The following is a 72,089-nucleotide window of genomic DNA, read 5'->3' as shown; positions in this document are numbered from 1 at the left end:
TAGAAATGCCCTGAAAGAAGAACAATTTTGCAATTGTGGCCTCAGAGAGGTAGACTCTCTTCCACACATTGTTCTGCATTGTGCTTTTAATCAGGTGCTCAGAGACCAGTATCTCCCCTCATTATCTGGAAACAAAAAAGGTCTCTCTGAGATCACCTCTTTACAACTTTTGCTGGCAGGTGAATTTGAATCTGTGACACTTCCAGTTGCTAAATTTCTACATGTGAGCAACTTGAAGCGGGCTACGTTGCTGGCTCTAAGCAACTTGGAGTAACTGTGTAAGCAAACTGGTGTGTTTTAACTCTTATTTCCTATCTCTCTTTTAATATATACCTTCATACATGACTGTTTGGAGATATTAGTTGTAAAACTATATGCCTAATAAAGGTTTGTTGAAAGTTGAAATTGCAATGTCAATACAATTGAACTTTTTGAAGTAATTCAGGCTGCAATCCTAACCACACTTTCCTGAGAGTAAGCCCCATTGAACAAAATAGTACTTACTTCTGAGCAGACCTAGTTAGGCTTGTGCCCTCAATAATTGGAAGCAGCATGGGCTTCTTTTTGCTCCTACCATAGGAGGATCCTGCTCACCAGACACAGCTGGGGTAAAATCCAGCATTTGTCAGCTGTGTTTCCTCTCATTTCTTTACCCCAAACCAAACAAAACCATCACTTCACTTCAAGAGCAGGAACTGCTCTCTATTTGCATCTGTGTTTGGGAAATGATTGGAAGCTTTCAGATAATCTGGGGAGTGTTCTTGAGATGAGTTGATGATATGATCTGTACCAACCTGCATTTTCCTTGTCAGCTATCAGTTTGTCAGTTTCAGTATCAGGATCCACCAACAGTCAGATCTGTTTAATACTTTAATACTTTAATAACAGGACTTTCAGTAAGATGCTGCAGATATTCAACTCTAATCCCTAGCCAAGATCTTACTTCCTCCATTCAATCCTGGATCTCTGACATTTCTCCTTGATTGCATCATCATTGCATCAAGTGCAATATGTTCAAGACTGAACAGCTCATCTCTCCACTCAAACCCTCCTTTCTTTGTACTCTTCTGGTTTTTTTATTTTCCAAAAACAAACATAAACACACACAACACAAAAAACATAACACCGCTACACACAAAAAAAGGGATGCAGGAAATCATATATCATTATCATATATCACTACAACTAATAAATCATTACGTATCTTAAACAATTTCCTCTTCTAAATTTACCTCTTAATATCATTTTTCATTTATCCTTCATCTATTATATCATATCAAATATAATATATTGGTTGGTTGGCAACCTTCAGTCTCGAAAGACTATGGTATAAGCCTACAGCACCCAGTATTCCCAGGCAGTCTCCCATCCAAGTACTAACCAGGCCTAACCCTGCTTAGCTTCCAAGATCAGATGAGATTGGGCATGTGCAGGGTAACAGTTTATGCAATACAATTATCTAAATGCCCTATCATATATTTCTAAAACTTCATTTTCAACCAAGCATAAAAAGATTTCCATTGCTCAATTTGTGTCAGTTTTTGTTGTTAATCCAAAATTTCTGAATGCCTGTCCATTGCCTCATTATTTCCTCTATTAATTCATCTTTCATTAATATTTTAAAATCCTTCCAATATCTAACATATACATTCTTCACTACAATTAAAATCATAATAAATAAATACACATCATTTTCTTTATTTATAACATCTAAAATAATAAGCAAAAATAATTCAGGTTTCAGCGATATCATAAATTCAACACTCTTGTATTACATTTCTTACCATTCTCCAATAGATTTGCATTTTTTTACATATCCACCACATGTTCCTTCCACACATTTACATTTCCAACAACTACTTGATATATTCTGTTTCATTTTTACCAGTTTTTTGGTGTCATGTACCATCTATAAAACATTTTATGTATCTTTTCTTTATAATTTGTTGCTCTAATAAGTTTTATATCATGCTTCTAGATCTGTTCCCATTGATCTATTGTGATATTATGATCTATATTTTATGCCCATTTTATCATACATTATTTTTCCTTATGTTTCAAAATCCAATAAAAACATACTTTTTAAAATATTTTTTTCTTTTGTTTACAGCAATAGTCTATCAAATGGCATCTATTCTATATAGAAATCTTCTTATTTGTCTCTCCCAAATCTTGCATCTAATTATAGGTGCGTCCAACCAGCCAGTCTCCACACCTCGCCTTGACAATTCTTCTTTTTTCTCTTCTTCCTCACTCTCCATGGAACATGTCTCAGAATTTGAGCTTTATTATCATCCACTGTCCATTTCTTTTCCTTTGAAACCTTCAGTAATTTATCTCTGTAAAAGGTTCTGATGAATTTCACATGAATTTCTCTTGGTAATTTGTGTTTTCTCAAATCAAAAGAGCTCACTCTTCTCACTGAATCCAGTTCTTGAGGTATCTCCTTCTTTGGTGTATCAATCCATTCTGATATTAATCTAACAGTCTGTCGTAATGTATCTTCTTTCTCTTCTGGTATATTTTGTATCCTCACCACTCAAGCTGCACTATCCATCTGAATCTCCATTAACATTGTCTCTGCGTCATGCTGATTTTCTTCTATCTTCGATATTTTAGCTTGGTCTTTTCTTATCTTTTGTCCTGATATCTCAATCTCTTGTTTATCTTCTTCTGGTGAAATTTTCACATCCATTAGGTGTCCACTAAGTTCATCTAATCGTTCAGTTAAAACATCCACACTGGCTTGAATCTGTGCAGATTTATTTATTTATTGCTGTACCATTGCCAACAGTATTTCCATGTTGTCTTGCATAGTCTGTTTCCAGTCTTTCCTTTCGCTTCCTCTTGTACTAGTTTTCCAAATTCCATCTCCAATGCTGGCAAACTTCGAAGTTTCTTACCCGCCATCTTCATTCTTCCTTCCTGTGGAACTCAAATATCTTTTGCTCGCAGTGCTCCTTAAGACCACTAGATGTCCTCAGCGTATTATCTTCCTTGCTCCACTTATAAACACAAATCCTATTCTTGCAATGTCTTTTTAAATCCACTAGACGTCACTGGTGCACTGTTCTTGTTTTGTTTCTGTTCTCTTATCTCTTATTTATACATGTAGCCTTGGCAACTGACATTCCTCAGTCTGCAAGAATGTCAAAACATCCAGCCGTTTTCAGGCAATCCTGAAAGAAAATATCAAATCAAAGCAATAAACGCTCCAATACACAATCTTTATCCAAGGACAATTAATTTGGAGTCCACTGAAATTCAAAGTTATAAAGTTGTAATTATATTTTCAGATAACCCTAACAAGCTTGGTAAATCTCTTCTACAATTTCTCCTCACACTGATAAACAGCAGAGGGGGGAACCTCCCCCCTCTTCTTCTCAAGGCAAAAAAAAAACCAAATCAGGCAGTCAATTACTCAATCCACGCCAGGCATACAAAAATGGAATAACACTTACTTAATTCTTTCAAAGTCTTTCCCTGCTGGGGCCTTCAGCTTGGTTCAACATGAATTCTTCACCATTACTGCCAAGATGGCGGAATCTCCTGGGAAAGCCCCCTGGCCGGGCTTTATCTCCTCAGGAATCGTGCCATCACATGGAGGAGTTTGTCTCTCCTGACAAACAATCCCCAGTTCTCCTCAGATCCACAGTTTCTGGGAAAAAACAGAGTGCCCTTCAACAGCTCAAGAAAGGCACGTCTGCTCACTGCTGGCTGGCACCGCCCCCTTTCTTTGTACTCCTCTATTAGTCACTGACAACATCACCCTCACCCACATCATTACCACCCTTGGCTTTAGAACTGATTCCCCTGTCTCTCTCTCTCTCTCTCTCTCTCTCTCTCTCTCTCTCTCTCTCTCTCTCTCTCTCTCTCTCTCTCTCCTTAATTTCCATATTCAGTCTACTACAATATCAGAAGACTATCCCCCCCTTTGTCCTTGACAAAAACTAGGTTTTACTTGGTCAACTCACCTTGAAGGGGAGCCTCCACAGGAGAAGGAATGGGTGGCATGAAGCAATGTAGCTGCAAAAGGAAAGTGGAGAGGATGCCTCTGCTTTCCTTTTGCAGCTGCAACAGGCTCTGGAGGCAGGGGGGAGGTTGCGTTACACTGGCATTCAGGTGTCTGAAAAATTTGGCATTTTGCTCCCCCTCCAGGAATCTTTCAAGGAGGGAGTAGCTCCTTATCTGTTTGTCCTTCAGAATGCAGCTTGAAGCCCACACCGTAGAGAGTACACAGACACGAGGAAATCCATCATCACTTCCGTCTGTATTTACAAGTTTACAATAACAGCAGCAGCATAGCAAAACAAAGCAGAGACAGCAAAACATACAACACGCATGACCACCAATGACCCACACGTGAGCGCTCTCACAGTCTCTTATATAGCTCTGTGCACAAATCAGGATGGGTGGTGTCTCCTCCTCCTGCCACACCCTGTCTCATGATGCCTGCCTCATCAGCTGGCCCATTCTACACCTGAGTCCTGGTGACTCAGCACTTCACAAACATTAGGCCCTATCCTATTCAGGCCTGCAAATTTAACCTGGGTTGTGTTCTAACCCTGACAGAATCCCAGTAGTGTGAAGCCACCAGTGCATATCTAGGAAGGAACCTGATATATGTATATGTAGGTATGTATGTACATACATACAGACAGACAGACAGACACACACACACAAGAGAGGACCCCATATCTATAGATCCCATATCCACAGGTCAGTGGCATAGTTAGTGAGGGGTGGAGAGATGGTCCGCTGTAGTTAACAGCCTAGGGGGGTAACGCCACAAAGTAACCAAAATCACTAAAATCGCGGTGGTTAGTAATAATGTCATCATGCCGTTGTCTGCATACCATTGCATGCAGAATTTACAGCAGAATGTAATGAAGAAAACCAGAATGAAATATCTCCTTTCTAACAAAAGTTATGGCCGAAAAGCCAGAAAACAAAAAAAAAAGCATGGAGTTCTATGGAAAGTGAAACTAAGCCACATCACGCATTTACTCACGAGTAGGCAATCTTACCATAGTCACCACAACTGAGGAGAAATGGAGGCAGAGATTGCATTGGTTGCTTGAAAAGATCCCATAACTATAGGGATAACTATCCCACAACTATAGCCCAGAATTGTTTGGTTCTATTGAGGCTGGAGGCCCATATTAGTTTATTCCATTGGTGATGAGCATAGTTTTGCCTCTTGGTTTTCACACATGTCTGTAACTGTTTTTTAGTGTAAAATACAGGTCTGGGATCCGCTGTCCCCCTAGTTTCCTATATTGCGAATAAACCCACCGAATCTGGCTTTTCAGCTCCAAACATTTTTTGTCAAACCAGGGAGTTTCCCCAATATTCCCTCCCAATCTCTTGCCTTTAGAATTTTTTCTGAATACAGATGACACATGTGCGGTGAGGGCCTCAAAAGTATTAAGATACTCCTGAGTATCCCCTTCTTGTAGCAGAGCTGTTTTTAGTTTCAAACTTAGAGACAAACTCCAGAGTTTCCTTCAGCCTCCGGTTTAAATCCGGGGACCAGGAGACTTTCACCCACGATTCAAGGTTGTCAGCCCCACCACTCAGAGTCCTCAGGTTTCCTTGATTTGAGTTGAGCGTTAAAATAAGAGGGAAATGATAGCTTAGAGTACAGTTACCAACCTCAAAATCCAAAATAAAGGACAGGAGGTGAATTCTCCAGATTTCAGATTTTCCAAATGGCCATTAAGCCAAAACCTGTTTGTATGGGCACAGAACTTAGCCAGTTGGATACCTGCTGTATTATACAGAGTGTCCTTAGACTGCCTTTCCAAAGCAAGAAAGGGGGGTAAGGTAGGCTCAGAGTCAATCCCTAAGGCTTCATAGAAAAGGGGGGCCAGATCCAACCCTCCAGTTGAAATCTCCAGCAAGGAGCAGATGAGATGAGGGAAATTTTCCCTCTAAATCTGTTGTAATTGAAAATATGGCATCCCAATAATGAGGTAAATTCAGCTTCTTTAGACCTGGAGGGACATAAAGGTTAACCACAACCAATATCTTGTTACCTAGATTTATTTTGACTGCCTGAAAATTAGGGGTTGCGATCTTCAAAGTTACTGATTCAGCAGAGAGAAAGTTCTAACAAAAATTGCCAAACTAATTAGCAGGCGACCCCTGGTCTTATATTTTGGGGCAGGGAGGGAAAAAGAGTTGAAGCCATCCAGGAAAAGAGGGGTTTGCGACCAAGTCTCCTGGAGGAGAATGATATCAAATAGTTTCAAGTAGTTCAAAAAGTCCTTATCCTTGGCTTTACGCCACCATCCAGCTATAGTCCATGATATAAGTTTAAGGGTGGGCACAGGTTGTGGGGTAGAAGGGGTGGATAAAAGTCATTCCTGAAAGCCTTGTTGTGCATTGTCCATCTCAGTCTAGAATCAGGAGCGTTGGGAGAATCCGGCATGCCACAACTAGTCTCAGCTCCTGGGACAGACAAGGGGATTGGTTGCTCACAAAAGTTTTCATGCAGCGCAGATAGAGAATCGTGATGCTGGGGAATTGGTATGTCTCCACAGAGGGGATCACCTTTAAGTCGGAAGCCCCCAGATCAGTTTCGCTTGGCTGAGCTAGTGTGCCAGTCTCACTATTGTCATCAGACTGTTGATGTATGAGTTCTTGAGTGGTAAACAGCCTAGGAACAGCAATTGGGGGGGGGGGGGAGGGAGAGTCAGCTGAAGAGAGACTTCTGATGCCATAACAGTGGAGATCCCTTAAGTATCATCTGATGTTAATTCATCCTCTTGAGGGGTTTGAGCTTCCATATTCTTTATCAATACAGACCTGACTTTGTCCAGGCTGGAAATAATCCTAATGCATTCATTCCTAGGAAGTTCTTGGAAGGCTGAGATTGCCTCCTCCACTATTTCATTGTCCCCAATCGCCATGTGTAACAAGAGGTCCTTTGCTGACAGATCCATCTCATTTGTCTTGCAAACCCGGAGCGCCTGCTGACTAACCATCTCCTGGTCTGCCACTTGGGCAGTCATAGGTAGTGGAGGATACTCCAGCTCATTTTCTTGAGCACCTGCTTCTCAAGTGAATTTCTTGTAGAATTCTCAAGTGATTATATTTGGGTATTCCCTTCTGGAATGTTCCCTTCTAGAGTCTCCTTCTGAGCTGCTATATCCATAGCTGTAAAGGAGCCCATGCACTGAGCAAGAGAATTTTCGAAGGACCTTGTTATTCTCACCAGATCAATCATCATTACAAGCAGGAGCTTCCTGAGGCCTATGCAGCTGCAAAACTTGGGTCTCATTAAAGTCGTGTTTGCTGCTGAACTTATCAGCCACAGGAGGTGCTGGCTGGCTGCCAGCAGCAGTTGGCCTTGAGGCTGTGCATTCTCCTTTAACTGGCAATAGGGATTTTGGTTCCATATTAGTCAGTACTCTCTTGACTATAATTTCAAAAGAGCTCAAGAAACTTCTCTTTTTCAGGAGCATTAAGAGGATAATTGAGGAAGCAAACTTTAAAAGCAGCCTAGTCTTATTCCAAGGGGCTGGTAAGAATTCAAACTCTTGTAAATCCAATTGTCTCTCATCAATCCAAAGCAAACTACATAAAGATCTTGTCACCCTATATTTATCTGTCCATTTCCTTTGTTTATAAAATTATGAGCAGTCTCCAGAGATGTTTGCTCTTTTTGAAGGCGTCGGGAGGTTGTTGCCCGCACATTCTCCTTCCACAGATTATTCCTGTCCTTGGGACCTCCCTTCTCCCTTGCAGATTCCTCAAGAGTGTGGGTTGGAGAATTATGACCACAGTGAAATTTGCTGGTTTTTCCCCTGTTTTTATTTAACATCATCTGTAGCATATCTAATTGAGAGGCCATATCATAAAGGTTGTGAAATATAGCCATCACAGATCTTCCAGTGATAAGGCAGTGATAAGGCAACAAGACTGAGCAACTGATTGCTGGAATATCCCAGGGCCAAAGTGGTCTGCTTATTCTGATCAACATTACATAAATCTTCTGTTAATGAGAAACTTTGACCAACTGTGGCATCGTCACATTGGGACATCTGTGTTACTTCAAAATAAGGGGGGCAGAGGCCATCTTTAAGTCACTGTCTACCAAGCTGGGAGCTGTATCTGTATCTGATTCTAATGCTGAATATTTGTTTCAAGAGGTAAATTTAATTAAATGTTTTACGATCTCCCCTTCAGACTCAGTCCAAGCCTTTAATTCATCCAACCGCAGTTGCTTTGCGACCTTGATCGGAGACATGCACCCTGAGGGAGTTCTCAGCTGCTTCTTTCTCTTCCCCATATTCGTTTGTTGATAGCAGGCTGGATAATCCAAAGCAATCCAAAACAATCCACGGATTTGAGTAGGGTGAGAGAAAAATCAGCAGGTCCTCTGCTATCGGCCAAAGTTCCTTGTCAGACTGATCAAAAAATTTGTGCAGAATAGAAGGAATTAAGGTAGAAAAAACTACAAAAGGGAAGGGGCAAACTAAGAGCACTTTAACCTGCAAGCTACCATCTGAAATAGAAGAACTTTAAGCTGGGCACTGGGGAGGGCTGGAAATCTCACTGATTCATTTTGGGGGGTAGTTATTGCAGGTAGACTACAAAGTAAGCTCCATTGTCCACTATGGGACTTACTTCTGAGTAGACATGCATAGGATTGGGCTCATAGGCTGCAATCCTATCCACACTTTCCTGAGAGTAAGCCCCATTGACCACAATAGGACTTACTTCAGAGTAGATTCACTTGGTGGAACAGGACTGGCTCCCCCTTATTTAATTATTTCATTTTAATTTCACTATTTCTAATTATTTATTTTAATTTGCTTGATGATGTCACTTCTGGCCATGACATCACTTCCAGTGCATCCTGGACAGATTGTCATTCTAAAAAGTGGGTCCCAGTGCTAAAAGTTTGAGAACTGCTGCAATAAGGTGTTAGCAAGTTGACATGGGGTGTGTGTGTGAGACTCTACAAGTTTTCAAAATCACTAAAATCAGAGTTTGGAGGAATAAGACCATCATGTTATATATCAATCAATGCGTAATTTCATGCAGAATGCAATGAAACAAACCACATTGAAATATCTGTGTTCTATCAAAAGGTACAGCAAAAAAACCCGGTGGGGATGGGGCAATGGTACATCACCAAGCCCACCTGGGGTGTTGTGCCGCCCTCTACATGGGGTGACGCGCAGGCCTCCTGCACCGGGTGACTCAAATCCTAGTGACGCCACTGGTTCCAGAGCATTGCCATTGCGCATCCACTCCGGAAACAATTGTTTTATATCAATTGTTTTATATTTTTATATTTTATAACAATTGTTTTACACATTTTATATATTTGTTCATGCTCTCCCAAGATGCTGGTTAACACACACACACACACACACACACACACACACACAGACCATTAATGTGGTATGTTTTTATTTACAGATACATATATTAGCCTTCATTCCTCTGCAGCCTCCTGCCTTTTATGAGAATTGGTTTGCTCTAATGGCTCCCCAATAGTCAGGATCTCAAATCCTCTGAGAAGCTCCTCATAGCCCTACATAAAATAAAAACTGATGTTGTTTGACGTATTAATCAGTACTGTCTGTTTCATCAGCAAATTTCCATTGTGTCGGCCAATCCACTTAGCTCCACCATCTAGTCATTAAAAATTAGATATCATATCCACTTCCCTTCCAAACAATATCACATGCAATGTAATCCTTTGCAATCATATTTACCAATACACAGGGGCACCACGGTACTGTTTCCTTTTCCATCATCATTCCATCATCCCCTTTCCCTCCACACCGTTTGTCCCACCACCATGAAGCCCTTTCCTATTAGTCAGGCATGACAGGGGGACAATTGTTTGAGGGGTCACATGAACCCCTTTTCCACCATACCCCTACTTTCCCTAGGGGAGGGATTTCCAGCAGGGGGGACAGACAGGGGGCAGGATATCCACCCAGGGATTGAAAGGGCCAGGGTTTACACATGTCAAACTTAGTCTGATAAGAAGTATATACTAATTACTACTGCTGTGCAAAAACCTGAATACTTCGCTCATGTCCTAGGATAAGAACATAAGAACAGCCCCACAGGATCAGGCCATAGGCCCATCTAGTCCAGCTTCCTGTATCTCACAGTGGCCTACCAAATGCCCCAAGGAGCACACCAGATAACAAGAGACCTGCATCCTGGTGCCCTCCCTTGCATCTGGCATTCTGACAAAACCCATTTCTAAAATCAGGAGGTTGCGTATACACATCATGGCTTGTACCCCGTACTGGATTTTTCCTCCAGAAACTTGTCCAATCCCCTTTTAAAGGCGTCCAGGCCAGGCGCCATCACCACATCCTGTGCCAAACTGTTTTCAAATGTTATTGTTCTTCAAAAGGCACAAGGGCTGTGAGTCTGAAAAAGTTTTTGATTCTTCTTTGCCATCATGATAAACAATTGTCTCTAGGCTTTTGATGTCAATGTTTAAAGATCTTCCCATGGAGTTAAAAGTGGGATGGGCCTTTGCCTGGATTTTTTTTTTTTTTTTTTTGCTGGCTGTTTGCTCTGGGGTGTTTTCTGGCATCTGAGTTTGGAAATCAGAAATTGGATTCTTTTAGGCCTTGGTTTTCTGGCTGATTTTACACACCGTGCTGGCACCAAACGTTTCTGTGGGAATAAGCACAACAGCATAGCCTGCTCCTAAATTATTAATGGGGTACTAATAACTTTTTTATTCTGGGTTTAACAATGATCAATAATAAACTATGGGTTAATTGAAAACTTTAACCCTATAATTACTTAAAAAACTAACTTAATTTAAGCTAGAAGGCAATGGTTTTATTGTGGCTTTTATAAGGTGTGCTTTTCATGGGGGGGTAAATCCTTTCTACATCTAATATTTCACTTAATGAGACAGGGAGGCTCCTAAGTCTAATAAATTGTCTCTTAAATATATATTAATCTAAACAAACAAACAAATATATCATCAAATATATCATATCCCTCGTTTTTAATTATTTAAATAAAAAATTGTAAGATGCACTTTGTATAGAAACAAAAAGGAAATTAAAAAACAACGAAAACAAACATATAGATATGAATATGGCTTAAACTTAAAAAGATGAATGACATTTATTTACTACAATTGGTTTGCTTGAGTTCTATAAGGGTCCACTCCACGTAGAAAACAAAGAGGGAGCTCCAGAGCAATGAGGACAAGCATGGACAAGTGTTTGTGCTTGTGAAAAAGAGACGGAAAATTATTTACAGACTGATAAAAGAAAGCATGATAGCTATGGGATCAGAGAATATAATGAATTCACTGATGAAAGAAGGGAGGCTTTTTTAAAGAGCCTGATTCAGCTTTTAAAGACACCCTTAAGGGCCTTTCAAGCTATGGGATCAGAAAAGTTTCCTGACGAAACAAAATAGAATAAAAAAAACTTTTTGATAAAACAGAAGGCTATGGGATCAGGAAAAGTTTCCTAATGAAACAAAATGAAATAAGAAAAACTTCCTGATGAAACAAAAAGCTATGGGATCAGGAAAAGTTTCCTGATGAAACAGAATTTCTGAAAAGGGGGGGGTATGAATAACTATGGACAACAAAATAAGGTTTGGTGAGACTTTAAAACACACTTTACAAAATAAAAGGAAACCTAATAAAACATATTAAATATCTATTATTAAATTAAAAAAACTTAATCACTTATGACTTTAAATGCTATAATGACTGCTGCCAATGGGTAAAATGGCTGGTGGCTGCAGTCTTGAAGGGTATGGAATGAGAGGCACTACAAAGTTTAAAAACTATTACAGTAGCTTCAACTTGTAGAAAAAAGGGGTTTGGAATTTTTTATGGAAGCTTTTACTTGTAAACTAAACTGAAAGGAAGAGGTGAGTTTAGCTTAAAGTGAATCTTTGGGGTCATAAATAAAAAATTGATGGAAAAATATAAGGACAGCTTTTAATAAAAGGTTTTAAATAAAAATAACTTACATGGGTGTTGGTAACAATTTAAGGATTAAAACTGGAACAGGGGCAAAATCTTAAAGGTCTATTATACAATATAAAGTATGGTTTGATTGTTTAAAAAAGCAAAGGTTATTGTAAAGCATAGAAGCTTTAACTTTTGACTTTTAAAACTTAGTGGTGGGATGAACACAGTTTGTTTTATTTACTTTGTTAATCTCTTTTTTTATGAAGGCACTTTCTAAGTGCTTGGGAGAGGGGACTTACTGGGCCATACTGCATTCTGTGCAAGGGTTCTTAGGGCTTCCATCTATAGGGACCTAGATGATATGTATTTATTATATCTTCCTGTAATTCTTTAGCATCTGTACTAGTGATGCTAAAGTCTTTAAGTGTAATTTGTATTTCCTTTGGCACAGAATGGGGGAGTTTGTTGTTTTTTGAGGGCTTGCCTGTGTGCATTGTGGCATTGTACCACAGAGAAGGGTATGGATAACTTAAATTCATCTGCTGTTAAGTCTTTTATTGTTTTTTGAGCCATTGTTTCCATAAGGGATGGCTGTTTGTCAGTGTCTGATTGTTCTTTTTGTTTTAGCTGGGTTGATGCAGAGGAGGGAAAAAGAGAAGAAATACAAGCTGACAGAGGAGGGCTTTTAGGAGTACCTGGAGGAGCACAGTTTCTGATAGGGGGACAGATATAGCAGAATCAAAAGTCAGAGAAGCAACTGTAAATCATAGCCGAAAGGCTTGTACCCATGCTGATACTTACCTAACGATACTATACTTACCGATGCTATGCTTACCAAGATCCTGAAGGATGAAATGAGCTCTGTAGCCCTTGCCAGGCGTGGTAAGCTAGCTGTTTTCGTGTGGCCCCACGTCTGGGTGCCAGATGTAGCACTGCAATGCTGCTTTGGGAAGCACCCAAGGCTTAGGCCTTGTTGCTTGAGGGAGTGCAGAAAGCAGAAGCACTGAAGGGACCTTGGGAGAAGAAACTGAAATAGCAGGGAGTCAGAGCAATGATGAGACGGCAGACAAGGATTCAAATGGTAGAAACAGGAGGAAGGCTGGAGATGAAGATTTTCGCCCAGCCTCCAACAAGCCTTTTTATTAAGTCTCCAAGAAGCACAGAACAAGCTGGGTACTTTAGGTTAAAGATAAGCGCTAGCTAGCTCTAGCCTGACTACAGCACATTCCTTGATAAGAAGTACGTCTCCAAGGTACTGTCTCCCATCCTGTTTACGTAGGTACTAGGCAGTGAATCAAGGCTGTCTCAGAATGTGTCCTGAAAGCAAAACGCAGGTTTGCCTGTGGAGTGGCCAAGGTTCACTAAGCCTTTATGTTACTATGCATTTTCCCCACAGTGCAGGAACTCACAACTTGTTAACTTTTATTTATTTATTTATTTATTTATTTATTTATTTATTTATTTTTAAACCATTTTTTATAGGAGAAATAAAATATTTTTATGTGCTTCCCCCCTAAAGATGAACTTACTTCTGAGTAGACATGCATAGGATTGGGCTGTCAATCTCCACATCCCCTTCCCCCTACCTACTTTTTCTACATGTGGGGAAAAATACTGTACAGGTGCACTTGTAGCTTGTAGTATGTAGTGTGGCACTACTTCGAGGAGAGGAAGCAGTGAATCGATTCCAAAAAATGGCTTACATGAGTTCCATGTAGTAAAATTACTCTAAGCAACTGTGGGAGTAAGAACAAAAAAGGAATTCTTACACAAGAGGGGTCCTTAGGTGCACATAGAAACAGCTACATTTGCAAACAAGCAATTAAATATGGTTTAATTCAGGTATCAGAATACTCTGTGTCTTTGGGAAGGTGCTTGGCATGCAATTGTATGTTCTCTGCTGCCCTGAGCAGCTGCTGTGCATTGCTGGAGACGAGCTGCAAACGCTGGCTGGTGGAGGGCATGCTTGTGGGGGAAGGATGAGGAGGATCTCTGGCAAGGCTGGACAGCACGTTGTACACACGTAGAATCCCTTTTCACCTGCGCTTAGCATGTGAAAACGGGTGCAGATATATATCTCTGCCAGGATTAAGAGCCCAATCCTAGGTATGTCTACTCAGAAGTAAGACTCATTCTAGTCAATGGAGCTCCCAGGGAAGTGCCTAGGATTGCAGCCTAAGAGCCCAATCCTATGCATCTCTACTCAGAAGTCCACTTTAGTGAATGGGGCTTACTGTGGATAGGATGGCAGCCCCAGGGCCCAATCCTGTGCCTGTCTACTCAGAAGTCAGTCCCATTAGAGTCAATGGGGTTTCCACCCATGAAAGTGTGGAGAGGACTGCAGCCTCCAAACCAAAGCCTATGGCTGTCTCCTCAGAAGTCAGTCCCAGTAGAGGCAGTGGGGCTTCCTCCCAGGAAGGTGTGGAGAGGACTGCAGCCTCAGAGCCAAAGCCTATGGCTGTCTCCTCAGAAGTCAGTCGCAGTAGAGGCAGTGGGGCTTCCTCCCAGGAAAGTGTGGAGAAGACTGTAGCCTCAGAGCCCTTCCTTTGCCTGTCTACTCAGGCTGCAAGGCTATGACACTTTCCCGGGAGTAAGCCCCATTGAACACAATGGAACTTACTTCTGAGTAGACATGCATAGGCTTGGGCTCTCAGGCTGCAAGGCTATGCACCATTTCCCAGGAGCAAGCCCCATTGAGCACAATGAGACTTACTTCTGAGTAGACATGCCTAGGCTCGTGCTGCAGATTGACATGGGGGTTGCACCAACCAGCTTCCTTCCCCTTTGCCTCCACCAAGCCAGTACCTGGGCGTACCATGGGTGCTGCAGCCCGGCTGGCTGGCTGGCTGTCCTCCTCCTCGGCATCGGCTCGTGTCCCCCGCGCCCTCCACAGGCTTGGAAGCTGCACGGGGAAGCAGAGCGCGGGAGGAGGGCAGGCTGGCTGGGCTCAGGTGAGAGCTTGGGAATGGGGGCAGGAGGGGGTTGTTGGGCGGTCAGGCAGGGGCCAGGCGCCCACCCACCCTGCACCCCCTAGCACCCACCCAGTGAATGCCTCTGTTTTGCTCCCCCCCCCGAATGCCTCCAAAGGGGAGGGGCCCCTGCAAAAAGGTGCCGGAACTCCATGCCCCCATGTTCCATTAGAAAAAAAGCCCTGGCTATGCCAGTGCTGAAAGGTTGGTTAGAATTGTACCCCAGTAAATAGGTTTTTTATGCAAACACCCAACGTCACTGAACCAAAATGGGGGAACTACAATGTTTGGTGGCTTGGGAAATCATTGCAATATTGGGCATGATGGCAATCTGGTGAAATTTGGAGAACCAGTGTGATACCACAATCCCAGAGTACAGACTTTATAGGAGGGACATAGAGGGGTATGCTGAAAGAGGGTGGCGAGCTATGTCAAAGCAGGGGTAGAATCTAGCAGAAGAAATTGAAGGGGGATGTCCAATTCTGTCCATAGAACCACTGTTGGGCACAAGAAGCAATCTAATTGTGGAGATATGCTATCATCTTCCTAATCAAAACCTGAAGGGGATCTAGAGATGAGGAACAACCAGGGAGGCCTCCAGATACAATGTTGTGATGACAGAGAACTGCAATTATCCTTGTGATAACTGGGTCAGTTTATGCCATGGTCATGAGACTGGATTTCTTGAAAGGCTAAATTGTGCCTTTGCAGCTACTCATGAAACAGCTACCAGAGGTCAGCTGATTCTGAATTGTATGGTAACCAGGGCCTGGTGAGGGATGCCTTAGGATTCTTCTTTCAGTGCCTAACCACAAGGCCCACCAAAGCACTGTCTTCCACCAAAGCAGTGGATTGTGGGAGGCTTAAAACTGGTAGGCCATGGGACATCTTCAAACCTGGTTTCTGCCACATACTCCTTTCTCTCACTGTCCTTGGAAAGTGATCAAGAAGGGCACAGTCTCTTTATCTCTTCTCCCACAGTTGCTTCATCAAAAGTAGACTGAAGCAGGTAGAATCTTTTCCACAATACACCTCATTGTTCTGGTTTCAAAAGAAGACTATCAGGAAGGACACACATACACACAGAGAGAGGGAAAGTGAGAGCAGAGCAGTGCAGTGCAATTAGACGGCTATTGAGCTTCAGCTGGGCCTGCCTCCACTTGCTTCTCCAGTTCCAGTCTAGAGTAACATGCAATTTAAGCCAAGTTTTCAGTCAGACAAGGAGAAGGAGGAGGGCTCTCTGCAGCTGCTCAAGCCTATGACAAATGCAGGCAAGTAGTCAGGCCAATCTTCCCTTCTCAGTGATATACACCGAAGGAGCAATTCCATTTTTAACCTTCAGTAACCATGACATTTGGATAGTAGTTCCAGGGCTGCTGCTTTATAGTCATGTTCTTTATTAACCCCTGCATATCAAGTGTGTGCAGCCTCTCTTGTTTTATTCCTGTCATTATGGGCCCTGTCATTAGGATAACTTTAACTGCTGCAAGGATTCCTTATAAGTGTTGAATATCCTAGATCAGTGGTTCTCACAACTTTTAGACCAGGACCCACTTTGCAGAATGACAATCTGTTCGGAACCCACCGGCAGTGATGCCATCAACCTGGAAGTGATGTCATGGCCGGAAGTGACATCACTGATCTCACTTAGTAGTTCATAAACTGCAAATAATAAGAGAAAATAGTCCAGCTCAGAAGCTTGTTTCAGTTCTCACTGCACACACCCCCACCCATGGCTACCAAGCATCCCACCTGTTCACTGTATTAAAGGGAGAGTTTAATTAGCTTTAATTGGGTTATTTCTCAGCCATTTTCCAATAGCAAAGTATAAGGAGAAAAAACCTATTTAAACCTTCACACATATTTAAACCTATTTAAACCTCCCCCACTTCAGGGATCTGCTGAGGTTTAAGTGCCTGGAGGGGAGTGGGAAGGGCAGGGATTAGGCTGGATGGAAGTGGGGGGAAAAGAAGGGGGAATAAAAAAGTGGGGGGGGGAAAGGGGGGGAAGGGCAGGGCATGGGCTGGATGCAACTGAGGGGAGAGGGGGGCTGGATCACAGGGGAGAGCTTGAACTGGAAGGAGGTGGTGAAAGAGAAAGCAAAACAAACAAGAAACAAGCCCCCCATTTGCAGGGAGAGGCTGCAGCCCCCCTCAGGATAATCCAGCAATGCTCCCTGAAGACACTCAGCAGGCACACACACTCCTGTGCAAGCTGCTCTTGCTCCTGGGAGGAGCTTTGAGTACACACAGGCAAGCTGGGGCAAGGGCAGTTCTAGCTTCAAAGATGGCTGCCTGCCCTGTTTGCCAGCCTCCAAGATGGTGTTGCACATACACAGAAAGCTTAGGGCTTTAGGCAAAGGCAGTTCCAGCTTCCAAGATAGCGCCGGCTGCCTAATTTGCCAGCTTCCAAGATGGCCACACACCTACAGAGCATGCTTAGGCAAACACAGTTATAGCTTCCAAGATGGCGGCAGCTGCCTAATTTGCCAGTTTCCAAGATGGCGGCCCACATCTTTCCGCAACCCACCTGACCTCAGGTTGCGACCCACCTAGTGGGTCGCGACCCACAGTTTGAGAAACCCTGTCCTAGACTTTAGGCTGTTCCTGCTGACATATTCCAGCTCCTGTCATAATTCAGTCATCCCACTTTTCTATTCCTTCCATTAGAATGGAAGTGGTAAAACTCTATACTAAGTACAGTGCACTGCCTCATCCAGGTGATGCTTAGCATCACACTGGTCACAAGGGGTTCTAAACAGTCTGCCACAGTTTCCAGCATATGACCTTCCTCCATCATAACCTGTTCTGATTGTCAAGGAAATTGCCCCACCATCTCTGTCGTGGCAGTCAGCAATGAAGTCCACCAGTTTAATAGGTGCAATGCACTCTGTCACACTTTTCACAGTTATAGTGCAAAGTCTGGATCCCCAGCAGAAAATGAAGGTAGGCAGAATCTCTCTTATCTCTCAGCCAACACAAGGCTCAGGGGTGGGCAGGAGGAGGTGGGAGGGAGGCATTCCAGGGTGGGGAAAGGTGGGTAGTGGGTGGCCCCAGGAGCGGGTGGGGAGCAGGAGGTGGGGCATAACTGCCAGGTCCCAACTCCGTTACCCGAGCAGCACGGAGCAGCTTCAAGTTGCTCTGCTCTCCTCAGACGTACCACTTCAGGAGGTTAAAGTGCCTGGAGGGGGCACCTCAGGAGGTGGCACAAGTCTGAGAGACCCATAGGGGCTGCAGTGGTTTACCAGGGGTAAGAGTTTACCCTTACCTTCAGCTGAGGCACTGTGGTGCCCTATCTTGTGCTGGACAAAGCGCAAGCTTCCTGGCTTGTCTGTTCCAGCACAAGATAGGATTGCACCCTATATTGTTTAATGAAACTACCGTGGATACTCGCCTATAAGGCGATAAATTTGCACCCGGAAATGGTGGGAGAATCGTCTCCTTGTCTTATTGCGCGAGAAACCGAAGAAGCCCTGGAGGAGGCAGGGTGGTGGGGGGACAGCCTGCTGGCCCGGCACTCCCCCGCACCCACTCAGAGCCACTGCACGCATTCACTTAAGTCCTACCTCCCACGAAGGCAGTGAGTGGAACAGGGGTGTCCTGGCTGCTGCCGCTGCTGTCACCAGACCAATGGAGGACAGGGAGCATGCAGGGAGCGTCCTGTGCTGCCTGCTTCCCGCCAGATACTCCCTGGTGTGCCTCCCTCCATGCCCGCCACAGACGCAGCCTTGTGCTTGAGAATGGGCAGCGCAGGTCACTCCCCACACGCTCCCTGCCTTCCATCAGTCTGGTGACAGTGGCAGTGGCAGCCAGGATGCCCCTGCTCCGCTCCCTGTCTCCGTGGGAGGCAGGACTTAAGTGAGTGCGTGCAGCGGCTCTGAGTGGGCGTGGGGGAGTGCAGGGCCAGCAAGCTGTCCCCCCACTGCCCTGCCTTCCCCAGGGCTTCTCAGGTGCTGCTTTCCAGTTTCTTTCACCCCCCCCCTCTGGATCTGACACCCTGCTTGATGAAATGAAAGCCCATGTGCATCTAAATCTCCCCACTGTGCAGTGTCTTCCTTGGGCAAGAGGTGTTCTTTCCAGTTTCTTTCACTCCCATGTGTTTTTATCAAAGAAGAAGATCCGTAATGATGTGGCCCCTCTGCCAAAAAGTTTGGAGACACCTGATCTGTGAGATAGATCATAGTTTTTAATAAATTAGAGACTTATTAAAAACAGTTTTTGCTATGCTAGGTTTACATACTATATATACTGTACTATGTATGTATACTGTGTTTTTAATACTTACTATGTTTTTAATAAATTAGAGACTATATAGCTCTTAGGTAACAATTACTGGTAGGTTATTTTTTAGGATCTGGCCTCAGGTAAAATCAGGCAAAACTATAGTCAGACACCTCCCTAAGTTTAACCCCCGACTTATCCGAGGGTCATAGAAAATTCCATGATTTTTGGTTCAAAACTTACTCTCGACTTATCTGAGGTTGACTTATAGATACTTATCTGAGTATCTGCAGTATATATAGAGACAGTTGCTGTAGTAGTACACAGTGAAGGCCTGCAGATAGGCCTTTTTTGGTAAGGAATCACAAGAAGACTTTAAGCCAATTGAAAGACATGTCTGATATGTCACATTAGGCTTTAAAAAAAAATGAAGAATCCCATTTCATGTAGGAATGGCAGGGCTACAACCAGGGACCTGCAGGTTCTGAACAGCACTTAGACTCTAAATGGTCACATCACAGGGAGAGGGCTGTTGCCGTTTGCTGGTCATATTATAGGTGGAGTTTCGGTATCTTGGAGGGATTTGTTCTTGGGTGCCCCGTGGATACCAAAAACCACAGATAACTAAATCCATGGTTTAGGCCCCTTTATAAAATCTGCAGATAAACAAGCTCCACCTGTACTCCAATATTTAAGGACCCAAACATGGGAAAATATACAAAGAAAACACAGAAATTAATTGCAGGGGGCTAGATGATTTCTGATGCTGTAGCCCATCAGTATTTTTTCCTATACACTTCATCTTCTGATGCCCTTTCTCGTTCAAATCCAGAGCCGAGACAGAAGAGCTTCTTCCAGCAGATGGGGAGCTGTGTTCTGCTTGCCACCTCAGGGGTTGGGAAGTCTTGGGCCATTCAATGTCCAATGGGCTACTAGGAAACAGAGGATGAGGCAGAAGCCGTTGATCAAGCATGAAACTTGGGAATAGAATTGGAATTGGAATTCTGACAAGGCTTTCTAAAAGCAGAAGTCTTCTGGAGGCACTATGACACTATGATATTGTTAGCATTATGAGAGTAAGCTTTTATCTTATGTATTTGTGGAACTGTGCATTTATTTAAAATTTCCCATAGAGCTCACTTGTCAAAGATCATATCCAGATAATCCGTTATTCAACTATTCTTCTTTGCGATGCACCTCAAAGCGTTCCCAAAGTGCTGACAATATGCTACCTGGTATTTTTTGGTGTTTGTCTATTAAAGCTCTTAGTGCAGCTTTGGTCTGTAAGAGAAACAAGTAGGGGAAAAGATATTCATTAATTCATTTTACATGTCACTATGAAACACATAGTCCAATCATATTCTTCCTACCCCCACTAGTGTAGCCCCACCAGTAACAAGCATGCTGTATCCATGGGAGGGGGCAGATTGGGAGTCTTTAGAGGCGAAGGGGGATTTAAATCCCCTTACACCTCTTTAAGCCTCCAGACCCTCAATGGGTATCAGATCTGCACCAGCAAGATCGCTGGCACAAGTACAGGGAGGGAAAAGGGGTGAGGAGATTGCTGAAAATGGGGACAGAATCCAGCATAAGCCATCATCGCTGAATCTACCCCCTCCCGCAATCTCCCCACCTCCATCATGCTCTCTATTTGCCCGCTTTGCCCCACTCCCCCATTTTGCCCCTACTTGCCCCCTCCTCTGCTTTACCTTCTCTGCAGGTGGTTGGCAATCCACTGGTGGACTGAGAGCACTGCCACCTCATGCAGCAGTGCTCCTGAAGTGGCAGCCAACGGCAAGCTCTATGTGCCATCAGAGGCCATTTTGCAACAACAGAAGGGCTTCCACTTTTGCAAAGGGCTCCATACGCCAGGCCCATCGTCAGGAAGATTGGACCAACAATGTTACAAAGATGCACTGAAAGAAGGCAATGAAAGGCTAAGCATATCTTCCATGGTAGACTGTTGCATAACCCTGGCAGCTTTGCTGAAAGGCCCCACTTAAGCATCCCCATCATCTCCCCACTGACTACCAGAAGATTATGGATGAGGGCCTTAGACGCAGAGCAAGGTTTTCACGTAAGCTCATATAGGAGGAGTTCAGGGCTAAAGCATACTCAAAGCATCACACCAAATCTCTCTTGTCCTTACCCAGGGGCGCACCAGTTCTCTGCCAGTCTTCCTTTCAATCCCAGGATTCTAAATAGATTTGACGAATGGATTGGAAGGGTAGTGTGGGAGAGATGAATGTGGTTTCAATGCTGCATACATGTAGAGCCCTCTCATAGAAACCACAAATGTGAGGCCACCAACAAGCATGACCAATGGACACACTAGCAGTGGTTTCTATGGCCCACAGACATGGACCCACTTTTCCTTAACACATTCACTAAATGCACAAAGAGCAATAAATGAAGTCCCCTTTGAATCGTTTAGCTCAGGGGTCTCCAAACTTTTTGGCCAGAGGGACACATCAAATATCTGGCAATGTGTGGAGGGCCGGAAAAAAAAATTAAATATGAAATTTAAATAAATAAATTAGAGCTGGAACTTAGATGAGTGAATAAATGAATGAATGGGCCCATTCATTCAACCTCTCTGGCCCTCAGAACACCCTCCAGACACAATCAGAGCACAGTTCTGGTTATGTTCAGTTGAGTGGGCCAGAGGCTTTCAGGGGACAAGAGGTTGGCCGTGGGCCAGAAAGAGGCTTGCTGTGGGCCGCATCTGGCCCCCGGGCTGGAGTTTGGAAATCCCTGGTTTAGCTCAATGATAAATGAATAACATGCTTACTTTTTCAAACAGTTCTTCAGGGGTTATATTTGGGTCATATGGAATAGGTTCTCCAACATAGGTCCGCAGTTTTACTGGAAATGGTCCACAAACTGGAAAGATTAGTAACCGGGTTCGTTCATAAAGCCATCTCATTGGCCCTGTATGCAAAGATAAGATCAGACTCGGATAATACAGAGAGACTGCAGGTCTTCCTGAGGAGTTGCATTTAAGTATTTGGGACAACAAAAATCACCAGCTGAAGTAACAAGTGCTCAAGTGGAAATAAGACAAGCCAAGTCAAGTCAACCTTTATTAGGCATAAAAAATAAGACAAGCAATCAGCCATCTGCACACCTTGCAATGTCGATAGTTCAGCTCGTACCTGTGTAGCCTTAGTGTGTCATCTGTCAGCAGCAAGATTTTCAGGCATTTCAGGCATCTTGCCAAGATGCTTGTTAGCTGGCCTGGATTGTCAGCTTTCATTTAAAACAAAATACAAGTGTCTACTTGCTCTGGAAACTAATAGACGTGCAAATACATGTAAGCAGCATTCTGTGTGAGTGTTCAGTGAGGATAGCCTTCTCCAGCCTTCCATTCTCCAATGAACAAAGGCAAAGCTGGGACTCATGTGTAGAATGTTGAAAATGTGTTTTCTTCCCCTCTCGCAAATGTGGCCATTGAGCTAGGAAAAGAATATAGTAACAACTGACATGTTTCAGGGTGGAATCTATTGTTCCTTTATACATTTACAGGGGGGTTTATGTATCTGCAGATCCCGCATCCGGGGTTTCACTTAACCATGGATTGGATCCTCAGTGCTCCCCCACCTACCTCCAGAGGTGAGGGGAACTGGGCTCCTTTCAACTCCCAAGGGTCTTCTGAGACCTGCAGAGGGACTCTGGGGTTTTCCCTGGCCTCCCTATGCCTTATAAGGCATTAAAACCGTCACTTCCATTTTTATTATAAAACGAATTCATTTTGTAGCCTTTTTGGTCAATCTGAGACCCGCAGCAGCTGCAGGCTCACCTTGCCTCTGGAGGGTGAGGGTGCGTCTCTAGGTATCCGTGGTTTCACTTAACCACAGAGGGTTCTGGGAAAGGGGGTTTGGGGCACACCTGTATTGTGTTTTCACCCTCCCCTGGGGAAGTCTTGAGAGCTGCCAAGAGAATACAAGGGATAAATCAGTATAACTGATTGGGAAGCAGTGTCAACCTCCCTCCAGCAGCATATCAGTTTAGGTCTTATGTCTTGCTGTATAATGTGATTTATTTTTAGTGTTTGGGTATTTAAAAGACCTATCTCTGCACAAAAATTAGTGGAACACAACATTACTGCACACAGCTGAATGCTGGATTTCATCTGGGAAGAAGCATGAGGGGTAATTTAAGTAGAAAAACCTTTGCTTAGGTGATTTGTCCATAAGGCAGAACTACCATCCTCCAGCCCACCATGGACAGAGTCCCATTCATCCGCCTTGATCGTTTCCCTCTTGCTAACTGCTATACTCCACTCAGCTCCTTCCTTACCTACTTCTTTCTTGTGTAGAGTTTAAAGAGGCAAAAACCCTCTAAATCAATGTTTTCCAACCTGTGGGTTGTGACCCCAATGGAGTTACAAACTCTCACTTGAGGGTGTTGTGGCAAACTCTTGAAGCCTATGCGATAGAAGGCTTGGCAAACTCTCAAATCCTATGCAATAGAAGGCTTGGCAAACTCTCAAATCCTATGCAAGAGAAGGTTTGGATCCAATCCAATTGCCTTAGCTGACTTACCACAAATGAGTTCTTGATATAATCAAGAATACAGCCTCTTCTCACCCTCTTGCCCCACCGCTCCTAAGGTCAACGTTGCGCAGGTTGCTATTTCAAAGGGTTATTGTGAAGACACAAAAAGTAGGGGCAAACAAATTGGGGAAGGGCTGGGGATGGGTGGATTTGGGTCTGGGAGGGGGGCAGAACTGACAGTGGGTTTCAGTCTCATACTTTATGGGGGTCGTGGCACGAAAAAGGTTAAACACCTATGCTCCAAACTACACATAAGAAAGCAGCACTTCCTTCCCCCTCACCTTTCTCATGCAGGAAGGATAATAAATAATGTAGGAATTTTTGTGTCTCTGTTGTTATCCTTTTCACTATACTAGGGGGTGGACCATATTCTGATGCAATTGTTGAGCTCCAAGTTCATCAGATTGGGACCATTTTGGCAGTCTTGTATTCCCCTTCATCTGCCCTCCCATAAAAGCCAAGGCACGTTGCATACACGTTGCTAGAAAGCACCGACATAAGGGGTTAGGATTGTGCCCTTAGTGTTCTTAATGCAAAGAAAACATATCTTGTCCATAAAATGCACTAGAATACTTCATTGGGTAACTTCAAGGAAATGGAACACATAGTTCTGGATTTTAAAAATCATGGCAGGAAGCCTGCAAACATATCTAATAACTGGCTCCTTCACACCCAATGTGAGGTCATTCCAAGCTATCTGAATCATAGAAAAATGGGAATGTGCTAAAAAGGTTTTCACCCTGTGACCAAATAACTAGCTTGCCACGTGGCTCATTTGTGGGCTTACAAGCAGAAAAACAGATGTCTTTGAATAGATCTGTGGATAAATTCAACTAAATGGAAGATGTTTCACTGAAAGTTCCACTTTTTGGAGTGCAATCCTATAGAGCTGCATAATATATGATGTGTCCTGGGGCACTATGTAATGGAAGATCAGAAGATCATCAGGTGGACGATGTGGTGTTGACAGTGATCCCGTGTATTGACAGCTGTTTGATAGCTCTGGGAAGGGCAGGGCTGGCTCCACAGCTGTAATCAATCAAGGCCAATGGAGACCTGGTTGGACACCTGAGCTTCATTTGACCTTGATGGGGCTTTGAATGAGCTAAGGAGGTAGCTCACAGCTGAGTTGCATTTGCACTTAATGGGACACAAAGGATAAAAGGCAGCTTCAGAAGGACCAAAGGGGCCGGGAGATAGGGACCCTGACCCAGAGGGAAACCCGGACCCTGACCCAGAGGGAGATGCTACCTGAGCCGGAGGGAACCAGACCAAGAGGGCTACCTGACCCAGACCTACAGGAGAAGGGGACTGCCAGGACTCTGCTGGAGGACACAGAAGACTGGGAAGACTGGATTGTGCTTTGGAGACCGGATTGGACTTGAATTGGAGGCTTCAGACCTTTACCCGCTGAGTTAAGTGGAGTTTTGGGGAGGGAAAGCCTCTGGACAAGAGGACTTGCAGGGAGTGTCTGTGTTCATAGCAATAAATTTGGGTAGTTGCTATAGATAAGGAGTTCTGTGTTCATTCCTTTGCACACCACAGCGGTTGTTCTAGAGATAAAGAGGGTGTTAAATAGCCAAAAAGCGGGCATTAGAAGGGAGTTGAGATATTTGGACGGGGCAAATTGGCGTAGTCGGCAGGAGTTGAAAATCAGGATAGGACACACTAGAGCACCAATAGCATCCCAAAAGGATTGGGCCATAAATCTCTTCCGGGCTCAACATAATAATGCTCACGTAATTTACAGGCTTGCTGTAAGGATAAAAGGCGGTTGGACACTTTGAAGAGGATCGTTGTACTTACCACTTTTGCATTTATGGCTATTTGAGCAAATCCTTGACGATTTCTCCAGATGAGTTTGTAATTGTTATCACCATAGTTTTGCTCCCGAAGTCCACCTGGTGCAATGAACAGCAGATGCCCTTTCTTCAGAAGAGCCACACACTCTTCTCTGTTTGCATGAGTACAGCCTCGCATGACAAAATATGTTTTTAGGCCTAGAAAAAAGGAACCAAACAATGATGGGTCATGTTATGCAATGACCTTACCATTAAGAAAAAGATTCAGGGCACAATTCTAACATGTGCTTAGGCTGGCGAGGAAGCCAGGCCAGCGCTCCCAGAAGCACCGGCCTGCAGTTGTGTGCCTGCCATAGGCTGACCTGGGGCAAATGCCCCAAGCGCCAACCTCTAGGGCCCCGCTCCCGACGGAGGCGGAAACTGTACTTCTGGTTAGAAACTGTGCTGATAGTGCCAGGGAACCTCACGGAGGTTTCCCCAGCATGGGAGGAGGTCACGTGAGGCTCTGTGAGCCTCTGGTAAGTAGGGGGGCGAATTTCTGCCTGAGGGGGGTGGCGACAGCCTGCGGGCGGGTGCAGTTGTGGAGCCTTGCCCTGGGCGCAGGGCTGTGGAGGTCCGCGGCTGACAGCCTGTGGAGGCTGACGGAAGCCGACACAAGGACGAAAGGCAGGCAGCGGGGAGGTGGGAAGGAGGAGTGATGGTGTTCCTGGGCAGAGGGAGGGCAAGTGGTGGGCGGCCCCGGGGATGGGCAGGCAGGGACAGGGAGACAGGGCTGGGATCCCACAGTTTTGCCAAATCCCAAGCCCCTTTCCCAGGTGGAACAGAGCGGCTTCAAGCCTCTCCTCAGACTTGTGCCACCTCTGGAGACCCATTGAGGCCAGCAGCTCTTATCCAGAGGTAAGGGGAAGAGTTTCTCCTTGCCTCTGGCTAAGCTGCTTATGGCCCCTATCCTGCGCTGGATACAGCGCAAGCCTCCTGGCTTGCCTGTTCCAGCACAGGATAGGATTGCGCCCTCAGTTTCAAAAGATTTGAGAAAAAGACAAGCAGGAGGTATATTCTGGTGGTTGAGCAGAAGGCTGCCTGAAGAATGCTAAGCAGGAGTGGTCCTGGTTGAAAATTGGATGGGAGACTAAAAAGCTGGCAAAGCTGTTGTGAGATGACAGACCTGGAGGAGTCACTGTTGTGACCTCACTGTGAGAGGGTGAAGGACTCCTGCAGGAATGTGGAGAAGTATGGAGAGTCAGCTTCTAAGAAAGACAGAATGATTAACAGCTTTGCTGACCTGAACCTGCTCCTGCTCAGAAGGCATACCCACGTGCCCGAAATGATGTCAACACCATGAAGGATTCCATCTGGAAATGAATGGTTCCATGAGTACTCATAGAACAATCATTGTAAAACCTCCTTTGAAAGAAGGATGAGTTTAGTATAGCCTACCTATGTGAACCGCCTTGAGTCTCTAAGGCCACAATCCTAACTCACTTTCCAGCACCGGGGTAAGGGCAATGCCAAAGTAAGGAAACAAATGTTGCCTTACCTTGAGGAGGCCTCCATGACTGCCCCCTGAATGCAGGATGCAACATGTGCCCCCCGGCACAGCTATGACAGCACAGGAAAGTGGGTTAGGATTGCACCCTAAGTCTATAATGTGTTGTGAGAGTCAGTGAGAAAAACAGCATACAAATGCTATTATTATTATTGTTGTTGTTGTTGTTTATGAGCTGGACAGAAAAACCTAATGCAAGGACAGAACTACGTCTTCCCAAAGCTGTGTGTGCAGAGTAACATTAAGCAGGTATTTGCAGGAGAGAAATCAGCAGGTGGAATGCTGACCCTTCTCCTTCTTGCTGACCCTTTTCCTCTGCAATCCCTTTCATATCAGTTTCATTCCTTCCCAGTCCCAAAAAGAGGCAAACTACCCTTTCATTCTGAGCCAAGGAAGAGTGCATGGAGAGAAGGTGCTAAAGACTTCTCTTTCTACTCCTTTTCCACTCTTCCACAAACTGCTGTTTCATCTGATGGGACGGAGATATTTTCTGGTTGGCTTTTCCCCTGGCATCCCCAAAGCAGATGAAATAACAGCCTGGGGAGGTGATTATTGACCTGGAATAAAGATATCGACCAAGCAGATGAACAACCCTACCATCTTCCCCTCCTCCATCCTGAATTACACCTGACCCTGGTTGAGACTGGGAACCAGTAGTTCCCTAACTTTTTAGCACCGGGACCCACTTTTTAAAATGACAATATTGGGACCCACCTAGGTTTACAAGACTTAAAAATATTCTTGAAAGAAATAATATTTTTACTTATTTACACATAATGATAACCAGAAAAAAGATGCTCTAACATTTCTCTCTCTCTATTTACACATACTTACAGGGCAATTCCAATTTTTGAAAGGCCTCAGTGCTTGAGGCAATTAGTTATCTGAGCCTTTCATCAACTGTGTGTTCATTGGAGGCTCTGCTCAGCTGCTATGGGACCCACCATAAATCCACCAGTGGGTCCTGACCTACAGTTTGGGAACCACTGCTTTATACAAAGGAAAGAGAGAAGAAATGCCAAGCCCCTGCAACCTGGGCCTTTACTGCGGTTTGTGTATCCGAGGGCAGAAATTTCTGCTTGGTCATCCTGTCACAGTACCCTTCATATGCCACAGTGGAGAACCACTTCAGGGAGTGGTGCCGCCATCCCTTAAGCGTTGTGGGTGGCTGGGCTGGGACTTGTCAACCACCATAGCAGAGAGCTAGAGCTGGGTGGAGCAAAATTGAGTTGGGTGGGATTTAAAGGACAACCAAAACAGACAGTTGGGGTAGATTGGAGGAGGAGGAGACAAAGAGGGGAGAGCAAAAGGAGACTTAGGGCACAATCCTAACCAGGTCTACTCAGAAGTAAGTCCTATTTTGTTCAGTGGGGCTTACTCTCAGGAAAGTGTGGTTAGGATTGCAACCTTTGGAGGTGAAGGACAAACCAGAAAATTGGAAAAGGGGGCCAAGTTCAGAGGCAAGGAGGAGAGCCCCAAGTGGGGAAGATGCAAAGGAAAAGATAATGAAAGAGAGATTATGGTACCTGAAGAAGGACAAGGGGTGGATATTGCAGAAAGGAGGACAACAAGGGGAAGAGGAAGAGACCACAAAGGCAGCAGAAAGGGACCACAGAAGGAAGAAAGGAGAATGACAGTGATAAGCAGAGAAATGGAAGACGAAGGAGTGAGCTCTCAGCCCAGCTGCCCGCTGCAGTTGGAAGGGCAAAGGTGGGCATCTGTCTGAGCAGGCTGCAGAGTAAAGAACTCCAAGGGTAATGTGGAGAGTGGAGACAGGGAAGAATGACAGAAAAACTAATCTATGTATGGAAACCAAGTCAGAGTAAAGAAGTAAAGAAGAGCCCAAAGTGAGGACGGATACTTTAGATTCATGTGCACACAGGGCACAATCCTAACCAACTTGCCAGCACTGGCATATCTGTGGAGGAGGAGGTCTGGTCTAGAGGGTAGAGCCTCCGTTAGCCCGTTAGCCCAAAGATAACATCAGAAGGTTGCCAGTTCGAGGACACCGGCAGCTCCCTGAACAGCTGAGAATGGCTGAGAATGGTGAGACCTTGAAGCAGCTGACTAGCCCATCCTTCCCACTGCCCCCCACCTGGTGCTTGTTCTCAGTTAGCAGGTTCCACCAATGCTCGAGATCAGGCAGGCCGGAGGTTCCTTTGGCGTTGCGTGCTTGCTAAGTGCACGGTGGACGGGTGGAGCGTCACCCCCTTCCAGCACATCTCCTGATGTGGGCCGCACCACCCACACCCCTTTAGTAACACCACAGGTGGAGAAGAGAGGTGCAGGGAGGAGATGAAACACCTTTAGTCGGCTTCTTGAATCTTGAATCTCTGGCATGCTCAGGCACGCCAGAGGCTCCTGTGGCGTTGCGTGCTTGCTAAGTGCTTCTTAAATCTTAAAGTTAAGAAGCTTAAAGAAGCTCAATGCTCCTTAAATCTAACTGCTTCTTAAATCCCTGGCATGCTCAGGCAGGCCAGAGGTTCCTGTGGCGTTGCGTGCTTGCTAAGTGGGTAGGTGGTGCGTCACCCCCTTCCAGCGCATCTCCTGATGCGGGCAGCACCACCCACACCCCTTTAGTAACACCAAAGGTGGAGGAAAGAGGTGCAGGGAGGAGAAGAAACACCTTTAGTCGGCTTCTTAAATCTTGAATTTTAATATTCCATTTAAAACACTTCCAGTGACCAAAGTTATAGGATTTTTCTTTATCTGGCAGAAGAAAGAAGAAACGGTCTGCCACCACACGGCACAGTCTTCCTGTCATTCTGAGGAACGTTGATGTAAAAAGGTAAAAGTCAATAGGCATGCTTCCATGGTAAAGGACAAGGACTGCGGGTCCTTTAGGAATATTGTCCGTGCCGCGAACCTCATAACCTGTTCATGGATCAACAAGTGAGTTCTTCAGTAATGGAAATGGTGCAGATCAAACATGTATCTACATTCTTTAGTAGTCCAGGAGGAAGGAGCAAGCAGGGAAAAGCATGACCTTTCAGTGAGAAACTTACAGCCCAATCCAAACAGCACTCTATGCTGCTGGAGTGAGCTTTCTAGTGGCAAAACCTTCTGGCCATCCTTGAAGGTGAGCAGCCAGCTCTGCACACCAGCTGTCAACAGATGCTTGCCATAAACAGCAAGACCACACAGTGGGTGGGAGGGAGGTGGGTGGAATGTGCCAAAGTGTTGGCGGAAAGGAGAGCAAGGTCAGAGGAACATAGTCGCAGAAGTAACATATGCTATGGGACCCACATATTTTACGGCCCCCACTAAATGCTTGCAAGCTGTCTCTGATGAAATTGGCATCTCATAATCCAGCCACCCTGTTGTTTACGTGTCGGGGAACTGCATGCTGCATGGTATGTAATCATTTTGAATGTCATTAATAAGATGATTCAAATGAATAATTTTGCTCAAATTTAACTATACTGCAGGCACAATCCTCTTGTACCGGCAGAGTGCATGCTCGCCGGTACTGGCCGTCGCAAATATGCCAGAAAGCATGTTGCAACAGTGGAAGAGTTTGTGGTGCTGGGAGAAGGCCTCTGCCTGCCTGCCAGCACCCACATAAGATTTATTATTTATTTATTTTTCACATTTTTATACCGCCCTTCCTCCAAAGAGCTCAGGGCGGTATACACAGCTGCTCCCCTCCCTTTGTCCTCACAACAACCTTGTGAGGTAGGTGAGGCTGAGAGAAAGTGACTGGCCCAAGGTCACCCAGGAAGCTTCATGGCTGAGGGGGGATTCAAACCTGGATCTTCCAGGTCTGAGTCCACCTCCCAAACCACTACACCATCCCGGCTCTCGTGTTGAGAGGGTTAGGACATACAAAAGAAAATATTTCTTTACTCAGCGTGTGGTTGGTCTGTGGAACTGCTTGTCATAGGATGTGGTGATAGCATCGGGCCTAGATGCCTTTAAAAGGGAATTGGACAAATTTCTGGAGGAAAAATCCATCACGGGTTACAAGCCATGATGTGTATGTGCAACCTCCCGATTCCAGAAATGGGCTACAACAGAATGCCAGATGCAAGGGAGGGATATAGAATCATAGACTCATGGAACGGACCTAATAGGTCATCTAGTCCAACCCCCTGCCTTAGGCAGGAAATCCTCTTAGACCATCTCCAACAGATGTTTGTCGAGCCTCTGCTTGAATATCTCTAGTGAGGAAGAGTCCACCACCCCTCTCAGCAATCTGTTCCACAATATGAGCCCCCTGCACTGAGCACTGAAACCTGACAAGACACAGACCTTTGACTTTTCATGAATCAAGACCGCAATAATAAAAACAGACACAGAATAATCTTATTTCAGTAATAGATCTTTGGTGGCCAAACACTCTTAAAGTGCAAATAGCCACACAGGACAATCTAAGTGTCTAGTTAGAATAGCCTTCAACAAGTTGAGAGCCCATCCTTCTCATAAGAACAGGAGCCCTGCTGGATCAGGCCAAAGACCCATCTAGACCAGCTTCCTGCATCTCACAGTGCCCACCAAATGCCTCAAGGAGCACACAAGACAGTAAGATACAACCTGTCCTGGTGCCCTCCCCTGCACCTGGCATTCCGAGGTAGTCCACCCCTAAAATCAGGAGGTTGCACATACCCACCATGGCCCGTAACCCGTGATGGACTTTTCCTCCAAAGGACTTTTCCTTTCTCAAGCCATGCCAAAAACAAAATAAGAACTGTGAGGCACAATGCATACCGCAGCAGCTGAGCTCCACATGGGCTGACAGAGGGGCAGGGGAGGGCCAAACAGGGCAGGGAAAGGCGTCGATGAGGGCCCTTTATAACTTATGCAATAGGCCCAGCACTAGTTTAATGCAGCCATGGCAGGGAGAGCAGATCAGACCCAGGAAGCTGCCACATACAGTGGTGGTTTCACCTGCCAAATCCTCACCTCCTTTATAGGAACATAAAAACAGCCCCACTGGTTCAGGCCATAGGCCCATCTAGTCCAGCTTCCTGTATCTCACAGCGGCCCACCAAATGCCCCAGGTGGCACACCAGATAATAAGAGACCTGCACCCTGGTGCCCTCCCTTGCATCTGGCATTCTGATACATAACCCATTTCTAAAATCAGGAGGTTGCGCATACACATCATGGCTTGTAACCCATAATGGATTTTTCCTCCAGAAACTTTTCCAATCCCCTTTTAAAGGCATCTAGACCAGATGCCATCACCACATGCTGTGGCAAGGAGTTCCACAGACCAACCACACGCTGAGTAAAGAAATATTTTCTTTTGTCTGTCCTAACCCTCCCAACACGCAATTTTAGTGGATGTCCCCTGGTTCTGATGTTGTGTGAGAGGGTAAAGAGCCTGGTGTTGTGTCAGAGGGGATAAGATCTGACGTGCACTACTGCTATCCAATCCATCCCCTCCCTCACCTTCCCCTAGTTCCCATTTCCTGGTTCCTCCTGTGGAATACCCCAATCCTCCCCACCTATTGCCCACTGCTGCTGCTGACTTAGTGTTGTGAGAAGTCCAGGAAAGTTACTGCCACACAGTTGGTGCTGCTTGCCATTTCTGTCATGGCCTGGCAGTATGCTATAAAGCACATTTTGCAACACCATAAGTCAGGCTGCCTATTGCTACAAAACTAGAGGATAAGGCTCCTTAGGGCACAATCCTAACCTCTGATGTCAGTGCTTTCATAAAGCACTGCACCCTCTCACATAAAGGATTGCACCCTTAGTAATTAAGAAAGGAAAATCATACTTACCATGCAACAATTTTCCTAGCATACTCATCACAAATGCATGTATTCGCTGTGATTTCCTCCACTGTTCGCTATCAGGATCATCTGGCAGGTTACCAATTCTTTTATGAATGATTGTGTAGATACCACCAATATAAAAAAGGATCAGTCCAATTAATATTGGAAAATATAGTATTATCAGAGTTGCTAATAATCCCAGCTGAAATTTCATGAAGGTGAGATAATTTTCCAATGTATACGCCAGCCAAGTTGTAGGTTCTTCTCCAAAAGTATAGTTTGTGTCTTTTGCTGTCATTTTTGGTATAAAGGACAAGCCAAGAACCCAACAGGTTCTTCACGTTTATTCCTGGAGTGGAAAAAATAAAAAATAAAGGACACAGTGAACAGACTCACAGTAAGTGGGTGCAAATTAGACCTAGCCAAAGGCACCGCCCTTGGGAAAAAAATTTGCTTTAACTCTCAGATTGGGGGGGGGGGAGATCTGCCTCTGTCCATCTTCTCAGACTCTTATCACTTCTGCAGTTCCTTTGAAAGCAACAGATGCTGGGATATCAGGGGCCCTGGAGACAGGAGTAACCCAAAAATGCTTCTCCAACTCAAATTTCCTCCAAATGAGACAAACCTTCATTTGATTTCTAAAATTCACCTCTCATTTCACGCATTTCAGGCATTTTTGAGCTTCTGAAGTTTGTTCAGGGGAGGAGAGTGCTGAGCTAGAACACTGGAGACTGGCAGGAGCAGAGGCTGCCACATCCAAAGATAAAGAGAGCGGTATCTGGCATGTTGCCTCAGACATCAGAAATCTGGGGTCTGCCCAGGGCTTGATAACATGCATTGTTAAAGTCCGATGTCCCTGAGAATTTAGGCAAGATGATTGACAATAGCTGGGATTCAAAGAGCCGTCTGAGGCTTGCCTGTGAGCCATGCTAAAGTCACTCCACCATCATCAGCAATGTACAACCCAACCTGGACACTGGTCTGGTGGTTTTAGCCGTCAGCTCTTAGTGACAACTAATCATTGCTCTGTCTGTTATTCTGAGTTTGTCATGTGGCAGGTTATGACTGGAAGTGTCATTTTTGGCTTGTCAATTCTGTCTTCTCATGCCATGGGGAGGGGGGGGGGTTATTGTAATTTTAGAAATGTCTGTTGTAAATTCTGCAGATATAAGTCTATGTCAGAGAGCCAGAACGATTGTGGCTATACAGAGGGAATAAATTGTGTGGTGGGTTCTAACTGGAAGCTGAAAGCACATAGATAAAGTCAGTCCTTGTTAAATGTGCTCTCATGCACATGGATTTGCTTAACTCGCACCACTTGCTGCCTCTTCTCAGCTAGCCACTACACCGTGAAGCTATCTGTGGCACTGTGGCCTTCCTGAAGCTATTCACAGGCAAAATTTGCAACTATCTGTGCCATTTTGAAGCTTCACATGGCCATTTAGAAAGTCTTCACTGCCTTTTGCTGCCATTCTAAAGGTCTCCAAGCCATTTGGAAGGTCTCCATTGCTGGTAGGTTTAGCTGCCCCTTCTCCTAACCCCACTGATTCCATAGGATCAATGACTCTGTATTCCCAGATTCGGTATCTGCTGGGGCTTCCAGGAAACTTACTCCAGGGAATTAGTTATTTATTTATATACCACCTTTCTCTGTTTTTACAAAGCATTCAAGGTGATTTACATAGGCAGGTGAATCTTAAGACACCATTTTTCAATGGGGTTTTAAAAATATTTGTTCTGTGAGAGATGTTTCCCTTGTGGTGTGGTTTATCTCATCCGGCTGCATGCTATCCAGCTTCCACAAATAACTGTAAATCAAGGCCAGGTAGGTTTTTAAGGTCTTTAACCATTCTTGCCAGTTGACTCTACAAACTCCCTCACCCTCTTGCAGCAGGGGGCTCATCAGCAACCAAGGACGTGCAGTCATTGGAGGCAGGTGAGCAGCGCCTTACCTGAGCTCGCAGCCCTGAATTTCCACATTCAACAGAAGATGTTCTCTGGTTGCATCCAGGAGCCTTTCTGAAGCCCTCAAAAGCTATGTGTGGCCTCTGGGGGGCTTCAGAAAGTCTCCCAGAGCTGTTTTAAAAGCTGGACATGCTTTAAAAACACTGCCAGGAGGCTTTCTGAAGACCACCGAGGCTGCATGCTGCCTCTGTGGGCCTGACAAAGGCTCCAAACACAACTTGTAAAAGGTTTCATTCACATTCGAAGGCCTAGAGACCCAGAAGTGTTACATCACTTCTCGGTTACATGCCTTTCTGTGCCTCACCAGCACAGAATGGCATGGCACGTCCTTGTCAGCAACTCCATCCTCTGACAATGGTGAGAAGTATTCTGTCACCACAGAGTCTTCTCAGCAACTCCAGCCTCTCATGCACTTTATCAGCCTGGCTTTGTGTCTCCCCTCCAAACACATGGCCCAAGTTGCTTCTGCTTTGCTCTTTGGGCAATACAACAGCTCACTCACCAGACCACAACTCCTGACCCTCATACAGAATTGACCATATGTGTAGTAATAAATGGGTTTCCAGCCTAAGGTAGTGCCTATGTGTCCATCAATTAGCTGCACAACAGTGTCTGGAGAATGAAACTGTTCTGATGCTGAGTGGTCCAGGTTCATACTGATGCTGGGTTGAAAGTTGTTAAAATATCTGATGGAATTTCTTGACACCCTTATGCCTGCAGGTTGGAATGATGGAGGTGTCATCAGGGCAGCCTAGGTAGAGAAGTGTTCTTTGAAGACTGGAACCAAGCAAACGTTCTTCTACTCCAGCCATAAAAAAATTATTTTGGAGCCATGCAGGCACCTAGGGCAGTGTCGCTGACCTGAAGGTACAAGTTGTCAGATACAGTTTGAAATAACTGTGGGTGAGGACAAAGGGGAAAAGCTTTGTCAGTGGATGTGTTACAGCATCCTCGGGAATGATATCTCACGTAGCTTGTAAGGATATTGGTGAACAGGACCTCTACATGCATGGTTGTCAGGATAGGTTCTCTGGGAGACAGATTATAGTTTCTTCAGGGAATCAGTGTCAGCAGGGTCAAAGGAGGGCTGTCAGTGACTGCAAAGTGATCCAGGGCCATAGCACCTAATTGTTAGCTCACTCTCTCTTTTCTTGCTCCCTTCTCTCCCCTGTTTGGACACAGCTGAAAGGGGAAAAGTCTTGGTAGACTGAATCTGCTGCTAGCAGCCCAGGTGATCAGGCTAGCCAGACAGGGCCCCTGGGCAGAACCCCCCTCCTAGAACAGTACTGAGCCCCAGGGGTTTCTATCAAACATCACTTTCATGATAATGCCTGCAGACGTGACAATACACTGGACTTCAATACACTGCATCCTGCAGTGGGGTGGCACTCACGGAGGTCTCCTCAAAGTAAGGGAATGCTTGTTCCTGTACCTTGGAGCTGCATTGCCCTTATGTCGGTGCTGGAAAATGGGCTAGGTTTGTGCCCTTGGTTAGTTGAGTTTTTTTAAAATGAACCAAACGTGTAAAATGAGTGAGAGTCAAGAAAAGACTGGCAGAAAAAGAATGGTTGAAACACTCACAGGAATGATACCATTTCTGACATCAGCAGATGGCACTGAGTCACTGCAGAATTTCACATGTGCATATATCAGAGAGCAGCTGCCCAGTGGCATAGCCAACCGACATGCCCGCCCAGGCCACGCTGGTCACCTGCCACCCCCCCCAAAGTAATTGCGTTGACGTGATGACATCACCACAGTTACTTCTGGCATGGTTAATCGGTTGCACCAGCAAAGGCTCAGGGGGTGGGCAGAATCCACTCATGCAGCCTTCCTCAGAACAGCCAATTGGCCACAATTACTTCTGGCACAGCCAGTTGGCCATGCTGGCAAAGGCACAAGCCACCCTCGGAGACTTTCTCAGCCACACAACGCCAAGGAAGCCTCCTGGGGCAGTGTCTTCTGCCTGCCACTGGAGCTTTTCTTGGTGCAGGCAGAGTGGACCACTCTGGAGCAGCAGGCAAGAGGATCTGCCACCACCCCAGGAAGACCCAAATGCCAACTGGTACCACATGATACTGTGCAGCTTATGGAAGCTACATCAATACGGCTGCCAAGCATTTTGAACAAGCCTTATAAATGTCTGAAACCACAAGCAGCAAAACTTAACAAATTATGAAGACTGTCTGATTAAACAAGTTCTATCTTACCTTACCAGGGCCACCAGCCAGCTCTTTCCTCTTGCTTTTTGTTGTCTCCAGTGAGGTCTCTCCTCTCTCTGTCTCTCCACAGAGTGAGTTCTCAGTCTTTGGAATAACAAGAAATCCACAATTTCCGCATCTGCTTGGGAGTTTTATCTTTCAACTTTAATGACATCACCCTGTTATTTGATCTTTCCTTCTCACTGCCTGGAGGACAGCTGGCAGGAACCCAAACCAATCCTTCAGCTCACATGCACATGAAGGCCTGTAAATTAATTTTTAACAGAGAAGCTGGGGGACGGGTGGAGAAGGCCTACAATGCGCAGAGAAAATACCAGGGAACAAAGGAAAATACAGATTTATCACAAGTAGTGTGCCACAAATAGCTACGTGCTGGTGCCAAAAGGTCTGACATAAAGTCCATCTAGGCCAGGGGTCTGCAAACTATGGCCCGGGGGGGGGGGCACATTCAGACTGTCACAAGATATCCAGCTCACAGCAAAATACTTTTTTTCCCAACCACATGGTTGTACAGTTAACATGTAGTTCTATCCGCCTGACTCCTTACCATTTGGCCAGAGTGGTGTCAGCTGGCTAACCCTCATTTCAGTCACCTGGGCCATTTGTTTTAAGACCCTCAAACAATAATTATTCAATGTTAACCTCATTCCTGGTGATAAAACAAACCAGATTTCCACACACTGACTTTTAAACAGTGCCACAAAATGATTGCAGTTTTTGCACATTTGTAAACAAATCATAACAAACCGGGTTCTGCAACAGACTGGGCAGAGACAGTGTGCTGTGTGTCACTTGCTTCTGTCCTAAATAAAATTGATTTTTTTTTTCTGGCCTGCAAAAATATATGATTTGGCCCTAGTACTGAAAAATTTGGAGATGGTTGGTTTAGACTGACATCCCTACTATAAGAATGCCAAAGCCTGAAACAAGAGGTTGTTCGGATTCCCTGATTTGCATAGATTGGGCAAGAGACAGAATCCTGGTAGAGGTCCTGGGCTGTATGAGCACAGATTTACTCCTGCTAATCTTTAGGAAAGCCTGTCATGACCCAACTCAACCCACAGATGTATTGAAGTCTCTCCTCACACCAGCACCACCTTGCTCTAGGAGCAAAGAAGGAAATCCCTGCTAACTGGGTAAGAGGCACTTTTTCAAGTAGGTGCTCCTCTTTTATTTAGCAGGGGAGAGTAACTGGCCCTCCTCACCCCAGCAGTGTCTTTTATACTGGCTGTCTGCTGGTGTTCTTTTGTATCTTTTTAGATTGTGAGCCCTTTTGGGACAGGGAGCCATTAGTTATTTGATTTTCTCTATAAACCACTTTGTGAACTTTCATTGAAGAGTGATGTATAAATACTGTTAATAATAATAATAATAATAATAATAATAATAATAATAATAATAATTTAAAAAAACAAAAACAAAACAGGAGTTCCTGGTCTTGTAAGTTGTAATCCTATCTTACTCCACTGGAAACAAACTAATTATAAACACTTGGAACCTAAAGCAGCCAAAAATAACATAAATTCTGTGTTTGTGTTGGCATCCTTCAGTCTCGGAAGACTATGGTAATGTTAGCACTATTAACACTAAGACAGTGTTAATACACTCTGAATAGTGTTCTGGAACAGAGTGTCCTCTCCAGTGCACGAAGCCTGGGTAAAGTAGATATGGAGGATAGACTGTTACCCATGCAGCAAATCCCCCCTCTCCACGTCGCTGAAATGGTCCAATGGAAAGGCAGAAGCCAATACAGTTGGTTCCAGCGACGTCGCAGGAGTTGCCAGAACGTGACTGTGTTCAGCCATGAACTGCCTCAGGGACTCTGGCTCTGGATTTTGCCTCGAGGTTGACTCCCTCGGGGCTGAGGGATAAGAATAGGCCCTCGGTTTGGCTGTACTTGTTGTAAGAGGCGACTGAACAGCCACCGGGTAGATGGGACTCGTTAGCCTGGGAAGGCAGCTCATCTGAGAGAAGGAAAACTCTGATCCCAAACCTCCGCTGCCTTGCGGCTACATCCAGTTATAGAAAAGGCTTCAGGATAAATTCTGACCTTTGTTTGATTAAACAAGTCCTATCTTATCCTATGGGGTCACCAGCAAGCTCTTTCCTTTCATGTTTTGTTGTCCCCAGTGAGGTCTCTCCTCCTAGGGGCTCACAGAGTGAGTTCTTGGCCTTTGGAGCTCACCCTCCTCTAGGAACAAAGAAAAAACCAAGAGTTCCTGCTCTTACAACTTCTTTTGTTGTCCCCTTGGGCAGAAGTGAGAAATCCAGGATTTCAGCATAGCTGTGACTGAGTAACAGGACTCTGCCCCAAGTTAACAACAAAGACACAAATGCAAGATCTTTCCAATTCAAGCCTTATTTCTTATTTTAAAATGGTTGATTATGGCTGTTGCTTTAATTTTTAAACTGCCATCTCAATGCCAAAGCCAGTTTGGTCTATTTTACCGGATTGCAGGTTGAGGAGCCTGTGGTTAAGAAATAGTGGTTTACAACAGCCCTGTAACGTTCTACCACAGTTGTTCTCAAACTTTTTGGGAGATTTACTCCCAAAGTAAGTCTTTGCTGAGGAGGGGTGAAGGCAAAAAGTAAGCACAAACCATCTCCTGACTGCATTTGCAAACAGGAAGTGGTTTGCACTCACTATTTTTGAACATTCCCAGGCTCAGGGAGCCTTACAGAGGACTGTGCAGGGCTCCCTGCACCTTCCGCTTTCTTTCCCAAGCCCACAGTAAGTAAATGCATCCCCCCTCATCCCCCTTAGTGATGCGGTCCTGGGGATCGCATCACTGCCCCTTCCTCCACCCCTTAAAAGCCTGGGGAAGCTTTACACAAGCTGATGGGTCACAACCCACCGGTTTGAGAACAAGTTTGACAGGGATACAAACACCAGCAGGGAAAGACCTGCCTGCATCCTAGTCCAAGTAAATTCCACCTGATCAGCCCCATTCCCTCACCTCAGAAGACTTTTACAGGAACTGCTGCCTGAATCAGCTAGTAGGTAGCCTGGACTTTGGGTGCTACAGGATGAGGAGCCTCCTTGGTGGGTTTCGGTAACCATGATGGGGCAATGGGCAGATCTGGAATTATTGCATGGATGACTTAGGGCCCAATCCTATCCAATTTTCTAGTGCTGGTGCAGCCATGCCCATGGGGCATGCTCTGCATCCTGTGGTGGGGAGGTAATCACAGAGGCCGAATCAAGGTATGAGAACATTTGTTCCCTTAGCTGGGGGGCTGCATTGTGGCTGCACTGGTGCTGGAAAGTTGGAAAGGATTGGGCCCTTATTAGTCTATTCTTGCATACATTGATTTATAGCTGTTTGCCCAGGGGCAGAAGAGCAGGGTAAACATTTTTCAAATACATTAATCATTAATAGATAGTTAATAGTGCAGAATAGAAGTTGAGCTGAGGATGGTTTACATTTGCAGCCAAAACACACCCCCAGCCCCCACAGAACGCCCTTCAGTTTGCAGTAATTCTATCTAAACTGTCCTTCATAGTTCATCCCAGGCTACATCTAACATGAGTCTGCACACAGAAAACCTGTGGCTCCACTGACTTTTATGCAGGCATAAACAACACAGTCCTGGAATGAGCTAGAATCCCTAGCATGTATGCACTGCTGAAACAGAGACGCCTGCGTTGGCTCAGTCATGTTGTGAGAATGGATGATGGCCGGATCCCAAAGGATCTCCTCTATGGTGAACTCGTGCAAGGAAAGCGCCCTACAGGTAGACCACAGCTGCGATACAAGGACATCTGCAAGAGGGATCTGAAGGCCTTAGGAGTGGACCTCAACAGGTGGGAAACCCTGGCCTCTGAGTGGCCCGCTTGGAGGCAGGCTGTGCAGCATGGCCTTTCCCAGTTTGAAGAGACACTTGGCCAACAGTCTGAGGCAAAGAAGGAAGGCCCATAGCCAGGGAGACAGACCAGGGACAGACTGCACTTGCTCCCAGTGTGGAAGGGACTGTCACTCCCGAATCGGCCTTTTCAGCCACACTAGACGCTGTTCCAGAATCACCATTCAGAGCGCAATACCATAGTCTTTCGAGACTGAAGGTTGCCAACAGAAAAACCACACTTTGAAATGTTTCAAACTTTTTTGAAATCACAATGAACTATCCAGAGCAGCTAAACACGTGTTATGTATTGTTAATGAGTGCTAAGAATCCTGGTCCGCTAGTGAGCAAAATAGTCCCTGAGTGAGTTGCCTGAAGTCCATGGAAAACATGCCAATGTGGGTAATATGGCTACACGTGTACAAGCTGAACTATCAAAATTGCAAGATGTGCTTATGGCTTCTTGCTTTTCTTATTTCCGTTTGAGCATTCATTACTTTAGCTGGTGATGCTGCCTATGCTAGGTTCCCCCCTCCCCAAATATTTAGTATCCCAGCTCCTCTCCAATGAGTTCCAGGACCCGGGGCCATAACTGAAAAATACCCATCCTGTATGCAGACCAATCAGGCAGCATACCATCCATGCTGCACCATGGATCAATTCTCCCCCGCTACCCAACATCACAATAGTTAGGTAGAAACATGAGAACAGGTGGTCCTTATGATCTATTTACAGATGGTTTAGGACTTGGGTAAAGATCAACACTGTGAACTGTATCCAGAAACAGGGAAAAGCCAATAGAGTTCTTACAGAATTGGAATAATGTGCTGCAGTATTAAACCTAGTCTTTTCCCCCACCTCTCTCCCAAATATTGTCAGTATCAACTGATTTTTGAACTGGACTAACTCTCTGGAAGCTCCTGAGCAGGCTCATCATCTTAAACTGGTGAGTTAGTACAGTTCGAAAATTAGGAACAACAGGCAAAAAAAAAAAAAAAAATAAAGGGAAAAATGGGTAATTTATCATAGTGAGTGTTGACATCCTACATGAATGCTGACAGTCTCAGTTAATTTTGTGACTACCAAAATATAGAAATAGATATACGTATCAAAACCAAGGATCCCATTGAGTGAGGTATATATGGGGTGCCAGATGGGTGTAAGGCGGCAACAGAGGCAGGAGTGGGGCATATTGTGTCCCAGTAGGGGGGGCAGGATCGGCTTTGGTCCCCAGTCTCATATTTTGTTTGTTTCTTTGAGTGGGAGCACAAAAAAGGTTGAAGACCACTGACGTATAGTGTTTAATTGGCTACTTGAATAAAGAGGGTGCGACAGAAGGTGTTAAGAATGAATCACAGGAATGGAATGGGGATGTTTAGGGCTATTCTGCAGGGGCTTTATTAAAGCAGAGTCTTCCGGAAGGCACGTTATGACAATATTTAGAGCTCTCAGAAGCATTTCTCTTAATGATCTCAATAACAGCTCCACATTACTTCAAGTTTCCCAGAAAGCTCACTTATCAAAGATCACATCCAAATAGTCCATTCTTCCACTATTCTTCTTTGCGATGCACCTCAAAGCGTTCCCAAAGTGCTCTTGGGATGCTTCCTGGTATTTTTTGGTGTTTGTCTCGTAAAGCTTCTACTGCAGCTTTGGCCTGTTAAGAGAAACAAGCAGGGGAAAAGGTATTCATTCATTCATTCCAAAATGTGAATCCTGCCTTTTTGTAGGAGTAATATTCAAGGTGGCACACAATAACCTAAAACGGGTGGGCAAACCTTCACTTTACAGATCCTGGACTTTTAACAATTGTATAGAACAGGGGTGCCAAAGCCCCAGCCCAGGGGCCACTTGTGGCCCTTGGGGACTCCTAATGCGGCCTATAGGGAGCCCCCAGTTTCCAAAGCGCCTCTGGCCCTCCAGAGATTTGCTGGAGCCCAAGCTGACCGATGCAACTGCTCTCAATGTGAGGGCGACTGTTCAATCTCTCACATGGACTGTGAGATGAGGGCTCCCTCCTGTGCTTGCTATTTCACGTCTGTGATACAGCAGCAGCGACAGAAAGGCTGGCCTTGCTTTGTGCAAGACCTTTTATAGGCCTTGAACTGTTGCAAGGCCTTCATTTGTTCATATAAGTTCCGTCTCTAATATATTCATTTATGTAAATTTATTGAAATTTGAAATGTAAATTCATCCTTTTTTCCCCCAGCCCCCGACACAGTGTCATAGAGATGATGTGGCCCTCCTGCCAAAAGTTTGGACACCCCTGGTATAGAAGAGGAAATTTCTTTCCTACACAATTGTTGAAGATCCAGGATCCCTAAAGTTGAAAGTTTGCCCACCCAACCTAAAAGATACAAAACGAAAAAAATTGGTGGTGCAAATCCAAGCAGCCAGGGTCTGCCCCAGGCCGCCTGGGAACTGGGTTACACAAGTGCCAGATCCTGGCCCTGCCTCCCGCTCCCTGACCACCCACCCCTAGGAATGCCTGCTGCCCACCCTCCCCTGCCCCAAAACGCCTCCCTGCCCGTCTCCTTTCTGCCCTTCCCACACACCCCCAGATCTCTGCACCAGCTGAGCTTGGCCGGCACAGACTTACTGGGCCGCAGGGCTTACATCGATGCGGGGAGGCCAGCATACATCTGTGTGCCAGCCTATCCACCCCAAGAGTGGAGCAAAAGTGCTTTATGGCACTTTTGCAACACTCTTCAGCCGGCGCAAGGGACTTTCAGCAGCCAAAAGGGCGCTTTGGATTGTGCCTACAATATTACAAATGCTGACTAAATGCAGGCAACAAAAGGCCAGGCATCTCTCCAATGGAAGCCAGTTGCATACCCCTGGCACCATGACTGAGAGGCCACCTCTTAACCAGCAGCAGGTTAGAGACAAGGGCCTCAGATTCAAAGTAACGATTTCAGGCAAGATCATCTAGGAAGGGTCCAGGGCTAAAGCAAAACCTCCCACTGCTCGAGACAACGTGCCCATCCCACTTCATTAGCAATGGACCTTTGCTTCTTGGTCAACTATGCCCTGACCAACTGCATGCAGGTGTTGGACATTTTCATTTGTTCTTTTTGCATCCCAGACATTTGTTTCCCAATATGTGTATATTTATGTTAGATGTACTTTTTATTTCTAAGACATAAAGGTAGGGCTAGGCCAGAGATAAGACGTTTACAATATATAACATGAGGTTTGCTTGCCAATTATAGTGAGATGCAAATGATCAGGATACAATCACACCAGACACAAATGTCCAGGATGCAAAAATAACTGCATGCAAAGGTCCGCTGATTCGTGTCCTAGGACGCAATTGTCCAGGACACAAATACCCTAGTGCCCATGTTACCTTATCCAGTGGTATAACAGGCCCACCAGTCCTCCTTTCACTGCCTGCTTTCTAAAGGGATGAGGGGATGGAATTGGAAGAGCAAGTGTGGAGGAGTTAAGAATGGTGTCACTATTGTAGCACAGGACTCTCCTCTGCCCCACACTTTCTCTGCCACTTTGTTCCCTCATCCTGTCAGAATTCAGGAAATTGGAAGGAGAGTAGTGATCAATGAGGAGGGCAGGTGCACCCTTCCCAACTGATCAAAGTATTGAGGGGAAACAGGAAGACACCCATTGGCTATGCTCCCCATGCCAGTGTGCCTCCTGACCAGGGCCCTAGCAACCACATGTTGAGCATTAGTGTGAAAAAACCTCTATTAACTATACCTGATGGTGTGCAGTATTTCTCCATATGGTTTGGAAAGATCTGAAATAAGGTTCTAAATCAGGGGTGCCCATGGAAGCTCTTTATTCAGCCCATATGATAACTTAGCCTACGCTATGCTGCCCTTTCAGAAGCACTGCGTCTGCCAAGGCTCTGGGAGGAACACACAGAAGGAGACTTTAGAAGTCAAGGGACAATACAGGGGGAGGGGAGAGGCAGACCAAGAGGGGTGAGAGAGGGAGATGCTGCTGAGGCACTGAGACAACCCAATTACTACGTGGGCTGCCCTTTCAACAGCACCGCTTCTGCCCAGGCATCACTTCACAGAGAGCCTCTCAGCTGCTGAGCTGCACTCAGCAGAAGCAGCTCTGCTGAAAGGACGGCCTGTGTGATAACTGGGCTCTCTCATTCTGGAAAATATCAAGATTTGCATGTTTTCCTGTCTGTCCTTTGCAGCTAAGGATGACCTGCATGAAAACAAAGTGCGTGTTTCTGCCCATCATCTGCTTAATGATATCACTTCCAGCCTTCAGCAGGCATCATGAATAAATAGCATTCAATCCACTGCATTAAAACAAGTGTGACACCCCTGTTCTCAGTTACGTACATGCCAGGATGTTGTTGTGGTTTGGGAGTTGGGCTTAAACCTGGAAAACCCAGGTTCAAATCACCACTAAGCCGTGAAGCTTCCTGGGTGACCTGGGGTCAGTCACTGTCTCTCAGCCTCACCTACCTCCCAGGGTTGTTGAGAGGACAAAAGGAAGGGAGGAACTACGTACACACCCTGAACTCCTTGTAGGAAAGTCGGTACACAAATGTGGAAAAGAAAGAAAGAAAGAAATGTAGAAGAACCTTATGTACATACTGCTGTACACTTGCTGAGATCCTTCACGCTAGTGGCAAGTGTGTGGCTCCCAACAGGCATGACCAATGGACTCATTGGCTGTGGGTTCTCTGGCCAGCACACACGGTCCCACTTCTCCAAAGGCATTCATCACATGCGCAAAAGATAATGAATAAAGTCTTCCTTGACACTGCAGTGCTATCTGTGCCTACTCAGAGAGTTCAGTAGGACTTACTCCTGTGTAAGTATAGGATTGCAGCCGAAGAGCCCAATCTTGAGCACAGCGCACCAGCTTACTGCCAGTGTGCCCTGTCGCAAACATGCCCTATGACATGCAAGTCCTTGGCACCAGCCCAGTGCTGGGTGGGGGAAAGCTGAGTGGGGGCATGGGGAGAGGTGGGGAGGAGGCATTCCAAGGTGGTGGGAGGCGGGGAAAAGGCAGGGAGGAGGCAGGTTGGGAGGGGGGTGGCTGAGTTCTGCCAGATCCAAAGCCCATGTTGGGCTTCACAGCCCAAGGGCTGCTGTAGAATCGAGTAGTCCCATTGTGGGACTGCTTTCCTTACCTGGGATAAGGGAACAAATGTCCCCTTCTCCTGAGGAGCTGCCGGCAGCTGCCCAATGCGCTTAGGATACCGAAGCAGCCATTTTGGTGCTGCTGCTGCAGTCCTGGTGCTCCAGAGAGCTTAGGATTGGGTTGCCAAATCCCAATCCTGAGCTTCCTGGCACGCGGGGCTGCGACGGTGCTAAAGTGGTTACCACTGCATCCTGAGCACACCGGGCAGCTGGTGGTGGCCCCTCAGGGAAAGGGGGCATTTGTCCCTTTCCCCAGAGTAAGGGAAGCTGCCCCGCAATGGGATTACTCAACTCTGTGTCAGATATTTAGCCGGCACAGAGTAAGGATGTCTTGTGTTCGGGCACGAGGCCCAACACGGGTCTCTGGATCTGCCAGAGCTAAGCTCTGCTGGTCCCACCCCCTCCCACCCCTCCCCTGCCACACCTTCTCCCTGCGGCCTGACCACCCCAGAATACCTCCTCCCTGCCCCCCCAGCCCTGACTGATCTGTCTGCTGCATGGGGGTCTGAGCGACCACCAGGTGGCAAACCGCCAGCCTCCGACCAGTGCTGTCCCAGTGTGGACTCGTGCTGGGCCAGCTGCGGTGCTGGGTCGGTGCTTATGCCTACAGATATGCCTTATGGCATGTTTTCGACAATGTGTGCCGGCAGTGAGCCAGCCGCACTGCTCTGGATTGGGCCCTAAATCTTTTAGCTCAGGAGTAAAATAAGTAAACACTTACTTTTTCAAATAGTTCCTCAGGGGTTATGTTTGGGTCATATGGAATGGGTTCTCCAATATAGGTCCGAAGTTTTACTGGCAATGGTCCCAATACTGGAAAGACTAGTAACCGGGTTCGTTCATAAAGCCATCTCGTTATCCCTGTATGCGAATATAAGATCAGACTTGGATCACACTGAGAAACTGCAGATCACCTTCATGTTTGAGGGGAGAAGGGGTGTTTTATTTGAATATTTGGGACAAAAAATAGCCAGCTAAATTAACAAGTCCTCATGTGGAAATAAGACAAGGAAGCAGCCGTCAGCACATCTTGCACTGTTGAGAGTTCAGCTTCTACATGTGTACAGGGAATCTTGAATCCACTGATATTTGGGTCATCTTTAAAAAAAACTCTCTTTTTTAAAAAAAAATTCTGCTCTGTATATTTCTGAATATTAAGGAAGACTCCAAAATTGTACGTCGGGTGACTCTTCTGACATAAAGACTTTCAACTACCTTAGTCACAAGCTATATTGAAGCATATACAGCCTGTGTCTCAACAGTTTTTCTTGGAAGTCAATTCCATTGCATTCAGTTGGATGTGTTACTGAGAAAGGGTGCAGCTTAAATAAAATGTTTTAGAATATAAACTATAACTTACATGTGTTTCCCCATACCCTGTATGCCTCCTGAATATTCATTGTGAAATAAGGGATGATTGGCTAAGATATGAGAAAGAAAAGAAATTATTAAACTAAGGCTGCAGTCCTAACCACACTTTCCTGAGTGTAAGCCCCATTGAACAAAATAACACTTACTTTTGAGCAGAGCTGGTTAGGATTGTGCCCTTAACATATGCAGTGAAATTGACAACCTAATCTTATCCAGGATTGGGCTACCAGGAAGAGCATGTTACCACAGAAGAAGTCACCATGAGAGACAGCAATATGTATTGGAATCGAGGAAGATCAGGTGAGGAGGTAGAATGTGGTGTCTGCAGTGGCCCCTTTAAGAGTTAAGGCCTGGGCTTTCAGCCAAGGGTGTGCTGCACAGCTGCAGTCACTAGAGGCAATGAGGTCCCTAAGGATATAAGGAGTACCTGAGACATGAAGGGTTTGTGGGTAGCAGAAGGAGGAAAAGCTTGAGGGGTGACTGGAAACATTAGTAATGGATTTTGGAGAGTGCTGGAACAGTTTGCTGGAGACACTGGAGTTTGGTGTGTGGGTGCTGTGCCCAAGACCTGCTGAGGACCAAGGGTCTGCTGTAGTGGTGGGAGGCTGCTGGCAGAAGAGAGGACCTCTGCAGGTTGAACAGGTGAGCTACCCTGGAGGTGGGGTCCAGCAGGACTGCAGGGCAGAACCAGGGGCATTGTTGGGGGAATGAGAGGGGAGCTAATTAGCTTAGAGTGGGCATAAGTTCCCTAAGTGAAGCTTGGATTGGGAATTTGGCAAAACACAGTACCACAAGTCCATTGCCAAACTGGGGAGGGGAGGAGAGGAGCTGCTTGCATGCTGTGGTGAGGCTAAATGGAGGCAAATGGCTCCCAAGGGAAGGAGGGGCCACTTCCACACTATGGGGGGGCTCCCTGCAAAACTTAGTGCCCTGCTCCCCTCTAGCTATGCCAGTGGTCACAACTGGAAGTGATGTCACACCCAGGTTTTTTTAAAAGTGAAAATTGAGGGAAAACATGCCTTCCCAGATGCTTGCCACCTGCTTGCTCTGCAAGCTAGTGGCATAGCTAAGACATCTATCTGCAACCAGGGCTCAAAGAAGATTTTGTAGCCCCTGCCTCCACTACAAAATCAAGTTTAATTAATTAGGCAAATAAATACAAATTGTGCCCCTTATTGGTTAAAGACACTGTGCTGGAGTATCTTTTGCCAATTCTCCCCCTGCTAAATATAAGAGGAGCCCCACTTGAAAAAGTATCTCTTTACTCAGTTAGCAGGGGTAACTGTATTATATATGGAAATGAGAGCAGACTCATATTAACACCTTATTGGTTCAGTGCTGTACCATAATAACATCTCATTGGCTCTCAGAACAATCAGTCTCACAGATCAGTTTTGAGTTATGAAAATCCACTTTTTGTACCATAGGGCAGTTGTGTCTGCATTTTCTGGTTAATTGGCCATAACGTTTGATAGAATACAGATATTCTAATGGGGTTTCTTGCATCGCATTCCTCATTAAATTACCTTTCCAATGATATATAACATGATGGTATTATTCGTACATACCAATTTTCACAATTTTGGCAACTAGTGTCAAGTTTAGCCTGTTGTCCCCCAAAGCTTGTTGCCTGGTGAATCAGCTACCCCCTGCACCCCCTTAGCTATGCCACTGCTCCAGATATCAGTGTGAGCTCAGCAGTACTGCTGATCAACATGTTCCAGACAGGCTCTTGCAGTTTTGCAAACTCCACAACAGACAGTGAGCCAAACCATGCAGCCAGATCTCACTGCTACCTATCATTTGAACAACATACTTGCATGCATGCATACACTTGCCAAACATCATGCTTACTCACCACTTTTGCCTCTATGGCTATGTGAGCAAATCCATGTCGTTTTCCCCAGATGAGTTTGTAAGTCTTATCACTGTAGTTTTGTTCTCGAAGTCCACCTGGTGCAATGTTGACCGCATGCCCTTCCTTCAGAAGAGCCACACACTCTTCTCTGCTCGGATGAACACCACCTAGCAGAGTAATATATGTTTGTACACCTGGAAAAACACAACCAAATAAAAATTGGAGATATTAGATAATGACTGTACTTTTAACATCTCAACTTATTTCTGAACTAGACAGGACACATGTCATGAAACCACACCTTCCCAAATGTGTGTGGGTGGTGTAACATTAAGCAGGGATTTGCAGGAGAAAAATCAGCAGGTGGAATGCTGACCCTTAAACCTTCCCCTTCTTGCACCCTTTCCTATCAATTTCCTTCCGTCCCAAATTTTCCCCTTCCAATAAGGGGGAAAAATGACCTTATCAGTCTGAGCCAAGGAATAGGGAGTGGAGAGAAGGTGCTTAAGCTTTTTCTTCCTGCTTCTTTTCCACTCTTCCCCCAAACTGCCATTTCACTTGGTGGGACTGATTCTCTTGTCCCCTCCATCCCCAGAGAAGATGAAAAAACAGTATGGGGAGGATATAACCCCTGCTAATTGGGTAAGAGGCACTTTTTCAAGTGGGTGCTCCTTTTTTAGCAGGGGGAGAGTAACTGGCCCACCTCACCCCAGCACTGTCTGTTCTAGTGGCTGTCTGCTGGTATTCATTTGCATCTTTTTAGATTGTGAGCCCTTTTGGGACAGGGTGCCATTTAGTTATTTGATTTTTCTCTGTAAACCACTTTGTGAACTTTTAGTTGAAAAGTGGTATATAAATACTGTTAATAATAATATATTGGACCTATAAGAAAGATATCCACAATAGGGATAAGGTACTGGTATTAACCTTTAAGGCCCTTCACAGTTTGGGTCAAGGCTAACTGATAGACTGCCTTACATACATTCCTGCCCACCTTCTTAGGTCTTCTAAGGGGGCTCTTCTCCAGGTGTCACCTCTGTCCTAAGTGAGAGGGGTGGTGGCTTGGATCAAGCCTTCTCTGTAGTGGTGCCACAACTACAGAACTCCCATTCATGAGAATGGCCTTTTGGCAAGGGCTCAAAACATTCCTGTTTTGTCTGGTATTTGGTTGATGCCCTCTGCATCTCTGCAATATTGCTGTGACTTGACTGCTTCCCTGGACTAATTTATTCTCCTCCCTCCATGGCTCAACTATATATGTCCGGTTTTTGTTTTGTTTAATGTTTGAATATTTTAGTATTTAATGTTAAAATTAGGCCCAAATCCTAACAAACTTTCCAGCACTGGCATAGCTGTGCCAGTGGGGCATGTGCTGCATCCTGCAGTTGGGTGGCACTCATGGAGACCTCCTTAAGGTAAGGGACTGTTTGTTCCAGAACCTTGAAGCTGCATTGCCCTTACCTCGGTCTTCAAAAGTTGGTTAGGATTGAACCCTCAGTGTTTTAATGTTTTGATGCTTTTCTATTTTCTTTTTACTTGTTGTGATACAATGTACATTTATGATGGAACTTTGTAAGTCGCCTTGGACATTTGCTTTGGCATGGGAAAAGCAGAATATATTCTCTTCAAACAAACAAACAGGCCTCCAGCCAAGAAAAAAAATGTGAGGTCCCTAGCAGTCTGACCCTGAAATGCAGCATGTGTATCAGACGAAAGGAATATCTCTTTGATACCTCTAGTCAGCACCATCCATCCTGGATTAAACATTACAATGTTCCATTTTAAAATACTTCTAATGACCAGAATTAAAATATTTGTTTTTTTTACCTGGTATAAGAAAAAAAGCATGATTTATCACTGAAAGGTACGCTCTTCCTGTCATTCTGTAGACCTCTTGTAAGAAATAAAAGCTATCCATAGGTATGCCTCCATGGAAATAAATGAGGATTGAGGGTCCTTTAGGAAGATTCTCCATGCCGTAAACCTCATAACCTGTCCAAGGAACAACAGGAAAGTTCTGGATGCAGTTTCTGCTCTGTTGACACAGTTGCATTTGTGCCAGCTGATTGACAGACCAATCCTACCCAATTTTCCACCAAATCAATCCAGACAGTGGTTGCATATAACAGGGGCTCTCTAAAGATCTTATCAGATCTATAGGCAACTATTAAGTGATATGCTGGACTAATTTTTAGTTGTGCACATCATCAAAAATATCATCAACCAGCCCGAGTCCATCAGCAGCTCTTTCTGCCTTCCTGCCCTGCAGAAGAGACAGCCTGGAGCATAGACTTGTCATCAGCTCCCAGGGACCAGAAGACACGGTCATAAACACCTCCTCATATTTCTCGTGGATTAGAATTTTGTGAATTTTAATTTTGTAGATTTGGCTCCATGAGCCAGACTTGGCCAAGAAGGGAGTATACATTAATTAATTCATTCAATAATTCATTCAAATGGAAAAATCAGCTGTGATAATGTCACAAAACAGTTTGATGTGTGTAGAGGTCAACTGTCTGCAGCAGAAAAAAATTTGGGGTTGTACTTTTTAACATATTATATTACTGACAGCACAATCTCATCTTGCACTGAAACAGGCAGGCCTGGAGGCCTGTGCTGTATCCAGCGCAAGATAGGGACACAAAGTGGCTCAGCCAGAGGCAAGGAAAAACTCTTCCCCTTACCCCTGGGTAAGCCACTGCGGTCCCAATGGGTCCCCTTGGACTTGTGCCACTTTCAGAGGTGGCACAAGTCCAAGGACAGCAAAGTGGTTTGCAGCTGCTCTGACCCCGCTCGGGAACGGGTGCTCGGATCTGGCAAAACTGCGGATCCCAGCCCCGCCTCTCACTCCCTGCCCATCTGCCCCAGGACCGCCCTCTGCCCACCCTCTCCCACCCCAGAAGGTCTCCCTCCTGCCTCCTCCCCAACCTCCCCAGATGCTTGCGTTGGTCGAGTGGCTGATGCAGGGCTCACCCCTTTCAAGTTGGTACGGAGGCTGGATTCATCCTCTGCAGGCTGGCACATGTCCCTGCGCCGGCCCAGCCTCTTGTGGTGGCGACCCTCCTAGGGCCTTGTACTGGCCCGAGGCGCAGTTTGGTTTGTGTCCCGATTCTATTTTTTATGGATATATTTTTTATGAAACTGATGGAAGAAGAGAATTTTGGGAGGGCTAGAATAAAAGCCAGTCAGTGCTTTTAAACCGATTCCACTAACCTTTGCCTTTCTGATTTCAAGCCAGAAACAAATTAAGATAAGCAATATGACTTTTACTGCACAATCCTATCTATGCTTATGCAAAAGTATGTCTATTGAGTTCAATGCGCCCTACTCTCAAGTAAATATGTATAGGATTGCAGCCTCATTGCCCACTCCTATCCCCTGCCAGTCCACAGCATGAAGCTGGGCCAACGGAGTACATGCTGCATGCTATGGTGGATGCACAATCAAACGGCCAACAAAAGATAAGTAAAACGGTTTCTTAACTATAGATAGGCTGCCAGATCACCAATGGGTCTCCTTGGACTCATACTTCTTTGCTGGTGTAACTCCAGAGAGGAAGGAAACAGGCGGGCTGGAAAATTGAAGAGAGAAACCCACCATATGCTGAAATCTACCTCCTCCAGCTTGCCTCCTCCTTGAATCTCCCACAAACTGCCCCTCCACCCCCTATCTGCTCTAGTAGGGGCTGGCTCTATTGGTGGTGGGTGAGTGGAGCTCCTGGCCATTTTTACCAGCGGTTCTGTTGCACTCAGCAGTGGCCTTTTCTACAGTGGAAACTGAATTCTGCTATCCTAAAAACCCCATAGGATTGAGGACTTCATTTCCTATTCCATTTCCTATTCCTACAAAATCAGAGGACAGCTGGATTTTCATTCTCCTCCTGAAAAGTAGGTGTTGTAACACAAGAACTATTTGTGATATGGCCCCTTAGAGATTAAGGAAGAAGATCCAACTTACCATGCAACACCTTTCCTAGCATACTTATCAGAAATGCATGTATTTGCAGTAGTTTCCTCCATTGTTCGCTATCAGGATCTACTGGCAGGATACCAGTTATTTTACAAATTTTTATGCAGATACTACAACAACTGAGCCATACAAATAACAGTACAAATGGACAATAGAGTATTACCACAGTCACTAAGCCCAGCCAATATAGACTAAAGACTGGAGAATTTTCCAAAGTGCATATCAGCCAAGATGTAGATCCTTCTCCTAAAGTAAAGTTTGTGTCTTTTGCTGTCATCTTTGGTGTAAAACAAAAGCCAAGAAATATTCTGTTCACAGCTAAACAATTTCTTCACTTTTATTGCTGGAGGGGGGAATAAAAAAAAGACACAGTGAACAGACTCACAGTGTTAAGATGCAAATTACACCTAGGCAATGGCAGTACTCTTTAAAAAGAAAAACCTACATTTTGCTATAGCTCAGAAGAATATCTGGTTGGGGAGTGGGGCAGGAGGAAGAGGGGGGAAAGGGGTGGATCCCAGCAGCACCAGCATGTGCCTGAATCCTCTCTCTGCACCCTCTACTCTTCCCGCTCCTTTACTCTCATTGGATGTGTACCACCAAAATAGCTGGCACAGATCTGAGGAGACCAATTTGGGACATGGAGGCTTGCCCCAGGATAAGGAAACCTCTTGGCTCAACACTGAACTCTGTTACTCTATGGCCGCTCAATAGCAGGTGCAGAGTCAAGTAGCCCCATTGTGGGGCTTCTTGCCTTATGCAGGGAAAGGGGACAAAAGTTCCCTTTCTCCAAGGAGCTGCCAGTGGCTGCCTGGCACACTCAGAATCAGCGGCAGCCATTTGGCACAGCATGCTGGGTGTGCCAGGCAGCCGCTGTCAGCTCCTTGGGGAAAGGGAACTTTTGTCCCCTTTCCCTGCATAAGGAAAGTAGTTCCACAATGGGGCTACTTGACTCTGTGCCTGTTATTGAGAAGGCATAGTATAACCGAGTTCAGTGTCGAGCTCTGGTGGCTGCACTGGCTGCCGGTTCGTATCCAGGCTGAATTCAAGGTGCTGGTTTTGACCTTTAAAGCCCTAAATGACTTGGGACCAGCGTATTTGAAAACCGCCTTCTTCCGTATAGTCCAGTTCATTCTCTGAGGTCATCAGAGGGGGGCCCTGTTGGTTGTGCCGCCATTGAGAGAGGTGAGGGGAATGGTGGTCAGAAACAGGGCCTTCTCGGTGGTGGCACCTGCATTATGGAATTCCCTCCACTTTGAATGGAGACATTTTCCTTGTTATTAACTTTCTGGCGGGGTCTGAAGACTTCTTTATTTAGGAAAGTCTTTGAGGCCTTATAATGGCTGCTTCTACAAATTAAAGTTTTTACAGGGCATTTTATTGCTGACTGCTGTGTATCTTGCTTTTATTTTTAATATTTATCTGTTTTTATTCTGTATTTTAATGTATTGATTGTTAGCTGCCTTGGGTACCCTTCGATGAGAAAGGCAGAGTATAAATACAGGGTGACCCAAAAAAAACAGAACCCATACAAAGCTCCAGTAAATTTCAAGAAACTTACTGGACTTAAACTTATTGAGTTTGAGGAAGATTATTGTTCCAATATTTCATGCACAAAGTCAAGTTGTATACCCTGAAAGAAAAAAGAAGAAAAATTAAAACAATTTTATTCAAAGATTTGTGGGTTCTGTTTTTTTGGGTCACCCTGCAAAATAAATAAAATCATATCTTCACTATCAGGAGAGTGTAATCAGTCCTTCCCATCTCACCCAGACACAACAGAATCGCAACATCAAACATTAAAGAATGTATAACAAGCATGTTTTAAAAGTACAAACCAACCAACACATTCTCAAGAAAGAAACACACAGAAACCTTGCGCAGCTCCAAGAAGAGGCAAAAATGTCTGCTTCCACCCACCTCCAATATCTTCTTCAGCTCTCCATCTCCTGCTGCAGCTGTTCTGGAGAGTTTGGCTTTACCCTTCTGTTTTTGTCTCCTTCCTTGTTTCTTTCTGAACTTTTAATAGTGTTGAGCTTTCCCTGAGGGTGAAGGGAGGTTCAGGTGTTTTTAATTAATGAGCAGAGTCCACAAACGTCAAATAGCAACATACCTTAATCACCCTGGCCAATGTGGCAATACAGATGAGTACATCAAATCTGCTTAGTGTTGCAGGGTAGAAAGAAGACAACTCAAGAAATCCCAGTACTCAGGAGTGAAAGTTTGCAGGCTTTATTTCATTGCAAGCAATGGGCATCTCAAGGGACTCATGTCCAAAGCATTGAGAGCAATTTCTCAATATTAACTGGACCCTTTATAGCGTTCTGGGTTCTTTGTTTGAAAATTTAGACTTCCTGTTGGCTGAAGTTTGACATCATAGATGCAGCTGATGCTTAATAGGCTATAGATAACTTTAGAGACACCTGATAGGCTTGTTTCAGGTTACAGTTCCCATAAAACGTAAAATTAAACATATTGAATTACAAAGTTTTCAAAAAGCAATAGAGTGTGCTATAACATCATCTATCCAGTGTTGACCCATTGTTGACCCTTTTTCACATCCATCAATTCAATTAAAAATTGTTTTGACAAGGTTTAGACTACCCTCATTAAAAGAGATGGCACAATGCTCAAAGACAAGTGTGAAGACCAACATTTGGCAGATCTTCAGACCCCTTTCTTGGCAGGACTTCATGCCCATCTCGTTAGTGCATCTTGATACAGTCCTCTTATCTTACTTTCTGTGTTAATCCAAACATTGAACACCTGTGAAGCCTCTCTGCAAAACTAAAGCTTCTTTGTCTTTTCTTAAGACTTTTCTAAAATCAAGCAACCCTTTGGTTCCTTAAGACCTACTTCTAATGACTACTATATCTTAATTCTATATAACTATTGTGACCTTTTACTTTGGGTACGTTCTTTGGTTTGGTATCAAGGTTCACTTGGTCTCCATCTGTATACTTTTGCTCCTAAAGCATTACAGTAAAAGCTACAGGGATACAGGCATTTAATTAGTGAGTGAATGTTTTTGCCAAGACATCCCTGTCTCTGCAAAGGTTGTCTGCCCGAAACTGGTATTTGCTTATCTGAATTACATTCCAGACTCTGAGGCCCAAGCATCTTTAGTCAGACTAGCCTTATTGCTTTTACCATTCTGTGTGTTTCCATGCTTTAGTCCAGGGGTGCTCAAACTTTCAACTTTAGGGATGCTGGACCTTTAACAAGTATATAGAAGAGAGAATTGCAGCAGGTGCAACTTGTCATCCCACAGATGACAAGCTGCACCTGCTGAAATTCTCTCTTCTATACACTTGTTAAAGGTCCAGCATCCCTAAAGTTGAAAGTTTGAGCACCCCTGCTTTAGTCAGACTTTTAAAATGATTCTTTCCTTGCTTATACTTATATTGGGCTATCCAGTGACTTTACAGTCTAGGGTCAAGGGTCACCGTGCCTCACTAAGTAGGTTGCCAGCATGCAAAATGCTTACCGTGGACAATGTCCAGGGATTTTATCCACAATGGAGCACCAACTTAAAAAAATTTTTTTAACAAAGAACAAGAACATGACATGTGGACACTGGTCACAATGTCAACTGGGTTATCAACTGGGTTATCATGGTATGGAGTTTTGACACTCTATATCTGTTTCATAAATCTAGCCCCTCAGGGCATCACTACTGTCATGTGTCTCTCTGTCCAATCATACTGCTTAATCCCACCCTCCTGTTGCAACATCTACTAATACTGAGTGCTTTTTTCTCTCAGTGGTTGGCAGGAGCTCCAGCTATTGCCTCTGCTAACCAAACACAGACTAAGGTAAACACTTTAGAGCCATTTCATTTCTCAGGACTGCAGCATTGCCATAAGTCAGTCTCATGCAGTTCAGCTGGAATCAATCTTTCTTAGTGGGTGGACAGGGAATGCTCTGGGGCACCATGCCTCTCACTCCAAACAGGCTGCATGTGCACCCAGACAGCCTCACTCTTCCTCAAAAACACTGAGTATGTATTCTGATCCAAAGACTGCGCTGCTGATGCTGCTGATGTCCTACCATTCTACCTGTGCATTTTGCTCTTTTTCCCAGGCCCCTGACAGTGTCAGAGAGATGATGTGGCCCTCCTGCCAAAATATTTGCCCACCCCTGCTCTAGCCTGTACTCCTCTCTCCTCTCCATCTTTGACTCTTCTAATCTGTTCCCTTTTTCCTTTTCAATTCTTAAGCCAGGCAGAGACACTCCCTGCAGGAAAGAGAGACTAGCATTTTACATGCTGCCTCTCGTGTTGAGAGGTCTTGGGCTGATCTTCAATACATTTGGGTTTGTGGAGAATGCATGTGACACAGAGCATCTAACTGGACACTGGCATACAAAGAATGAGGCAGAAGTGGAAAAGAATGAATCACAGAAATCAAATGGGGACGTTTAGGGCTGCAAAGGCTTTAATTAAAGCAAAGTTTTCTGGGACTTCTGGTGATGTCGGACTGACCGGTGCACTTAGTGTGTATCTCCTGTTGGAATTGCTAATATGTACTGAAGAGGACTTCTTGTTTGGTCTCACTATCTCGCTAAGTGCCTTTTAATGACTATTTGGTTCATTTCTTAGCATTTTCCTGACTTTCGTGCCAAGGTAGCCCTAGAAAATGCCTTTGAAAAAAGATAAGCTCACCTCCATTTCTTCAGCTTCTTCTCCCCCACTACCAGACAGAGGTCTGCCTGAGGTTTGCCTCAGATGCAAAGCAACATTTTCAGGCACTCTCAAATAGGGCCAAAGCAAAATCTCCCTGTACAGTACTTGAAGCATTGTGCCAAATTCCACTTTCCCTAATCCAAGGCACATCAGCCTCCACCAATCTGCATTTCACTCCCAAAATTGTAAAATGATGTGAGGAGTAGAGGGGAAGGGTGAGTATGGGGGAGATGAGAGTGGTTTCAGTGCTGCATACATGTAGAGCTCCTGCACAGGAACCACAAAGGTTGGGCCCCAACAAGCATGACCAATGGACACACTAGCAGTGGTTTGTTGGTCTACAGACCACTGTAGGTCCCACTTCCCCAAACTCATACACTGAATGCACAAAGGGCAGCAAATGAAGTTCCCTTTACATCTTTTAGCTCAGCAGTAAATAAATAAAATGCTTACTTTTTCAAACAGTTTGGCAGGGGTTGTATGGAACGGGTTCTCCAATATGGGTCTGCAGTTTTATTGGAAATGTTCACAGACTGGAAAGATCAGTAACCAAGTTCATTCATAAAGCCATCATATTGGCCCTGCATGCAAAGATCAGATCAGACTCAGATAACACGGAGAGGCTGCAGATCTTCTTGGGAAGGTGCATTCAATAGCTGGGACAACAAAAATCACCAGCTGAAGTAATGAGTCCTCAAGTGGAAATAAGACAAGCAAGCAGGCATCTGCACACCCTGCAATGTTGATAGTTTGGCTTGTACGTGTGTAGTGTTGGTGTGTTACCAATCACCAAGAAATTGCTTGTTGAATTGCAGGCATCTCACCTATTTTGCAGGTTAGCTGGCCTGGATTGCCAGCTTTCATTTCAAACAAAACACTGGTGTGTACCTGCTCCTGCCAGTTTCCTGCCATGTAGGCAGCGTTCTGTGTGAGAGAGTTCAGAGAGGAGAACCGTATCCCTTCCATTTTTCTAGCGCAGTAGTTTTCAACTGACGCTGTTTTGGGAGCCGCCCAGCTCTGTGGGATTATTCTTAAAAAGTTTCACTTTGTGCTTGAGCTTTCTGTTTTTGGAGGGGGCGAGGTAAGTGGCTCTCTTTCCTATACTAAGGAGGGGGAGTATGTGCACCGCAACAGAGGCAGCCGTGGTGGTGGCCAGGGGCAGCAGAACCCTTTGGGTATTTTGCTTGGCTGCAACCTGAAGCATATTATGTGGGGTGATTCTTGGCTGGAAATTCAAACCAACCGCAGTTCTCCCTCTGACCTGCAATGTTAAGCAATGCACCAAATTGCAGGGCTGATGCAAGCCACTGATGTAAGCTACTGTGTCTGATCCACAGTCTGCGCAACCCGTAATGCAGGCAAAATGAATTATGTTCAAATTGAAATTGCAACGTCATAGAATATTTGACCAACAATGCCCTTCAGCTAAACTATGAAAAGTCCAAGATTGTGGTGTTTGGGCACTCTTGGAAATCACAGTCTTGGCTTTTCAATGGTAAAACAATACAACAAGTAAAGGAATTTCAGTATCTTGGTCTCCGGTTTCACTACCGGCATTTCTGGTCTTCCCATCGTCTTACAGTAATTAATTCATCCAAACTAGCTGTTCAGGCTATTACTCGCTTTTTCTTCTCTTGGGGTAATTCATTCATTCCAGCTGCTCTCCAGGCTTTTAATGCCAAAGTTACACCTCAAATTTTGTATGGCATTCCTGTTTGGATGCCAGCATTAAATGATTCAATTGAAAAGATACATTCTAATTTTCTATACAAGATCTTAGGTGTACCGCATTGCGTCCCCTTTGCGGCACTTTGCCTGGAGACAGGCCAATATAGGCTGGAGTTTCTAGCTTGGTCCAGTTTCTTAAAATACTGGGCCAAAGTGTGCTTCAGGGCTGACCAAAATCCATTGTTAAAGGGGTTATTGACTGACTAGCTGTTGTCTCCTTGCTTAGCTCTCTTCAATAAGAAAATTAGACAAATGGGTCTCGAGGAAGATCTGCAAGAAGCTGCTACACTTGAGACTTCTATCAGGCTCTTGATAACAAGACTAATAGACATAGAAAGGCAAGAGATTTTGGCTGCAGCACAAAAAAAAATGTTCACCCCTAAATTTCCATCTTAACAATACCTTTGGTCTACAACCAAAATACCTGTCCTTCTTAGAGTGCCCCTTTGAAAGGAGGACTTTTGATGCAACATGTTGCCTTCTAATGACCTACTTGGTAGGTTTAGAAATGCCCTGAAGGAAGAACAATTTTGCAATTGTGGCCTCAGAGAGGTAGACTCTCTTCCACACATTGTTCTGCATTGTGCTTTTAATCAGGTGCTCAGAGACCAGTATCTCCCCTCATTATCTGGAAACAAAAAAGGTCTCTCTGAGATCACCTCTTTACAACTTTTGCTGGCAGGTGAATTTGAATCTGTGACACTTCCAGTTGCTAAATTTCTACATGTGAGCAACTTGAAGCGGGCTACGTTGCTGGCTCTAAGCAACTTGGAGTAACTGTGTAAGCAAACTGGTGTGTTTTAACTCTTATTTCCTATCTCTCTTTTAATATATACCTTCATACATGACTGTTTGGAGATATTAGTTGTAAAACTATATGCCTAATAAAGGTTTGTTGAAAGTTGAAATTGCAATGTCAATACAATTGAACTTTTTGAAGTAATTCAGGCTGCAATCCTAACCACACTTTCCTGAGAGTAAGCCCCATTGAACAAAATAGGACTTACTTCTGAGTAGACCTAGTTAGGCTTGTGCCCTCAATAATTGGAAGCAGCATGGGCTTCTTTTTGCTCCTACCATAGGAGGATCCTGCTCACCAGACACAGCTGGGGTAAAATCCAGCATTTCTCAGCTGTGTTTCCTCTTATTTCTTTACCCCAAACCAAACAAAACCATCACTTCACTTCAAGAGCAGGAACTGCTCTCTATTTGCATCTGTGTTTGGGAAATGATTGGAAGCTTTCAGATAATCTGGGGAGTGTTCTTGAGATGAGTTGATGATATGATCTGTACCAACCTGCATTTTCCTTGTCAGCTATCAGTTTGTCAGTTTCTGTATCAGGATCCACCAACCGTCAGATCTGTTTAATACTTTAATACTTTAATAGCAGGACTTTCAGTAAGATGCTGCAGATATTCAACTCTAATCCCTAGCCAAGATCTTACTTCCTCCATTCAATCCTGGATCTCTGACATTTCTCCTTGATTGCATCATCATTGCATCAAGTGCAATATGTTCAAGACTGAACAGCTCATCTCTCCACTCAAACCCTCCTTTCTTTGTACTCTTCTGGTTTTTTTTATTTTCCAAAAACAAACATAAACAAACACACACAACACAAAAAACATAACACCGCTACACACAAAAAAAGGGATGCAGGAAATCATATATCATTATCATATATCACTACAACTAATAAATCATTACGTATCTTAAACAATTTCCTCTTCTAAATTTACCTCTTAATATCATTTATCATTTATCCTTCATCTATTATATCATATCAAATATAATATATTGGATGGTTGGCAACCTTCAGTCTCGAAAGACTATGGTATAAGCCTACAGCACCCAGTATTCCCAGGCAGTCTCCCATCCAAGTACTAACCAGGCCTAACCCTGCTTAGCTTCCAAGATCAGATGAGATTGGGCATGTGCAGGGTAACAGTTTCTGCAATACAATTATCTAAATGCCCTATCATATATTTCTAAAACTTCATTTTCAACCAAGCATAAAAAGATTTCCATTGCTCAATTTGTGTCAGTTTTTGTTGTTAATCCAAAATTTCTGAATGCCTGTCCATTGCCTCATTATTTCCTCTATTAATTCATCTTTCATTAATATTTTAAAATCCTTTCAATATCTAACATATACATTCTTCACTACAATTAAAATCATAATAAATAAATACACATTTTCTTTATAACATCTAAAATAATATTAAGCAAAAATAATTCAGGTTTCAGCGATATCATATTCAACAATCTCTTGTATTACATTTCTTACCATTCTCCAATAGATTTGCATTTTTTTACATATCCACCACATGTTCCTTCCACACATTTACATTTCCAACAACTACTTGATATATTCTGTTTCATTTTTACCAGTTTTTTGGTGTCATGTACCATCTATAAAACATTTTATGTATCTTTTCTTTAAAATTTATTGCTCTAATAAGTTTTATATCATGCTTCTAGATCTGTTCCCATTGATCTATTGTGATATTATGATCTATATTTTATGCCCATTTTATCATACATTATTTTTCCTTATGTTTCAAAATCCAATAAAAACATATACTTTTTAAAATATTTTTTTCTTTTGTTTACAGCAATAGTCTATCAAATGGCATCTATTCTATATAGAAACCTTCTTATTTGTCTCTCCCAAATCTTGCATCTAATTATAGGTGCGTCCAACCAGCCAGTCTCCACACCTCGCCTTGACAATTCTTCTTTTTTCTCTTCTTCCTCACTCTCCATGGAACATGTCTCAGAATTTGAGCTTTATTATCATCCACTGTCCATTTCTTTTCCTTTGAAACCTTCAGTAATTTATCTCTGTAAAAGGTTCTGATGAATTTCACATGAATTTCTCTTGGTAATTCGTGTTTTCTCAAATCAAAAGAGCTCACTCTTCTCACTGAATCCAATTCTTGAGGTATCTCCTTCTTTGGTGTATCAATCCATTCTGATATTAATCTAACAGTCTGTTGTAATGTATCTTCTTTCTCTTCTGGTATATTTTGTATCCTCACCACTCGAGCTGCACTATCCATCTGAATCTCCATTAACATTGTCTCTGCGTCGTGCTGATTTTCTTCTATCTTCGATATTTTAGCTTGGTCTTTTCTTATCTTTTGTCCTGATCTCTCAATCTCTTGTTTATCTTTTTCTGGTGAAATTTTCACATCCATTAGGTGTCCACTAAGTTCATCTAATTGTTCAGTTAAAACATCCACACTGGCTTGAATCTGTGCAGATTTATTTATTTAATGCTGTACCATTGCCAACAGTATTTCCATGTTGTCTTGCATAGTCTGTTTCCAGTCTTTCCTTTCGCTTCCTCTTGTACTAGTTTTCCAAATTCCATCTCCAATGCTGGCAAACTTCGAAGTTTCTTACCCGCCATCTTCATTCTTCCTTCCTGTGGAACTCAAAGATCTTTTGCTCGCAGTGCTCCTTAAGACCACTAGATGTCCTCAGCGTATTATCTTCCTTGCTCCACTTATAAACACAAATCCTATTCTTGCAATGTCTTTTTAAATCCACTAGACGTCACTGGTGCACTGTTCTTGTTTTGTTTCTGTTCTCTTATCTCTTATTTATACATGTAGCCTTGGCAACCAACATTCCTCAGTCTGCAAAAATGTCAAAACATCCAGCCGTTTTCAGGCAATCCTGAAAGAAAATATCAAATCAAAGCAATAAACGCTCCAATACACAAACTTTATCCAAGGACAGTTAATTTGTAGTCCACGGAATTCAAAGTTATAAAGTTGTAATTATATTTTCAGATAACCCTAACAAGCTTAGTAAATCTCTTCTACAATTTCTCCTCACACTGATAAATAGCTGAGGGGGGGGGAAACCTCCCCCCCTTCTTCTCACTGCAAAAAACACCAAATCAGGCAGTCAGTTACTCAATCCATGCCAGGCATACAAAAATGGAATAACACTTACTTAATTCTTTCAAAGTCTTTCCCTGCTGGGGCCTTCAGCTTGATTCAACATGAATTCTTCACCATTACAGCCAAGACAGTGGAATCTCCTGGGAAAGCCCCCTGGCCGGGCTTTATCTCCTCAGGAATCGTGCCATCACATGGAGGAGTTTGTCTCTCCTGACAAACAATCCCCGGGTCTCCTCAGATCCACAGTTTCTGGGAAAAAACAGAGTGCCCTTCAACAGCTCAAGAAAGGCACGTCTGCTCACTGCTGGCTGGCACCGCCCCCTTTCTTTGTACTCTTCTGTTAGTCACTGACAACATCACCCTCACCCACATCATTACCAGCCTTGGCTTTAGAACTGATTCCCCTGTCTCTCTCTCTCTCTCTCTCTCTCTCCTTAATTTCCATATTCAGTCTACTACAATATCAGAAGACTATCCCCTCCTTTGTCCTTGACAAGAACTAGGTTTTACTTGGTCAACTCACCTTGAAGGGGAGCCTCCACAGGAGAAGGAATGGGTGGCATGAAGCAATGTAGCTGCAAAAGGAAAGTGGAGAGGATGCCTCTGCTTTCCTTTTGCAGCTGCAACAGGCTCTGGAGGCAGGGGGGAGGTTGCTTTACACTGGCATTCAGGTGCCTGAAAAAATTGGCATTTTGCTCCCCCTCCAGGAATCCCAGTGGTGTGAAGCCACCAGTGCCTCCTCCATACCTAGGGAGGAGCCTGGTATATGTATATGTATATTTAGGTATGTATGTACATACAAACAGACAGACACACACACACACACAGAGGAGAGGGCCCCATATCTACGGATTCCATATCCACAGGTCAGTGGCGTAGCTAGTGAGCAGTGGAGAGATGGTCCGCTGTAGTTAACAGCCTAGGGGGGTGATGCCACAAAGTAACCAAAATCACTAAAATTGCGGTGGTTAGTAATAATGTCATCATGCTATACACCGTTGGATGCAAAATTTACAGCAGAATGTAATGAAGAAAACCAGAAAGAAATATCTCCTTTCTAACAAAAGTTATGGCCAAAAAGCCAGAAAACAAGAAAAAGCATGGAGTTCTATGGAAAGTGAAACTAAGCCACATCACACGTTTCCTCGCAAGTAGGCAATCTTGCATTAGTCACCACAACTGAGGAGAAATGGAGGTAGAGATTGGATTGGTTGCTCAAAAAGATCCCATAACTATAGCCCAGAATTGTTTGGTTCTATTGAGGCTGGAGACCCATATTAGTTTATTCCATTGGTGATGAGCATAGTTCTGCCTCTTGATTTTCACACATGTCTGTAACTGTTTTTTTAGGGTAAAATACAGGTCTGGGATCTGCTGTTCCCCTAGTTTCCTATATTGTGAATAAACCCACCGAATCTGGCTTTTCAGCTCCAAACATTCTTTGTCAAACCAGGGAGATTCCCCCATATTCCCTCCCAATCTCTTGCCTTTAGAATTATTTCTGAATACAGATGACACGTGCAGTGAGGGCCTCATAAGTATTAAGATACTCCTGAGGATATCCTTCTTGTAGCAGAGCTGTTTTTAGTTTCAAACTTATAGCGGACTACAGAGTTTCCTTCAGCCTCCGGTTTAAATCCGGGGACCAGGAGACTTTCACCCACGATTCAAGGTTGTCAACCCCACCACTCAGAGTCCTCAGGTTTCCTTGATTTGAGTTGAGCATTAAAGTAAGAGGAAAATGATAGCTTAGAGTACAGTTACCAACCTCAAAATCCAAAATAAAGGACAGGAGGTGAATTCTCCAGATTTGGGATTTTCCAAAGGCCATTAAGCCAAAACCTGTTTGTATGGGCACAGAACTTAGCCAGTTGGATACCTACTGCTTTATACAGAGTGTCCTTAGACCGCGTTTCCAAAGCAAGAAAGGGGTGTAAGGTAGGCTCAGAGTCAATATCTAAGGCTTCATAGAAAAGGGGGGGCCAGATCCAACCCTCCAGTTGAAATCTCCAGCAAGGACCAGATGAGATGAGGGAAATTTTCCCTCTAAATCTGTTGTAATTGAAAATATAGCATCCCAATAATGAGGTAAATTCAGCTTCTTTAGACCTGGAGGGACATAAAGGTTAACCACAACCAATATCTTGTTACCTAGATTTATTTTGACTGCCTGAAAATTAGGGCTTGCGATCTTCAAAGTTACTGATTCAGCAGAGAGAAAGTTCTAACAAAAATTGCCAAACCAATTAGCGGGTGGCCTCTGGTCTTATATTTTTGGGCAGGGAGGGAAAAAGAGTTGAAGCCATCCAGGAAAAGAGGGGTTTGCGACCAAGTCTCCTGAAGGAGAATGATATCAAATAGTTTCAAGTAGTTCAAAAAGTCCTTATCCTTGGCTTTATGCCACCATCCAGCTATAGTCCATGATATAAGTTTAAGGGTGGGCCCAGGTTGTGGGGTAGAAGGGGTGGATAAAAGTCATTCCTGAAAGCCTCGTTGTGCATTGTCCATCTCAGTCTAGAATCAGGAGCGTTGGGAGAATCCGGCATGCCACAACTAGTCTCAGCTCCTGGGACAGACAAGGGGATTGGTTGCTCACAAAAGTTTTCAAGCGGCGCAGATAGAGAATCGTGATGCTGGGGAATTGGTTTGTCTCCACAGAGGGGGTCACCTTTAAGTCGGAAGCCCCCAGATCAGTTTCACTTGGCTGAGCTAGTGTGCCAGTCTCACTATTGTCATCAGACTGTTGATGTATGAGTTCTTGAGTGGTAAACAGCCTAGGAACAGCAATGGGGGGGGGAGAGGGCAAGTCAGCTGAAGAGAGACTTCTGATGCCATGACAGTGGAGATCCCATAAGTATCATGTGATGTTAATTCATCCTCTTGAGGGGTTTGAGCTTCCATATTCTTTATCAATTTTATCTTTATCATATTCTTTTTGTCCAGGCTGGAAATAATCCTAATGCGTTCATTCCTAGGAAGTTCTTGGAAGGCTGAGATTGCCTCCTCCACTATTTCATTGTCCCAATCTCCATGTGTAACAAGAGGTCCTTTGCAGACAGATCCATCTCATTTGTCTTGCAAACCCGGAGCGCCTGTTGAGGGTGACTAACCATCTCCCAGTCTGTCACTTGGGCATTCATAGGCAGTGGAGGATACTCCAGCTCATTTTCTTGAGCACTCATGGGCTGTAGAGAATTCTCAAGTGATGATATTTGGGTATTCCCTTCTGGAAGGTTCCCTTCTAGAGTCTCCTTCTGAGCTGCTATATCCATAGCTGTAAAGGAGCCCATGCACTGAGCAAGAGAATTTTCGAAGGACCTTGTTATTCTCACCAGATCAATCATCATTACAAGCAGGAGCTTTCTGAGGCCTGTGCAGCTGCAAAACTTGGGTCTCATTAAAGTCGTGTTCGCTGCTGAGCTTATCAGCCACAGGAGGTGCTGGCTGGCTGCCAGTAGCAGTTGTCCTTGAGGCTGTGCATTCTCAGTTGAGTGTTCCTTTAACGCAGGTGATCCCGAATGAACACACACACGGTTCTTTGGATTTTTGGAGAGACAACCAACAGATGACAGGAGAATTCAAAGGACTTCTAACGTTTACTTGTTTGCAAATGGGACCCCTACACACACACGTGGAGGACCCTGAAGGATTACAATGATGCAGGTTTTATAGGGCCTTTTAGATAAGGGAGGGGGGACAAGAGCACACAAAGAGAGAGAAAAAATCCCTGGGGAAAATAACATACAGGCAGGCACACAAACAACATTTGGCATTGTTATCAGATCAACATCTTGATCCTCAGAATGTTGATCTGAGGAGGGCAATTCGATACACATCGGCAATCTGTTTACAGAGATTTCCATTACAGGGGGTCTAGTAATCCCTTCTACCCTAACCCTTTCATCCTCATTTGTTGATTGCCCTTTATTTATGACTTTCTGTTCACCCTTGGAGGCCCATACCACAGCTAGCTTGTTCTCTGAGAGGGATAGCTTTTGGTCAGAGAAGAGTCTTGTGGATGAACTGGGCATCTTGGGATATTTCTATATTGTGAGCTGGGCATATTGATATCACAGGCAATAGGGATTTTGGTTCCATAACAGTAAATACTCTTGACTAATTTCAAAAGAGCTCAAGAAAGTTCTCATTTCCAGGAGCATTAAGGGGATAATTGAGGAAACAAACTTTAAAAGCAGCCTAGTCTTATTCCAAGGGGCTGGTAAGAATTCAAACTCTTTTAAATCCAATTGTCTCTCATCAATCTGAAGCAAACTACATCACAGATCTTCCAGTGATAAGGCAGTGATAAGGCAACAAGACTGAGCAACTGATTGCTGGAATATCCCAGGGCCAAAGTAGTCTGCGTATTCTGATCAACATTACATAAATCATCTGTTAATGAGAAACTTTGACCAACTGTGGCATCATCACATTGGGACATCTGTGTTATTTCAAAATAAGGGGGGCGGAGGCCATCTTTAAGTCACTACCTCCCAAGCTGGGAACGATATCTCTATCTGATTCTAATGCCGAATATTTGTTTGAAGAGGTAAATTTAATTAAACGTTTTACGAGCTCCCCTTCAGACTCAGTCCAAGCCTTTAATTCATCCAACCACAGCTGCTTTGCGACCTTGATCGGAGACATGCACCCTGAGGGAGTTCTCAGCTGCTTCTTTCTCTTCCCCATATTTGTTTGTTGATAGCAGGCTGGATAATCCAAAGCAATCCAAAACAATCCACAGATTTGAGTAGGGTGAGAGAAAAATCAGCAGTTCCTCTGCCATCGGCCAAAGTTCCTTGTCAGACTGATCAAAAAATTTGTGCAGAATAGAAGGAATTAAGGTGGAAAAAACTACAAAAGGGAAGGGGCAAACTAAGAGCACTTTAACCTGCAAGCTACCATCTGGCAGCCATATTGGACCTCCTCTGTTGCCTTAGACCATTGGAAAGGGCAGGCTGAGCAGAATCCAAGGACACCAGAATGGTTCTGATCAAATGAACGCAGCCCCCTAAAACACCCAAGAATGAAGTCCCTCCTTCCAAGCTGACAAACGTATTGAGCCCTATGGAAAGCAAAACTAAGCAAAAGTGTCTTGGCTTCTAAAAGTGTCTTGGTTTGCTTAGGCTACTTCTAACATAAGAACATAAGAACATAAGAACAGCCCCACTGGATCAGGCCATAGGCCCATCTAGTCCAGCTTCCTGTATCTCACAGCAGCCCACCAAATGCCCCAGGGAGCACACCAGATAACAAGAGACCTCATCCTGGTGCCCTCCCCTACATCTGGCATTCTGACTAAACCCATTCCTAAAATCAGGAGGTTGCGCATACACATCATGGCTTGTACCCCATAATGGATTTTTCCTCCAGAAACTCGTCCAATCCCCTTTTAAAGGCGTCTAGGCTAGACGCCAGCACCACATCCTGTGGCAAGGAGTTCCACAGACCGACCACACGCTGAGTAAAGAAATATTTTCTTTTGTCTGTCCTAACCCGCCGAACACTCAATTTTAGTGGATGTCCCCTGGTTCTGGTATTATGTGAGAGTGTAAAGAGCATCTCCCTATCCACTCTGTCCATCTTCTGCATAATTTTGTATGTCTCAATCATGTCCCCCCTCAAGCGTCTCTTTTCTAGGCTGAAGAGGCCCAAACGCCGTAGCCTTTCCTCATAAGGAAGGTGCCCCAGCCCCGTAATCATCTTAGTCGCTCTCTTTTGCACCTTTTCCATTTCCACTATGTCTTTTTTGAGATGCGGCGACCAGAACTGGACACAATACTCCAGGTGTGGCCTTACCATCGATTTGTACAACGGCATTATAATACTAGCCGTTTTGTTCTCAATACCCTTCCTAATGATCCCAAGCATAGAATTGGCCTTCTTCACTGCCGCCGCACATTGGGTCGACACTTTCATCGACCTGTCCACCACCACCCCAAGATCTCTCTCCTGATCTGTCACAGACAGCTCAGAACCCATCAGCCTATATCTAAAGTTTTGATTTTTTGCCCCAATGTGCATGACTTTACACTTACTGACATTGAAGCGCATCTGCCATTTTGCTGCCCATTCTGCCAGTCTGGAGAGATCCTTCTGGAGCTCCTCACAATCACTTCTGGTCTTTACCACTCGGAAAAGTTTGGTGTCATCTGCAAACTTAGCCACTTCACTGCTCAACCCTGTCTCCAGGTCATTTATGAAGAGGTTGAAAAGCACCGGTCCCAGGACAGATCCTTGGGGCACACCGCTTTTCACCTCTCTCCATTGTGAAAATTGCCCATTGACACCCACTCTCTGCTTCCTGGCCTCCAACCAGTTCTCAATCCACGAGAGGACCTGTCCTCTAATTCCCTGACTGTGGAGTTTTTTCAGTAGCCTTTGGTGAGGGACCGTGTCAAACGCCTTCTGAAAGTCCAGATATATAATGTCCACGGGTTCTCCCGCATCCACATGCCTGTTGACCTTTTCAAAGACTTTTGACTTTTTCTAAGCAAAAGTGTCTTGGCTTTCTATTCACTTATAAAGCCAGGTGGGTTCTGATAGTGATATGCTTGAAATATAAGAACTTAAATTGAACTGGGCACTGAGTAGACCTGAAAATCTCACTGATTTTTTGTGTTACTGCAGGCAGGCTACAGAGAAAATTCACTTGGTGAATCAGGGCTAGCTTCCCCTTATTTAATTATTTGATTTTTTAAAATTCAATTATTTATAATTATTTATTTTAATTTGCTTGATGATGTCACTTCCAGCCATGACATCACGTGAAAAATTAATTCTGTCATAATGTCGTATGACAAAATTTATGAGCCCTGGGTGTCAAATGACCTAGCTATGCCACTGCCGTGGAAGCACTTATTGATGGATTGGGTCTGTTGGCCCCCCATACATACCTCCTAGCATGTGCTCCATCTGGAGGTGAGGGAAGCTCTATCCACTGCCTCTTCCAGGTTCAGACTGAGCCTGAGAAGGCAAAAAACACAACTTCCAGTTTTTTGTAAAACCAGAAGTGACGTTTTTAATGCCTTATAAGGCATTAGGTGGCCAGGGGAAGCTCCTGAGGATGGGGGGGGGGCGTTTGCTGGGGTTTAATAAAAGTTTGATGGGGGTGTTGCTGTAGAGAACAAGGGAGAGACAGAACCATGTACATTACCCTGAGCTCCTTCAAGTACAGGTGGTATAGCATCTGATAAATAAATAAGGGCCAGGTCCTGTCTGGTTTTCCAGCGCTGGTGCAGCCATGCCAATAAGACACCCACTGCATCCTGCAGTGGGGGAGCAGTCATGGAGGCCTTCTCCAGATAGGGGAACATTTGTTCCCTTTTCTCAGGGCTGCATTGCAGCTGCACTGGTGCTGGAGGGCTGGATAGGATTGGGTCCTAAGTGGTCCCTTGAGAAAGCATTGATCTGAGAATGGCTGTTTGCCACTCCTTTGGCCCAGAATAGTGTCAGCACTATCATAGGCTACCTATGTCTTTATACAGCACTCTAAAATGTCATTTAAACTCAGTCAAAGCACACCCAGATTAGAACCCTTATCAGAAGCACTGCAGGTTACTCCTTAATCATCAATGAAGATTTCTACACACATGATTGGGGACATGCCATTTAATTTACAGTGCTCTTTAATTTAATAATAATAATAGCAGCTTACTTACTGCACACAATGCTTGCATGACATTACTCAGACCATTACATGGAGGCTCAGGTCTCATAGAGTTCTTTCTTTGGTTCTCCTTACTATGGCAAAACATATGTTCCTGAGCAGCAAGATTAGATATGTATAGGCAGTTTAAAAAAAAAAAGGTGCAGGAACTCACAACTTGTTAATCTTTTATTTATTTATTTTTAAACCATTTTTTATTGGAGAAATAAAATATTTTTTATGTGCTTCCCCCGTAAAGATGAACTTACTTCTGAGTAGACATGCATAGGATTGGGCTGTCAATCTCCACATCCCCTTCCCCCTACTGTACAGGTGCACAGGGGAAAAATACTGTACAGGTGCACTTGTAGCGTGTAGTATGTAGTGTGGCACTACTTCGAGGAGAGGAAGCAGTGAATGGATTCCAAAAAATGGCTTACATGAGTTCCATGTAGTAAAATTACTCTAAGCAACTGTGGGAGTAAGAACAAAAAAGGAATTCTTACACAAGAGGGGTCCTTAGGTGCACATAGAAACAAGCGATTAAATATGGTTTAATTCAGGTATCAGAATACTCTGTGTCTCTGGGAAGGCGCTTGGCATGCAATTGTATGTTATCTGCTGCCCTGAGCAGCTGCTGTGCATTGCTGGAGAGGAGCTGCAAACGCTGGCTGGCGGAGGGCATGCTTGTGGGGGAAGGATGAGGAGGATCTCTGGCAAGGCTGGACAGCATGTTGTACACACGTAGAATCCCTTTTCACCTGCCCTTAGCATGTGAAAACGGGTGCAGATATATATCTCTGCCAGGATTAAGAGCCCAATCCTAGGTATGTCTACTCTGAAGTAAGTCTTGTTCTAGTCAATGGAGCTTACTCCCTAAGAGCCCAATCCTATGCATGTCTACTCAGAAGTCCACTTTAGTGAATGGGGCTTACTGTGGATAGGATGGCAGCCTCAAGGCCCAATCCTGTGCCTGTCTACTCAGAAGTCAGTCCCATTAGAG

The 72,089-nt window shown here is 44.6% G+C and overlaps 1 protein-coding gene and 2 pseudogenes across 1 annotated transcript; all 3 read right to left on the bottom strand.

Annotated features, from left to right (window-relative positions):
* Nucleotides 1–1,332: 1,332 nt before the first annotated feature.
* On the bottom strand, nucleotides 1,333–1,448 carry LOC136650292 (5S ribosomal RNA; annotated as a pseudogene).
* A 17,621-nt stretch (nucleotides 1,449–19,069) lies between these two features.
* LOC136648302 (DGAT1/2-independent enzyme synthesizing storage lipids-like) lies at nucleotides 19,070–62,939 on the bottom strand. The gene is made up of 6 exons (XM_066624415.1): nucleotides 62,933–62,939; nucleotides 49,143–49,336; nucleotides 47,290–47,334; nucleotides 44,634–44,649; nucleotides 21,916–22,055; nucleotides 19,070–20,405 (listed from the first exon to the last, which is right to left on the bottom strand). Exons 1-6 carry the CDS (start codon nucleotides 62,937–62,939, stop codon nucleotides 20,301–20,303), a joined length of 507 nt encoding a protein of 168 aa, XP_066480512.1. The 3' UTR covers nucleotides 19,070–20,300.
* Nucleotides 61,364–61,483, bottom strand: LOC136650050 (5S ribosomal RNA; annotated as a pseudogene).
* Nucleotides 62,940–72,089: the final 9,150 nt, after the last annotated feature.

Source organism: Tiliqua scincoides, chromosome 4, assembly GCF_035046505.1.
Source record: "Tiliqua scincoides isolate rTilSci1 chromosome 4, rTilSci1.hap2, whole genome shotgun sequence".
Taxonomy (NCBI): Eukaryota; Metazoa; Chordata; class Lepidosauria; order Squamata; family Scincidae; genus Tiliqua; species Tiliqua scincoides.
This window is presented reverse-complemented; position numbering and strand designations above follow the sequence as displayed.

Bases quoted from the DNA above. Each gene is read 5' to 3' on its own strand.
- LOC136648302 (XM_066624415.1), bottom strand. The intron at 47,335-49,142 runs GTGAGTAAGCAT...CTCATATCTTAG, and splicing joins TAGCCATAGAGGCAAAAGTG to CCAATCATCCCTTATTTCAC. The intron at 20,406-21,915 runs GTAAGCATGTTA...TTTCTCTTACAG, and splicing joins CTGAAGAACTGTTTGAAAAA to ACCAAAGCTGCACTAAGAGC.